The sequence below is a fragment of the Myodes glareolus genome, chromosome X (assembly GCF_982192425.1).
Source record: "Myodes glareolus chromosome X, mMyoGla1.1, whole genome shotgun sequence".
Taxonomy (NCBI): domain Eukaryota; kingdom Metazoa; phylum Chordata; class Mammalia; order Rodentia; family Cricetidae; genus Myodes; species Myodes glareolus.
Window position 1 is genome coordinate 81,036,311 of NC_142053.1, and position 70,558 is coordinate 81,106,868.

At 44.8% G+C, this 70,558-nt stretch overlaps 3 protein-coding genes and 1 long non-coding RNA gene across 4 annotated transcripts; 2 read left to right on the plus strand and 2 right to left on the minus strand.

Moving 5' to 3' along the window:
* The first annotated feature begins 296 nt into the window (after positions 1–296).
* Positions 297–33,487, plus strand: LOC148117375 (doublesex- and mab-3-related transcription factor C1-like). Its single transcript, XM_087902559.1, has 8 exons — positions 297–401; positions 1,058–1,335; positions 29,018–29,175; positions 29,589–29,647; positions 29,954–30,093; positions 31,400–31,460; positions 31,642–31,789; positions 32,783–33,487. The coding sequence occupies exons 1-8, from the start codon at positions 297–299 to the stop codon at positions 32,890–32,892; spliced, it is 1,059 nt and encodes a 352-aa protein (XP_087758685.1). The 3' UTR covers positions 32,893–33,487.
* Positions 8,963–9,811, minus strand: LOC148117376 (uncharacterized). Its single transcript, XR_015737088.1, has 3 exons — positions 9,594–9,811; positions 9,224–9,387; positions 8,963–9,079 (listed from the first exon to the last, which is right to left on the minus strand). It is a non-coding gene; the product is annotated as an uncharacterized LOC148117376 (long non-coding RNA).
* On the minus strand, positions 17,799–18,537 carry LOC146889146 (protein FAM236D-like). The gene is made up of 3 exons (XM_087903148.1): positions 18,424–18,537; positions 18,071–18,234; positions 17,799–17,927 (listed from the first exon to the last, which is right to left on the minus strand). The coding sequence occupies exons 1-3, from the start codon at positions 18,457–18,459 to the stop codon at positions 17,900–17,902; spliced, it is 228 nt and encodes a 75-aa protein (XP_087759274.1). The 5' UTR covers positions 18,460–18,537; the 3' UTR covers positions 17,799–17,899.
* A 17,050-nt stretch (positions 33,488–50,537) lies between the features above and the next one.
* LOC148117377 (doublesex- and mab-3-related transcription factor C1-like) lies at positions 50,538–54,791 on the plus strand. Its single transcript, XM_087902784.1, has 7 exons — positions 50,538–50,675; positions 50,795–50,949; positions 51,259–51,317; positions 51,667–51,803; positions 52,784–52,850; positions 53,027–53,285; positions 54,237–54,791. Exons 2-7 carry the CDS (start codon positions 50,886–50,888, stop codon positions 54,251–54,253), a joined length of 603 nt encoding a protein of 200 aa, XP_087758910.1. The 5' UTR covers positions 50,538–50,675; positions 50,795–50,885; the 3' UTR covers positions 54,254–54,791.
* Positions 54,792–70,558: the final 15,767 nt, after the last annotated feature.

Below are 70,558 nucleotides of genomic sequence, written 5' to 3' on the forward strand. Positions count from 1 at the left end.
AAAATAACTGAAGTAGCCTGAATAGAAGCCAGAATCAATGGCAGGATGTACGCTTTTGTGGTTGATAATCTCACACTTTCCAGATGCTAATTGTCCTTGGTGCTGAGCTCTACATACCAGGCTATCCTAGTGCAAATCAAGCCATGCGTGTCTTAATATTGGCAAATTTTTGTCCATGATATCCATATAGAGGACAAGATTTTTCAAAAGATTTGAAACCATAGAATAATGAGGGGAAATCACTTTACTCAGACGATAAAACTGATGCTCAAATCTCCATAACAGGAGGAGCAGCAATGAAATGCCAGCAGTGGGAGAAATTTGAAAAGCAGAAGCGTCGCCATCATGTGGAAATTCACGGACCATTTCATCGGGATACAGAGCCAGTCGTAGACATTAAGGCAAAGAGGCTGATAGCTTACTGTCCAGAAAGGTTAGGGTGAAAACGGAATTCTAACCTGTTGGACACGCTGCAACAAAATGAGGCAATGGCTGGGGTGGAGAAATCTTCTGGTTCGTTGTGGGCTGCCTGGGAGCTGACCTCTGTGCTCAGGGTTTATTGAAGGTTCCTGAATGTCAGTTGACAGGCCTGAGGAAAGAAAGTACTGTGTGGGGGAACAAAGAGGTCCAGTGAGGTGGGAGGCAGAGGCCTAAGTAAACAAAGATGCCATGAGCTCTGGAAAGTTAGATTATACTTAATGTCTCTCTGGACTGTGTAGTGGAGAGGAGACATACCAAAAGGGCATGCGACCACCGCAGCCCTCCCAAGTGGAGCATGCCTAGAGGAAGCAGGAGGGCCTGTTGCTGGAGAAAGGTCTCCACTCAGGGGCAGAGGCATCTGTCTCCTAGGGAGCTGCCTCCTCAAGAGGCAGGGAGAGAGACAGGTGATCCCAAAGGACCGATTCTTTCCAGTAACAGCCAATAGGGAGGAAGGCAGGCTTGCTTTGCCTGTGGTCCAGAGGCTTCTGGTCTCTTCTAAGGCTGGCCTCAGCGGCCCCCACCTCTGGGAGCAGCGCCCCCGCACCCTTCCGGCCCAGGGCTGTAGTACCGTCCCCAGGCGGGAGAGGCGCTGCGGGGCGGCGCCAGCGCGTTCCCACAGGTCGCAGCGGAGGCTGCGCCCCCTCCCCTGCCCGCTTCCTGGTCCTCGGGGTGTGAGGGCCGCGGCCTGGGACTCCAGACACAGGGGCTGCGGGTGTCCTCGGCGGCCGCCGCAGCGTCCGCGGCGACGTCACGGTCCTCGCGGCCTCGCAGCCAGCGCTCGGGCCGGCCGCCGAATGCCCGTGGACGCGCATCTCCTCCCCGAGTTCCAGCTTCCCGGGCCAGCCAAAGCCGCAGGTGAGAACGTCCGCGGTAGAGGTGGCACCCAGGGCCTGCGGGTCTCAGAGGGCCCCTGGCCTCCTTCTCTCCTCCTTGCCCAGGAAACCCCGCGGGGGCGCCGGCAGCAGGGACGCTAAGTGCTGCCCGGAGCCCCAAGAGAATTTCTTCTGAGGCACGTAGCCCCCCTCCCCCGCCCAGGTGTTTCTGCAAGCTCCTTTGTGGACCCCCGAAGCCCCTAGGGGATCCCCCGCCGAGCACCCCGCGGGCCCCACCACCCCTGGCGCGCATGCCCAGAGCCCTGGGAGCTAGAAAGTAGCTGAGCTGCTGGCGCAGTACCTGCTGGCTAAGAACGCGAAGACTGTGTGGATCAAAAGGGCAGACATGCTGAAGTGTGTCATCCTAAAGGTGCAGGAGCTTCTTCCCCGAGATTTTCAAGAGAGCCTCTGACCTCCCCGAGTTAGTCTTTGGGTCTAGGTGAAGGAACTTGGCCCTCCAGAGCACGCCTATGTCCCGAACAGGAAAACAAAATCCAGCCTGCCCTGCCTTGGGGGCCTGACAGGCGACCAGACCAGGGCAAGCACACCAAAGCCTGGGCTTTCCGCTGAGTATCCCGGACTTGATCTTCGTGCAGGCCAGCTGTGTCCCAGAGGAGTTGTTCAGGGAGGTGTGGAGGGTGCTGGAGGTGTGCTCGCCTAAAAAGCATCCCGTCCTTGGGGAGCCGTCACCAAAGGGAATGACCAGAGCTTGTGTGCAGCACAAGTTCGTGGTGCACGAGTAGGTGTCCTCCAGCACTCCAGTGCCGTCTCTCAGTATTCTTGTGGGGCCCTCCAAGGAAACAAGACAGATGGAAGGCCTGCAGTTTGTGGCCCAAGTGAATGACACCCGGCCCAGAGTCTTGGCTGTGGCAGTAAATGAGGCCTTGAAAGAAGAGGAGGAAATGCCTGGTGCTCACAGTGCGGTGGCCGAGAAACAGCTGCTGGTGATGATGTGACAGGTGCGAGAGTTAGTGCGAGTTCCAGTCCCAGGGCCCCTGCCATGGCCGAAGCAAGCAAGCGTCAGCGCCAGTGCCAGGGCAAGTGCCAGGCCAGGGCTAGAGCCATGCCGGAGTGATGGACAGTGCAGGGGCCAGTCACCATCTCAGGCCAGAGTCAGGGCTTCTGCTGCCACCAGGGATGGCTGAGGCTTCCTTGCTTTTGTTGTGAGTAGTCAAAGGGGTGCTGGAGCAGTAGGCCCTGTGGCTCTGATTAGGAAGTTCAGGACTAGAGCAGGGTCAGGAAGGATACGTAGCATTCTGCTCCAGGGCTCTGCTTCCTGGTGACTTAGGGCCTAGTCTGCACATTGCAAGGTTGTGCTTTCTTTGTAGCTACCCTCTTTCTCGTTGAGAAACAGTTGCGAGGCATCAAGGGTTGAAAACTAAGTGATGAAGGCTGAGGATGTAGCTGAGTGGTAGAAGACTTTCCTCAAATGGGCAAGGCTGTGGGTTCCATCCCCACAGCCATAAAATAAGTCAAAAGTGCCTCGATATGTACATGTCAAATCAGAGTGGAAGCAAAGGCATAGTAAAATATTTCCCAAAGCCTTGCTCTTCTAGACATATGATTAAGTATGAGCGTCCACGGTTATGCCTGGCATACATCCAGGATTTCTTTGTTCCTCATTTAGGGGAGATTTCTTCGTTTATACAAAACAATTGTGACACTGTCATTTTATGTCTGAAACATCCTGGAGTCGAGTCAGTAGCTCATTGAGATGCTGACGGAAGTCGTAGCACGGTGATTCCCCCTCCAGATATTCAGAGGTAAAACACAAATGTGGCCAACACCTGGCACAGCAGAACCAGCTAATGTTTACTTGTATTCACCTAGAGCTCTGGAATGTAGGGGAAAATAAAATTGAATTAGACACCTTGCTCATGGACTCATTTATTTAACCCATGTCTAGTGACCGTTATGTGAGGCACTGTGTCAGGCACTGGAAGAGCAAGACAGCAGACTCAGGCTCTGCCCCACATCTGAGAGTCTAGTTGGGGCTCTCAGTGTAAATAGCTGAGGTAGATGTGGCAGGCAGGCTTGACAGGGTGGTCAGGGAGCCCAGAGGACAGGCATGGGTCCCTGGGAAGGGAGCATCTGGGAGGCAGCAGGCTTCATTGGCATCAGATAGCGGCCCCCAAGAGAGGCAGCACTAGAGATGTAAAAACTGCCAGTGACCCCCTGTCGGGATGTTGTGGACACCTGGAGGACTCCCTGCTTCCGTGGAACTGGAAGGCTAGAATTAGAGGGTACTGGAGGGATGGTGAGAGAGCAAGAACACATGTGCAGGAGACACACCCTCGAGTTGTGGCCGAGAGAGGAGAGAAATGAGAATCGACTGGGACTAGACACTCTTGACTCTGGGGTTTGCCAGAGGGAAGGCCCACCAGCAGCAGCTATGGTCAGTGCTCTGGACTCTGGCTCACATGCAGCTCATTCCCTGCATACTCTGGGTCCTTGACCGTCATTTCCAACGAGTGGCAGAAGAGGAGCAAGTGCCCGTTCACCAGAACAGAGATTGTCCCCTGAGGCAAGGGCACAATGCAGAGGTTGTCTTCTGAGGCCTGGGAGAGCCAGTGTGTTATGAGGGCAGTGGTAGGATTACAGTGAGGTTCCATAAATTAGAAAAGAAAAAGGCCTGTGTGTGGGCAGCAGTAAAGCTTTCTGTTGGTGTTGTGGATCTCTGTGGACAGAAGTGTGAGAGAATTATGTCTTAGCAGAGCCAGCATAAGCCTTGGTGGCCAGACTGAAGCACCAATCCAATCTGGTTGGGATACAGAGGTTTTCATGAATAGAGAGGGATCTGATGAAAGTGTAGCTCTACCCAAATATTGGTGGAGGCCACTTGTTTCATTCCCAGCTGCTCAGTCCCGAAATAATCACACAGATACTGTATTAATTAAATCACTGCTTAGCCAATTACTTAAGCACATTGCTAGCTAGCTCTTACATCTAGAATTAACCCATCTCCATTATTTTATATTTTACCATGATGCTTGTGACATACTGGCAAGGTTCCAGCATGTCTGTCTCTGCCGGCTCCATGACTTCTCTCTGACTCTGCCTCCTTTCTCCTAGCATTCAGTTTCGTTTTCCCTGCCTACCTAAGTTCTGCCCTATCAACAGGTCAAGGCAGTTTCTTTATTCACCAATGGTATTCACAGTATACAGAGGGGAGTCCCACATCACCTCCCCTTTTTTTGTTTAAATAAAAGGAAGGCTTTAATTTTAACATAGTAAAATTACATTTAACAAAACAGGTATCAAACATGAATTACAGTTATAATATTTATATCTACCCTATCTTTTTTCATAACTAAGGAAAACTATATTATTACTATCTACTCTTCAACTCCATCAAAGACTTCAGGAAGGATATAATATTACCTAAGTAAACAAGAAATACATTGTAAGCAACTTCCAAAACTCTAGAATTGACAGAGAAATCTCACTGCCTGAACAGTCACCCAAAGTTCTTCTGCACTGTTGGGGAATCCATCTTCAGCCTACAGGTCCATAGTATCCTGCAGCCCTTTCCATTCAGCAGGAAATTTCAAAGACAGTTCAGCCTGTATTAACAGTTTTCAGTCACTTTCTTCTGTATTTCTGCAGAATGTTTGGCAGACTCTTTCATGACGCAGGAACCCTGAAGGATCATCTCTCGTATGGGCAAGTTCAACAGTCATTTGTCTATGGTACCTACATGTCCAGTTCATCAAGAAGTCCAGGCAAGAGCAGTTTCTTTCCCAAATGTCTAGCCAACTCCAAAAGGAGTCTCTTTGATGCCCATCATCCTCTTGAAGTAGATTACAGCTGCCAGGAGTATATGTGTCTCATTATCATGAAAAGTCCTAAGCTCTTAAAACATTTTAAATGACATATTCTGTAGTCTTTGAAAGGTTTGAAGAATACCTATCTATCTGAAATATATCTCTATATATCTAGAAAACCTAGCTAATATGACTACAAGCTTGTCTATTAAAGATAATTCTCTATTAACTTATATTTATTATACATTACATTTTTAAATGAGCTGGACAAACCCAATATCTTAATCAAGAACAAAAATGCATATACACAGTATAACAAAATTATCCTTAAATTTTTATCTATAAACCTAGATCCATACCAAATGAAAATCTCTATAGCATATCCCCCTTTAAATGTAAACAAACATTTATAAACAATATTTGTGAATATGGGCATAGTTCTCTCCAAACTGCTTCCTGCTGTTTATTGGGCAAAGTAATTTTTGAGGGGTGTTCAAGACGACCTTTCGGGGGTCTTGGTCCATCAAACCATATTAGTCTGGAAGCAATCTACAGGTTCGCATCCTCTGAGGAAACAAGAGAAGAACCTCTTTTCCACAGCAACATATCCTTAGACTCAAATTCTGAAGTCAAGATACTTTAAAGTATATATGTTGGTTACTTAGCTCTTTCACAGTCAAAAATTCAAGGGAAAAACAATAATATACATAATCCAGACTATCTGTGTGTTCTCCATCTTTACGTGGCTTATTTGTTTTAGATCTATTACTTTTTAATATTTATTTTATTATCTTTACTCCTTTAATCTATGACTATCTTTACTCTGTCTCTTTAAAGACTATGTTTTTTTAAACCATTTCCTTGTTTTTATAGCTGTCTATATTCATTTTACTATCTCTTCCAAGCCTACGTACATTTATCAAACACTGTGACCCATTTAGAGGTCATTTCCTTCTGAATTTGTCTTTATTTTCTGACCAAAAGTGCTTCTTAAAATGCTAAGCGCTTGTTATGAACTTAAATGGCGCCATTGCTCAGGGAAATATGGTACTTTCTGCTTGCTCCACCCAGCCCAGCATGGTGGAGGTGTTTGCTGCCTCTGAGAGTCATGTTCACAGCCCCATTTTTAGGCACACAGCCAGTCTATATTGCCATTAAGCAAGTTGTAGCAATCTGCTCACAAAACGCCATTTAAATGCTCAGGCCTCCTGAAAACACCAGAGGTCATTCATGTTGGCAGCATGGCCCAGAAAACCAGCAATTCAAAACCACGGCTTTTTTTTTCTGCTACCACTGAATCAGGACAACCTCTTTTAAAGGAGCCATGCCTCTGCTTACTTCTTGCAAACAGAGCCCACCCAAGAAAATGCTGCTACTAAACCATGGTTAACTCTGTTGTTTTGTGTCTAGGATTCCTTTTTAAGCTTTTTAGGTTTTACATGGATTTAGTCCACCACATTAGCACGCCAATTTGTTGTTGGGAGGCTGCTAGTTCATTTCCTGGTTGTTCAGCCCTGAAATAATCACACAGAAACTGTATTAATTAAATCACTGCTTGGGCAATTACTTAAGTGTATTGCTAGCTAGCTCTTATGTCTAGAAGTAACCCATCTCCATTATTTTTTATTTTACCATGAGGCTCGTGGCCTACCAGCAAGGTTCCAGCATGTTTGTCTCTGGCAGCAGCTCCATGACTTCTCCCTGACTCTGCCTACTTTCTCCTAGCATTCAGTTTAGTTTTCCCCGTCTACCTAAGTTCTGCCCTATGAACAGTTTTTTTTTTATTCACCAGTGGTATTCACAGTATACAGAGAGGAATCCCACATCACCCAAAGTTGATGGCCTGTATATACAGCATGGCTTTTGAAGGACCCACATTTCCTGTGCTGTCTTAGGATAGCTTCCAGTGGATATCAGGAACCCAGTCGCTGCCCTGTGAGTACTTTGACCCTTGCAGACTGCTGGTCACATTTCATTTATGTGCTGGTGCCTCTTTAGAAACTTCTTGTCCTTTAGACACAAACCTCATGGAATCTGGTAGCAGCAATCTTGGGGTCTCCAGTGAGATATGCGAGGTCCAGAGAGCACTGCATCTAAACCCCTCATTTGTTAATTCCTGTGAAGGAAACAAGGAGAGGTATCTCCTGGGGGGCCAGGGGTGACGGTGCTATGGGAATCTGAGGTTGAAGTAGGGTGGGTATTGTGGGAATGGCCTGTTTTTCTCTAGAATAGGGCTTTTGGGTGTGAATATGAGGACGTCAGTCTAAACCCTGTCTTTGGGATGCCAAAAGATTTCCTTTGCATTTGCATCCTCACAGCTCATTGTCAGTGGTGAAGACTGCATATTGGATGGTGTACATTTTGTACTTCTTACAGTCAGTTTTTCTCAAATATAGCCATGGAGGATTCATTGTCTATAGCCCACAGTCCTAATAGGCACCTCAGCAAGCTCTGCTGTCCCATGAAAAGTCCTACGGATGTGGTCCATTCCCGTGCCTACATTGTAAATGACCTCTTCCCCTCTCAATCCCCAAATACCAAGGTCATCCCACCTAAATTAACTTTTCTCTTTTTTGGGAGAGGTGTACGAACAATATTGGTACAGAACTCAACAAATATATCAAGACTTATTTCCACCTAGATGCAAAAGAACATGAGGAAGCCTGATGTGGCAGAATGGAAAAGGGCGAGCCTACAGAAGGACAAGCACCCCCAGAGTGCTGCTCTCCCTTGAACAAGTGTAGACAATAATTTCCCCATTTCTACAAGGCTGAGCTCCACTCCAGGAGGAACTGTGGGACCTGTGTCTCCATTTACACAGAAAAGAAAGTATTTTGAGGGTCCCACATGATGTCCAATTCCCTGTTGTTCCTGAGTCCAGGACATTGTTTCCCTAGTCTCTGATAACTGGTGTTGCAATTTGTTTTTAATTATCTTTATTTCGTGTGCAAGGTTGTTTTTCAGACATCTATGCACCATGTGGGCACCTGGTGCCCAGAGAGGTTAAAGATTGGGTCAGCTAGATCTCTTGGAAATGGAGTTATACTCAGATGTGAGCCATGATGTGGGTGGTGGGAATCGAACCCAGATCCTCTACAACAGCAGCAGGGCCTCAACTACTGACCCGTATCTCCAACTCAGCTGTTGCCGTTTCTAATATGGCCTCCTCCATGTTAGATTAATGGCTCAGCTGTGCTCCATCTTCCACTGGAGCCTTGTCCCGAGAAAACTATATTTTGTTACCTTTCAAGATCACCAAGGAAATTCAAGAAAGGCCCACACAGGATGAACCATATGTTGTTAGAGAAAAGGCTGTCCCTTGGAGGGCGGCTGTTTTGATAGGCTTGGGGTTGTCTGGGAACTGTTTGTGAGCATGGCAGTCTAAAGCCCTTTTGCAGGATCCAGGGAGTCTTCCTACAAGAGACTTGCTCCCCATTATGCAACCTCTGCCTTGTAGCTTTCCCCAAACTGACTCCTCCACTGCCCATTCACATATCAGGCAAAGGATTTCTCCATATGAGGATTCTTTGAAGTGAAAGGGGGCAGAGACATGCTATTCCCTCCTCAAGGATTTTTGGTGCATGCAAGTGCCCCTTGGGGTCAGAGCTGAGAGCTGTGGGAAATTCACTGCACAGTGAACAAGGACTCCACCACCACACCAAGCAGCAAGCATAAGAAAGTGAGTGGATGGCTTAGTAGGAGTAAGAAAGACACTAGTTCCTGTCATTCATACCAACACTCCCTAGACACCAAGTCTGATACCCGAATCATCTCATCTGAGGTGGGTGTCAGTACGAAAGTGAAGAAAATGTCACGAAGGCAAAAACATTGTAAAGCATGCCGGCATTTATTTCAACTGCACTGAATGAGATTCTCAGGAGGACAAGGACCTGGGCAGCAGAAGGCCATGGCTCCATTCTCGGACTCCGGTAGACTCAGCCTTTTTCTGTCCTGCGGCCTCTCCTGAGAAGGAATCAGAGAGACAAGTGGACCCTCAGAAACCCTGTGGGAATGGAGTGGAGGGCTGGGGTGCTCTCTAGGGGAGAAGGAGGGAGTCATTGCAGCTTGCTGTGAGTGGTGGGAGGCAGGCTGGCTCAGAGCCCTCACCTGAAGAACTTGGACACACGTGCCAGGGCTCTCTGGAACCGACCCTTCCAGGGCCTTCTCGGAGGAGCAGCCTTCCCGGTTCCTCTTGGGCCATTGGATGAGTTTCCCATGGTGTGAGCAAAGACAATGCCTTCCTGGAAGTATTGTTGTGAGTTTCTCACAGTCTGAAAAAGAGAGTTGAGACCTCATGTTTGCGGTCCCTCGTGACTGCTGTCCATTACCCGATATGGGTACTGGGATGTGTATCTGCACTACTGGTTGAGGATGGAGAAGTGGGAACCCTGGCCTGACCAAACCCTAGTATCCCTGGAGGATGTTCCAGACCAGCCTCCCTGGAGGATGTCCCAGAGCACATGGACATGAAACTGACCTGCTCAGGACGTGGAAAGAATGGAATGAAGATCATCTTCGGAGTGTGTGTTCCAGTCACAGTGACTCCTAGGACTTCTTTGCACGAGAGTTTGTGATGGTGGCTGTGATCCCCTTCTCCGGGACTGACTTACAGAGATCCGCTGAGCTGCCTGCTTGGCCGAGTGTAAATGCTAAGCACGCCCCTTCACAGTGCTTGCCCACTCTGCCCCTGCCTGTTGTTCCTCCCTGCTTCAGTTCTGGACATCCAGCACAACCAGTGGATACATTGCTGACATGTGACCTGCCCTGTTCCTGTTCTCTCTCTCCCACCTCTCCAATGTTCCTACCTCCCTTCCGTTCCCATTGTCTCTTTCTCCCCTCCTTACTCCTCCCTCCCTTCTCTTCCTCCTCAGGTGCTCTTGCCCTCTCTGTGTCTCTCTGTTTTCTCTCTGCCCCCTCTACCCCACAACAGGCTCAAGCCACATGCAGCTTCCTGGGCAGAGATGCACTAAGGGGCCTCACTCTGAGAAGAAAGCACACTGATATTTTAGCCATACCTCATTCGGGATGACAGCATTTGGTCCTTATCATTTAGTGAACTCTCCTGGTCATGGTGTGCACTGGTCTGGTTTCTTGTCTTGTGTTCTTTCCTAAGTCCTGGGAAATGCTTTAGTGCCACTCAATCCGGGTGCGTAGTACTCGGCTTCAAGCAGGCAGTATCATCTTCTTCCCTCTTGATCGGTTTTCCCACATCGAGTTGTGAAGCTTGTAGGGAAATCATGACTGATGCTTGTGATGAAGATGTGGCATTTGTGCGGAGCGGATGCCTACTTGAGTGCCTTTCAGCTCCAACTAGTGGAGGAGAATGGAGAATGGCCCCTTAGGCCTTTGACTACATATGCTGTGTAAAGCTGCTGTTGGCCTGCAGCCATCACCTCTGTTCTACCGTCTCCACGACATCACTCCAGAGTTCTAGGTGGACTCCAGGTGGGAGAGACATCATGGGAAGGAACTGGGGGTGGGGTTGCCACGGAGCAGACACTGTGGGTGAAATTTACCAGACCAAGTCTTTCTCCAGACAAGCCATCTCTAGTCCCTGAGGTGATGGTTAGCTGCCCTGGAGATGTGCAAGCAGGTGTGCCGCTCCTCTGTTGTGCCCTACAGAGTAGAGTCCCTGTGCAGATCGGAGGTAAAAGAGCCTGCAGTTTTCATGTGTACCTTTACAGAATTTTCCCAAGCACCCCAATAGAAGCTTACGAATTGCCAGGTACATTTTTGACCAAATCTCAGACCATCACCCCCCGCCCCCCGCAAGAAATGAATAGGTTTCTCGGTCCTCTCTCCTTTCCCCATCCATGCACTCAAATGGGTTTCCTCTCACAGTGCTCCATGGGAACTTAGAACTAATGGCATGTGAACCAATGAAGGACTGAAGTGATGCTTGCCATTTCTATTTATGTCCATCTCTGTGAATACAATATGGGGTTCATATGTCATGATTAGATGTAAATTAAAATCTGGGTTTAATTCTCTGACCTCAGTGGTGAGGACTAGATAGGAAGGCCTCATAACTGTGCATCATTTTCCCAACGTCCATATTCCTGTAAGGAAAGTGAAGTGGCAAGCAGGGGCTTCTTCCAAACTCCTGCAAAGAGCCCTGTGCTGATAAAGAGAAGACCCACCTTTTGGTCCTGCATTCATAGTAGAACTCCTGGTTTCCTTGCCTGCACTGGGTACCATCCTCAGCTACCGCCTGGGGGCAGAATGAAAAATGAGAGCTGTCTCAGGCAGAACCCCTGAGCCCGTTATGATGCAGCCTCTGAATGAGGCTTCCCAGGACTCAATCCTAAGCTAAGCCCTGGCTCAATCCTAAGCTAAGGGCCCATGCCAAGATTTTGTCCTGCTTTAGGACGTGCCGACAGTCTGGTTGGGAGGTTCTGAAATCTGCAGTGATGTTTGAGGGGCTGACACCTGTGGGTAGTGCTGTGGGTTCGCTCCCTTACCAGCACTGGAGTGTGGCAGTTACCTGCTGAGGCAGGATGAGGGTCAGTAGCATCTGGCTCTGTCTCAAGACAATAATACACGTGTCCATCATTTGATACCATGGATCGGGAGCATCAGGTCAGTGTTAGAATGGACTGAACTATGCCCCCTCACAATTTTATTGTTGAAGTCCTACTCCAGAGCTGACTGAATTTGGAACCTTTAGTGTGGAATTAAGGAAGAAGTTAGCCCTAGGTGGGAAGCTGACTTAAGAGGATTGACGTCCTCATCTGAAGAGACGGCAGAGGACTTGCTCTATGTATGCAGGAATCCTGATGGAGATGCCATGGGGTAACTTGCTAAGAAGAAGGCTAAGCATGAAACCCGGCAGAATCCAAGCTGGGATGCACTTTGACCTTGGAGTGGACAGTCGGCAGGACCAAGAGAAAATAAATTTCCCTTGTTCTAATCATCTTGTCTCTGATAATTTCTTATGGCCGTTTATGAAGCAGAATGGTATGCCCATCTTTGGGTTTCTCTGAAAAACGAGTGTGGGGTTCATCTGGATAATGAGGCAGCTGAGTCCTTGAGAAACTGGTGCAGGATGATAATCCTGACCAGTGCGGGCATTCATTTTTCCCTTTAAACCCGCTTGGAAAACGAAAGCTGTCTTCACGCACCTGCGTTGAAGGGTACCGTAGGTCTTCAGGGAGTGGGAGCGGGTAGGAGGTGGTGGATCATGGTAAAGGGAGCCTCCCATTGTGGGATTGATTCATATCAATGAGTGATTGTGGTCTGTCTGAAATTTCACTTATGTGAAACATTACATATTGGAAGAGTGTGTTTTCATGGTAGCCTTGGCTTTATCAGGTGCAGAGATAAACAAGGGAATAGGGACCAGAGAGAATGTTGAACTTTTCAGTTGGAGTGCTGTTACACAGAAGAGAGGTCAGTAGGACCCTGTCAGCCCTGAATCACACCTGGATAAATTATAGGTAATTATTTGTGGGAAGTACTACGTGCACTGGTGGATCCCACTACAGCCTTGTGACTCACAAGTAACTTCCCTGAGCCTCTTACAGGTTGGATGCCCTTTGCTTATCACCAGGGTAACACATTCAGTTCCTGGGACACATTGCAATGCTTTAAATCTTGCTTGCTTACGTACACCAGGACTAGGAGCAGTGTCAGACCAAAGAATAGTCCCGCCATGTCACCAGCCCTCTTACTATGAGCAGGTATGTATCTTGAAGAATTCTGCAAACATGTATTTACATACATCCATATGTCCCCATGCATCCACACAGTTCTGTTTTCTTGGCATAAAAATAGGCCCATACTTCAGAGTGTCAAACATTTGGTTTTTATCATTTTCCGTGAGGACTAGGTGAATTTCCCTGTCATCTCATGGAACACCATCACATGCTGATCATAACATGTAATGTACTGCCTTATTAATGTCCAGATGTAAGGACCTTGACCTGGCTCTTTACAGTTTTCAACTTTTCACGTGATTCTTAAGTACCCTTCCTCCAGAGTCTGTTTGTCTAGAGAAGAAACAGAGACACAGAATTTGAAGGCCACACTAAACATACACTTAAAGAACCTCTGGTGAGTGTATCTCCAAGGAGAAATTGAGAATCTGTAAGCCCAGGGTCGTGTTCACTGTCTTTAACCTTGTTTTTGCTGTTGTTACCCCCTTAAACTTTGCCACTTTGGTGGGTGACATATTGAGAGGCATTGAGAAAATGTCTCCTAGATAAAACTAAGGTCCCAGGGTGGGTGGGACATCCCAGGCAGGCAGTACTAAGAGGTGGCCTCCAGGACCTGTGCTGGGGTGCGATCAGGAAAGGCACAAGGACAGCAAAGAGGAATGGAAGAAGATCAGAGACCATGGCGTTGCTGGCTGTCAGGAAACTCTTCAGGCTTGGTGTTTATCATTGAGTCAGGGATGTTTTCTAGAGGAGTAGCTCTCTGGTATGTGTGAAGATTTGGTTTCAGTGGGGAGGGAGGAGAAAGAACAGTTCTGGAGGAACAAGACCAGGCAGCTGCAGTGAGTTTGAACCTGTAGACAGGCAGCTGCCTTTTCCTCCATGGTATGTTTGCAGGATTTAAACAGGGCTACCAGGAGGCAGCAGAGTACATCTTCATGTCTCATACAGACTCTGGGACTCTGGATGCTCAAAATGATAGTGCTTAATCAACAATTGGACTACCCCTTTGTTCTGCCCTTGAGAAACTTGCAGGGCATATCAGGGATGGTCTGGAGTCTGTGGGGTCTGTCTTGTGACTTCAGGGGTGATGATTTCTAAGGACCTGGTCTGTGAGATACTACTCAGTCCACCCACACTGTAGCTCTGAGCCTTGAAAATTGACCATCTTGGACATGATGGGAGGAGCAGGTCAGGAGGACAGATAGCACCTTACCATATGGACTCACGGAGGAGGGATCATCAGAGACAGGCCCTCATGAGAGCCATGACCTTAGGAGCCTTGGAGCTGGGCTGCAGTGTTCGAGTCCCCTAAACTTTGGGGTCAGAGAATGTGCAGGTGTGCAGAATTTCAGGGAACTCTCAATGAAAGGTTTCACTGTAGACGTTATACCGAATGGCAGCTCTGGAAAGCTTACCACCTTGGTCAAGGGCACAGAGAGATATGGTATCACAGGCAAGAGAGGCAAATGAGAACACTGTGAGTGTGACAAGCGGTGATACATCAATTATGCCTCCTAGCAACTGGCAGGGTCCAGAAACCAAGGGACTGTGAAAGGTCCCTCATGAAAAGGAGAGTGCAGGAGGGTGTTTTTAGCTAGGTATGGCACCAATACAGTGACTTTCTTTCAAGTCAGCCAGGACTGAGCTGGTATAGGTGGGACACCTGTCTCTGGTGAATGGGGATTTGGGGATTCTGAGACTCTTTCTGTGTGCTGGACAGGGATAAAGCAATGAGGGCTGCTTATTATGAAGTCCCACTCCATTAAGACGGCTGTAGATTTTGCTGTGTCCAGTGACACCTCACCTTAGCCACGTTATGGGTAGGGGTGATCCCCTCCCTCCAAAGGTCCTCCTACCTGCAGTGTCCTGAGGGCTGAAAGGAGCGGGAAGCTTCAGAACCTCATCTCTTGGGCCTGTGCTCATTTGGTTATCCCAGATTTATTTCTCGAATGCCCAAAATCCGTATAGAAATTGGCTCTCCACCTGCAAACTCAGTGTCCAACATCTACTCTGTGGGTGTCTGGGCTTCGAGTTGGGGGCAGTAAATGGGAGAGTATGCATTAATGTTCCAGAGCAGAATCTAGGAGCCACACAATTTAGTGGATGCATAATTACCACCTCATTTGGTCAGTACAAGGTGCCCCAAGACAGGGACTGCTTGTCCCCAAATCAGCAAGACAAAGCTCTGCCCTACAGTGGTGTGTGAATATGGCAATTACGGCAGTGTCCTTAAAAGAAGCCACACATTAGTGTGCAACAGCTATGGCTGTACATTGTACATTGTGTGTGAGTGGTCGTGTGCACACTTGCGTGCACTCACAAGCAGAGCAGTAGCAGTAAATGTCCTCATATCTGGAGTGCTGTGGGAAGAAAGAAGGGGGTGGGAGGGGAACTGGAAAGGAATAGGAATACAAACATGAATGGAAAGGGAGGGAAGAAGACAGGCTTCCAGGGGGAGATAGAGAAACATTTGCTGTCTGCATCAGCATCGTGGCCTCATTCTGCTTTTGATAAGGCTCCTCCAACCACCAGAAATTGCTTGCAAATGTATCCACTCTGTTCTGCCCCCTTTCCAGAGAAGAATCACATTTGTGCTATGTGCTGGAAGATCTTTGCCCTGCCGTCAATTGTGAGCATCGCAGACCCAGAAAGCAAATGAAAGCCCTTGTAGGGAAAGGCTGGCTCTAGAGGCAACTACAAGTGCCAAGGCCCCCAGGGAGAGGAGAATTGGAGGTTCTCTGTGTCCATTGAAGGCAAACTTGAGACCCTTGTGTAGAATCCCAAGGATGGATTGATGGAGTGTGGAATGAGAGGGAAAGTCTCTTATAGAATCCTTTCATTTGGAAATGCCTGATGGATAGAGAAGCCTCCACAGGCTGGTTAGGAAGGTATCCAGCCATGTAGATGTTGGGCTTTCTAATGAACCATCTCTAGGTCATGACAGAAAAGCTAAAGCAACGCACACCCTCATGGCTGCCCATATGGCAGTGCACAGATCATGTCCTCTGTGGCCTGGGGGAGCGTAAAGGAGCCATATAATCATGACATTGATAGTACTTAATCCATTCACCAGCCTGGCCACAGAAAAGGACGGAGTCCCCAGCTCATATGGAAACCACGGCAAGAAGCAGAATTATGGTTTCAGGTCCCTGACACAGGAGGTCAAGGAGAGCAGGGAGATTTCAGGGGAAATGAAAGGGAGGATACAGGGGAGACAAGGGGCTTAGAGGACGAGGAAGGAGCATGCCTGGCCCTCTGTCCGATCACAGGGCCTCATTTCGTGTTCTGATAAGGCTCCCTGTCTTTTCCTCAGAGCAGAATTGTGGAGAGACGTATCCTGTCTGATCTGTTTCCCTTCCAGGGGAATAAAGGTTTTTGGGCTTCCTCCTGGAGAGATCTTTACCTAGTTACTTTTTATGCACCAGAGGCTTCCTGAGTCAGTGGGAGATCACCTGAGAGAGGACGGTAGGTACCAGGTCACCTACCTTCACAGTGGAACCTACTATTTCCTAAGTGCCAAGAAGATCCCACATACATCCTTAGATAGTTAAATTGTGTGGATTACAACCAGTCTTGCCAGGTGGTGTCAGTCAATTTCATGGAGGAACTGACACAGTCCAGGGGCATCACATGATCAAAGACACAGAGATGACTCATACCAAACCTGGGACTTGACCCTGAGTCTGACTGAGAGATGTGCACATCCTATGTCCTCTGAGCCACATGAAACTCTCCCAGTCTGACTTAGGTCCACTGTCACTTGTCCACAGTGCCAGCTCTCAGGTAGTCCTGTTTTCTTCAGCATTAGTGACTGACATCTAGTAAATCACACCAAATATACCAGCATTACAGAATAGTTACTCTCCCAGAGTTTCTTGGATCAGGGATTCTGCATGACTTGTCTAGGTCTTTTCACCCTTTCTGACACCTACTTGTAATCAAAGTGTCAGATGCCCAAGGACTGTGATCTCATAGGTTGACTGAAGGTGAGACAGGATCCAGTTCCTAATGGACTGCAGCATGAGGGCCTCAGTCTGTTTCTGTCTGTTAGATGTGTTTCTGCCACCAACTCATTCTAAGCTGTTCATCTGCACAGGGACATGTGCAGTTAGTACTGGAGGGAGGAAGTTTGCCTGCTAGTGGGAAGGCTTAGTCTTGTGACGGCCTGCCCTTGGGAAGCAAGGACTTACTACTATAGTTTCCAACTGCTGTTGGCTACAAGCATGGCGTTGGGTTTGGCCCATTTCATCAGGACACAAGAGAAGAAAAGCATACAATAGTGGTTGCCAGTGACCTGAAGGTGGCAAAGAGATGATAATGTGAACGTAGACGTATAATGACAGCTTAAGGGGAGGGGTATTTGTGTTTTTCTGTGTTCTATTTATGTCCTCTTGTAGCGAAAATACATTTTATAGGTCAGAAAAACTTCCTAAGGTTAAACGATGAGTTACATTTCATCCTCACTTGCAGCCTTGCCCTGGGATAAATGTTTCAGTACCTTTCAGGGTCCCCCTAGGAAGACAAGAAACCCTCATCACATAAAGGGTGTCCTTGTGTAGTAGAGACAAGCAAGTCTGTTTTTGGCCCCTGTCTTGTCCTGAGGAGCTGTGGGTGCTTGGGTGGTGTTTGTGAGCACAGTCTAGAGTCCTTTTAAAGGCTCCACAGATTCTTCGTGTATGCGTCCCTCCCCCATAATCTCTGCTCAAGACTTTACAGCTAAGAAGTTTGTGTGGACTACAATGGGAGAGGCCTGCAAACCGCTCCTCCTGGATGTATGGAAGTATGGGGGTCAGAGCTGCCAGCTGTGAGAAAGAAACAGTAGTTTTGAGTGAGACTGCTTTGCAACAAAGACGGGAGCAAGTATCTTTGCCTCAGAGGGGAATGTGATGTCCTTGGAGAACTCAGAAAGATACTTGCCTTCCGCTCCAAGATCTCCCACCCCATCACCAAGACATCATCCCCAGCACATCTTAAGTTGATGTCAGCACGGAATATGAATAAAATATAATGGAGCCAAAACATTGTAAAGCATGCCGGCATTTATTTCAAATGTGCTGAACAAGATTCTCAGGAGGGCAAGGACCTGGACAGCAGAAGGCCATCGCTCCATTCTCGAACCCCGGTGGACTCAGCCTTTTTCTGTCCTGCGGCCTCTCCTGAGAAGGAATCAGAGAGACAAGTGGACCCTCAGAAGCCCTGTGGGAATGGAGGGGAGGTGGGGTGCTCTCTGGTAGAGAGGGATGGGAGTCATTGCAGCTTGCTGTGAGTGGTGGGAGGCAGGCTGGCTCAGAGCCCTCACCTGAAGAACTTGGACACACGTGCCAAGGCTCTCTGGAACCGACCCTTCCAGGGTCTTCTTGGAGGAGCAGCCTTCCTGGTTCCTCTTGGGCCATTGGATGAGTTCCCCATTGTGTGAGCAAAGACAACACCTTCCTGGAAGTATTGTTGTGGGTTTCTCACAGTCTGAAAAAGAGAGTAGAGACCTCATGTTTGCGGTTCCTCATGACTGCTGTCCATTACCCGATGTGGGTACTGAGATGTGTATCTGCTCTACTGGTTGAGGTGCTGAGGATAGAGAAGCAGGGAACCCTGGCCTGACCAAACCCCAGTACCCCTAGAGGATGTCCCAGAGCACATGAATGTGAAACTCACCTGCCCAGGAGGTGGAAAGAAGGGAAAGGATATCATCTTCCTAGAGAGTGACGACCCACTCAGGACTACTTTCCCACAGATGTGCTGAGGTCCCCACTGTGCTGGCTGTGGAACTGACACCTGCCCCCTGCATAGCCCTAATCCCCGCCCCTCCATGGCCCTAAGCCCCATTTCTCCTGCCCATGGTTCCTCCCTGCTTCAGTTCAGTACATTGTGCTCAACCAGTAGATACATTTCTGGTGCATGGACTGTGTCCTATCTCCCGCCCCCGGAACTTTCTGTTTCTTTCTCTGCATTTCCCCTTCACTCTGGCCCACTCAGCAGCCCGAATGCAAGTTCTGCAGGCTGAACTGAAAATGCGGAGGTCTTCGGGTACACAGTGAGTTCCCTGTGTGTGGGGTCTCCACAGATAAAAGTGCTCACGAGGCCTGTCTGTGGTAGCCCCGTTTAATTAGGTCTGTGAGGTTTCTCATGGTGCTCTCTAGGTTCACTGTCCAAACCGATATAAAAATCCCAGAACAAGGTCTGGGCATGGCGCTCTGAGGCCAGAAGGTCTGGATTCTACTTCTTTCGGACGCGTTTGCTCTGCACAGGTTACCCGCATATCTGAGCGTCTGCATCTGCTGAATGATGGAAAGTATTTGGGGGCCTGGAGAGCGTGTCCAATGTGCAGGACAGAGTTCAGGTCGTAGGTTTTAAAGTTTAGCAGTTTACTCTTAGAATCGTGATTCACTTTGGGTTATGTCTTGCAATCTTGCAATGGAGCCATCGATTCTTGTTTGCCTTTTTCCCCCTCTTGGCATCCACTTTTCCTGTCCATTTCCTAATAGAATTGTCGTGGAGCCTTTGTAGTACTGTCTGTGGCCTGCCTCTGATCTCACTGGTGTGTGTGTCCTTAGGTTACTCTGTGCTGTGGTGCTTACCTCCGTGTTAGAGCATGATAGTGAAATTCCGGGCTTCAGACATTCTCCATCTTTGTCCTCTTCTGAATGTCGTTGGCCCTTTTGTGTCATCAACACTGCTGTAGAACTCCGAGTCATAACTTTTCCTTTTCTTGATGATTACAGAAAGTGGAAACCTTTTGAGTGCTTTGAACAGTGAGCACAGCATATTTATTTTAATTTCTCTTAGCAATATTTTAATAGTTTTCTCCAAACAAATGTTCCAGTACTTGTGCCAATATTCTTAACAGATATTTTATTTATTTTAATGTTATTGTCATACTTAAAATTCTCTTTTGGTGTATTTGTTTGTAGTTTATTGGTGTTTTCATACTAATTTATCTTCTAGCTTTGCGAAACCATTTCTAACAACCAGGTGATGACTTTTCCTGGGGTATGGAAATATTTTTTAAAAATATTCTTTGAAAATTTCACACAGTTATCACATTCTTTCCCATCCTTCTCTCCACCCAGATTGCCCCTCCCTCAAGATTCTGCCTTTTTCGTTTTCAATGTATGTGCCTCTGTTTCCATTTTGTGCCTGACTGAACCAGGTATGGCTTAAAGAATGTGTGCATGTGCTGAGGATCTGGAGCAACATGCTGCCACATTTCTAAAATATTGACAGGAAATTTCTGTCTTTCCGTTATCACGTGTTTTCTGTCACAGTACAGCCTAGACCATGTATCAAAGTAGAAGTGAGAGCATTTGAGGGAAGAAGGGAATGCCAAGGGTGTGAAAAGAGGGTAATAGGGAAAAATAAAGATAGGTGTCATATGTTTTGCCTGTGAGGAATCAACCTTCCACTGTAGGTGTTTACAACGGTGTGTGTGTGTAGGATCTGAAAGTACAAGGGATACTTTCTATGTGGATGAAGGGGACCCAATGGACAGGGAACAGCAGAGGGTAATGGGGGTCAATGTGAGCAAAGTAGAGTAAACCATTGTAAAAATGTCATAAGGCCCATTATTTCGTGTGAAATCATAAAAATTAATAGAAGAGTATTTAGCATTTTACCATGAAGCATTTCCTGTAGACTTTGTTTTTTGCTTCTTGTTTCTTTACAGATAGATATTATCGGATTGAGAATATTCGGCTATGTTCCTAAATTAACATACCTCCTCATTTGATTTTGTTATCCCTGGAGTTTTCACATCATCACATGCCCTTTCTGGCACACATCTTAGTGACTACTCTTATCCGACTAATACAGTGAAATTCATTCATGGATTTCTTTTCCTGTCCTTTCTTTTGATATACGGTCTTACTCTGTAGAAGACGGAGTTCTCGAATTCGCAGTGTAGCCCAGTCTGGCCTCCAACCTATGATGTTCCACTTCTTACAGCTTCCTTTGTGCTAATAATATTACAGGAATGCACCACAGGCTAGCACTATTTGTGGTGTATTAATGTAAACTAGGGACTGGAGTGATGGCTCAGTAGTTATGGGCACTTTCCTGTTGTGAATGCTGGGATTTGAACTTGAGTCTTCTACAAAAGCAGTACACACTCGTAACTGCTGAGCCATCTCTCTAGTACTATCTTTTTGTTTGTTTGTTTTCGTACCCCATTGGCTCCAATTTGTGCTTTCTTCCCCATACTTCTGGGGATAGGGCCTTCTACCTGAACTTGGTCACCTTACCAGTAGCCACACCCTTAAAAGAAATCCTGACTCTTCCTTCCCCAAAAGCCATCAACTGTCCATTACACTTCAGTTACCGGTGGATGCTCATGAACCCCTTCCTGTTTCATAGTCGAATGTTGACTTCCTTTTGTGCAGAAGCACCCCTGTTTTATTTTCTGAGAACGTTCTCATGATATTGCTCAAATTTTTCTTGAAATAGCAGATATTATTCCCAAGTAAAAGCATTAGGAGAGAGGTTTGCATTGTGAGTGCATTCTCAATTCTGAACTGAATTTTTAAAAACTTAAATCATTTAAATGATTTGTCTTGTATTTATGTGTCTAGATGTTTTGCCTGCTTGTATATCTGTGCAACATGTGCATGTGGTCCTCATGGAGGCCAGAAGAGGACATTGGGTCCCCTGGAACACGAGTTAACACAGGGTTGTGAGCCACCATGTGGGTGCTGGAATTGAACCTGTGACCTCTGAAAGAGCAGCAAGTATTCTTAACAGCCAGGCCCATCTCTCCTGCCCTTTTAAAAATTTTATGACCCCTTTTACTTTAAAGAGGTGTATAGAAACAATTATCACTGAATTATTCAGCTAACCAAATGTCTTGTTATTTAAAAATTATCCAGTTTTTAATGATGTTTATTGACAGTCTCTGAGTTTTCTTGGGTGACAGATATTCTGCCCTCGGTCTCTTGTTTTCAGGTGTAGGGCAGTCAGCAGTCACATGGCATTTTCTTGGCCTTGGGTACTCTTTACTGCTTTGTATGACTTCCAGTGTGGGACCCAGACAATGCTTCTATTTTCTGTCTGAACTCTGAGTGAGACAAGCAGGGCAGCCTGCTGGCAAGCTAGTAATATAAATCATACGACAGTTTTAAAATGTGTCCTTTCCTGATGATTCTCCGCATACTTTTCTATACTGGAACTACTGAATTATTCTTACTGCTTACATTCTCTCTAAGTATGTAAGCCTTGAGGTCTTGTTATCCTGCCTACCTAGGCTGTCCTCCAGCTCCTGTGCTCAAGACAACTTCATGACTCGGCTTCTTCATTTTCTGGAACTACAGGTCACCCTGATTTTTATTACGTTCCTGCTAAAGTCTGTAGAAACTATTTTGAGATCCATACTTTAAAATATTATTAATCTATATAGATTGTAATAAATCATTTAAATTATTTTAGAGAAACATTTTTTCAGCTGTATTCATTGTAGTTTTTTTCATTTTCTATTGGAATGATTTTTGTTCTTTGTTAGTCTTTTCCTTCTATTCACCTAGAATACACCATCTCCTTTATTGATTTATTACTTGGCTGTTTATTCAAATGGATTGTCAGACCATTGAGTCAAAAGTTTTATAATACAGTGATTTTGAAATTTATAAATTAATTAATTTTTAAATTTTCAGTTATGTGTATGCACATTTTACCTGCAATTTTATATCTATACCATGTGTGTGGCTGGTGCCGTAGGTGGCCAGAAAAAGCTATCAGATCCCTTGGAACTGGAGTTATGGATGGGTGTGAACCAAAATGTAGGTGCTGGGAATTAAACCCAGGTCCTGTGCAGGAGCAGTTAGTGCTCTAAATTGCTGAGCTATTTCTTCAACTCTCAATTACTTTTTAATTAACTAATTCTAAATTTTAATGTAAATAGCCATTTCAGTGGTATCTCATAAATAATATCATTTCATGTTTATTCGGTTGAAAATAGTTTACCTTCCATCTGATTTCTTCTTTGACATATGGGTTATTAAAATTTCCTGGTAACTTCCAAATATTTTTGGAATTCTGGATAAGGTTTGTTGCCAGGTTGCCAGTTAATTTTGTCATGGTCATACAACACATTGTACAATGTCAGTCTTTTGAAACGTTTGGCTAAGAGCCTTTATTGGTTATATGAAAATATAAGTTTACTTTTGTGTTGTCACCCATAGACTAGGACAAATAACTATAAACTGTTCTTCAGTGATATGTTGAATCTGTGCATATATCGGGTTCCCAGGGAAGCAGAGTGAAGTAAAATGAGACTGTGTTACCTTAGCAGAATAGATACCCTTCACTTATTTGGTAAAATAAATACACAATGTAAAACTCTTCACACTTGGTTTTTGGGGTAGCCACAGGCTGACATCAGGACTATGACCTTCATATTCTGTGCCTCTTCTTTCTTCCTTCCCTCTGTCCTTTCCAGATGGCCAGTTCCTTCCCTGTTTCTGCTACTTAAGTGCCAGGGAAGAAAATCCCACTGACTTTGGAGACCCTTCCTGTCTCTGCCACTCGGGAATCCCTTTTTGGAGAGCCCCATCTCTGGACCCCCATGGCAGAGCTAAATTGGGGAAGAGCAAAATTAGCGCGTTTCTGGAGGAGGAGATCTTTGCTGGTGTTTGGGGATGAGAGCAAGGCGGGATCGGTACAGGAGCAGCTGTGCTCGGGTGTTGTAGTGAGGGGCTGCGGGCAGGCCTGCTTTTCATCCTGCCCAGCTCCCGCATGGCTAGCTTAGCCCCAGAAATAATAACACATAAGTTGTATTCATTTAAATACTGCCTGGCCCATTATCTCTAGAAAGTTAGTTACTGGCTAACTCTCATACCTTGATTAACCCATTTCTAATAATCTGTATCACACCACGAGGTGTGGCTTACCAGGAAAGATTCAGCATGTCTGACCTGGTGGCTGGCTCCATGGCTTCTGGCTCATAGCCCTCTTCCCAGCATTTTGTTCTGTTTACTCCGCCTACCTAATTTTCTGTCCTATCAAGGGGCCAAGGCAGTCTCTTTATTGACCAATGAAAATAACACAATAGACAGATAACCCTCCTCCATCAGGGTGTAATTGGTGAAGGATGGAGAAACGGTCTGAAGGATCAGTGGGAGGAAGGGTGGGAAATTTGAATGACAGTCAAGAGGGTGTGCTAGTCAGGGAGAGAAAAGTTAGTCCACTAAGTGGTGTTTATTATGTCTATCAAGGCCTAATACTATTTCATAGGGATTCAACAAAAAAAAATGTGTTGAACATCTGAGGAATGTTTGGAATGAAAGAAGGCTTGTGGGGACAATAATAACTGAATGGTTTGTAGAGAGTTGGGAGAAAAACACTTTCCTTTTATTGAGCTTTATATTTTTCTCTGCTCCCCTCCCTGACTCACCCTTCCCCTTCAACCCTCTCACATGCCCCCCATGCTGCCAATTTGCTCAGGGGATCTTATATTTTTCTACTTCCCATGTAGATTAGATCTATGCATGTCTCTCTTAGGGTCCTCTTTGTTGTCTAAGTTCTCTGGGGTTATGAATTGTAGGCTGGCTTTTCTTTGCTTTATGTGTAAAAGTCACTTATGAGTGACTACATATTGTATTTGTATTTCTTGGTCTGGGTTACCTCAGTTAATATGATGTTTTCTAGATGCATCCATTTGCCCAAAAATTTCAAGATGTCATTAATTTTCCCCTCTGTGTAGTACTCCATTGTGTAAATGTATCACATTTTCCTTATCCATTCTTTGGTTGAGCGGCATTTAGGTTGTTTCCAGGTTCTGGCTATGACAAATAATGCTGCTAAACACAGTTGAGCACATGTCCTTTTGGTATGATTGAGCATCCTTTGGGTATATACTGAAAAGTGTTATTGCTGGGACTTGAGGTACATTGTTTCCTATTTTCCTGAGAAATTTCCAATATACAAATATCCAAAGTGGCTGTATCAATTTGCACTTCCACCAGCAATGGAGAAGTGTTCCCTTTACCCCACAACCTCTCCAGCATAAGTTGTCATCAGTGTTTTTGATCTTGGTCATTCTTACAGGTGTAAGATGGAATCTCAGAGTTGTTTTGGTTTGCATTTCTCTGATGACTAAGGATGCTGAACATTTCCTTAATTGTCTTTCAGTCATTTTAGATTCCTCTGTTGAGAGTTCTCTGTTTAGGTCTGGACCCTGTTATTTTTTTTATTGGATTATCTGTTCCTTTGCTGACCAATTTCTTGAGTTCTTTGTATATTTTGGAGATCAGACCTCTGTCCCATGTGGGGTTGATGAAGATCTTTTCCCAGTCTGCAGGCTGCTGTTTTGTCTTGTTGACCATTTCCTTTGCATCACAGAAACTTCTCAGCTTAAGGAGGTCCCATTTATTAATTGTTCCTTTCAGTGTCTGTGGTACTGGGTTTATATTTAGGAAGTGGTTCCCTGTGCCAATGCATTGAAGTGTACTTCCCACTTTCCCTTTTATGAGGATCAGTGTGGTTGGTTTTATGTTGAGGTCTTTGATCCATTTGGACTTGAGTTATGTGCATGGTAATAGATATGATCTATTTTCATTCTTCTACATGTTGATACCTGGTGTGGGAGAATTGTCTGTAATCTGTCAATCATCTATTTTAATAAAACGCTGATTGGCCAGGCAGGAAGTATAGGCAGATCAAACAGACAGGAAGTAGAGGCAGGACGATGAGAACAGGAGAAGGCTAGGAAGGAGGAAGCACATTCCACCATTCCTGCCCAGATCACCGAAGAAGCAACACGTGAGCTGACAGCTGAAAAGGGTACCAAGCTATATGCCTAACCTAGATAGGGATAATGGGGTAACATAAGTTATAAGAGCTAATAAGTAGCCTGACCTAATGGGCCAATAAGTTTATAACCTACTGTAGACTCTGTAACTTTCTTTGGGACTTGCCGGTTGTGGGGTACCGGGTGGGACAGAAACCCCAACAAGCTGGCCGCTCATGTTACAGATATCCAGTTATGGAAGCACCATTTGTTGAGTATGCTTTCTTTTTTCCACTTTATATTTTTTCCTTCTTTGTCAAAAATCAGGTATTTTTAAGTGTGTGGATTGATATCTGGGTCTTTGATTTGATTCCATTGATCCCCCTCTCTGTTTTTATGCCAATACAAGATTTCTTTTTACATACTGTAGTTCTGTCATAGAGTCTGAAGGCAGCAATTGTGATTCTTCCAGAAGTTCCTATATTGCATAGGATTGTTTGGCTATCCTGGGTTTTTTTTGCTTTTATGTATAAGTTGAATATCATTCTTTTGAGGTCTGTCAAAAATTTTCTGGGCATTGCATTGAATCTATAGATTGCGTTTGGAAATATTCCCATTTTTACTATGTTAATTCTATCTACCCAAGAGCATGGGAGGTCTTTCCACTTTCTGCTGTCTTCTTCAATTTCTTTCTTCAGTGATGTAAATTTCTTGTCATACATGTCTTTCACTTGTTTGGTTAGAGTTACTTCAAGATATTTCATGTTTTTGTAGCTATTGTAAAGGGTGATGTTTCCCTGATTTCCTTCTCAGCCCATCTATAATCTGTGAATAAACTGTGTTTGAGACAGTCTCGCAGTTGCACCAGTTTGTAGTTTCTACAGCAGTCCTCAAAAGGATCAGATTTCCCTTATTTTCCTCTGGATTGTGAGCATTTTTTTAGAGTGCTGCTACCCTAGTTAATGAATTGTTTCTTCATTGTGCTTTTGGTATTCCTTTCCCCAGGAATGATTGCTTCTGAGCAGCTTTTCTTTTCTTTTAAATTTAAATTTTCTATATTTCTGAGAATTTTGTCTACCTCCTCCCCGCCTCCCTTTTCCCTCCCCCTCCCCCTCCCTTTCCAATCCCAAGAGCAGTCAGGGTTCCCTGCCCCGTGGGAAGTCCAAGGTCTTCCTCCCTCAATCCAGGTCCATAAAGGTGAGCATCCAAACAAACCAGGCTGACAAAGTCAGTCCATGCAGTAGAACCAAAACCCAGTGCCATTGTCCCTGGCCTCTCAGTCACCCTGCATTGCCAGCCACACTCAGAGAGTCCGGTTTGATCACATGCTCCATCACTCCCAGTCCAGCTGTCCTTGGTGAGCTCCCACTAGATCAGTCCCACTGTCTCCTCATGGTCCTGACTTCCTTGCTCATGTTCTCCCTCCTTCTGCTCCTCATTTGGACCTTGGGAGCTCAATCTAGTGCTCCAATGTGGGTCTCTGTCTCAAGCTCCATCCATTGGCAGATGAAGGTTCCATGGTGATATGCAAGATATTCATCAGTGTGGCTATGGGACAGGGCCAGTTCAGGCACCCTCTCCTCTGCTGCAGAATTTCCTACTTGTTGCAGGAGGCTCCTTGTTTGTTCCTGGCTGCACAGCCCTGAAATAATCACACAGAAACCATATTATTTGCAATACTGTTTGGCCTCTTAACTCTAGCTTCTTATTGGCTAGCTCTTACATATTAATTTAACACATTTCTATTAATCTGTGTATCACCAAGTGCCTGTGGCTTACTGGCAAGGTCCTGTCTGGCATCTGTCTCTGGCGGGGCTACTTGGCTTCTCTCTGACTCTGCCTTCTTTCTCCCAGCATTCAGTTCAGTTTTCCCAGCCTAACTCTACTCTGCCCCATCAGGCCAAGCCAATTTCCATTATTAACCAAAAGTATTCACAGTATACAGAGGGGAATTACACATGAAGTAGTTTAGCTACATCATTTTCACCCCTCCCTCTTCACCCCCAACTCCTCTCATGTCCACTTTATTCTCGCTCATATTTATGACCACTTAGTCTTTTTAGTAGTATTGTTTTGCAGAAACAAACTATCCTTTTTCATTTAGATACCAATCCCAGTTCCCATCCCTCCCTTCCTTCCATTCCATCCACCTTACCACTTACTGTACCTCCCCCCACTTCTCGGAGGGAAGGTCCGAGAACATTCCAACTAGGCTGAGCAAGGTATCCATCCAAAGAGAATGGGTTCCCCAAAAGCCAGTACAAGCAGTAGGATAAATCCTGGTGCCACTGCCAGTGGCCCTCTGTCATCCCCAGCCATACAGCTGTCAACCACATTCAGAGGGTCTAGTTTGGTCCTATGCTGGTTCCTTCCCTGTCTGTCTGAAGTTGGTGAGCTCCCATTATCTCAGGTAAACTGTTTCAGTGGGTGTCCCCATCATGGTCTTGACCTCTTTGCTCTTATTTCACTTTGCCATTTGTATGCTTTAAAGAAATGTCTATTTCTGTTCTTTGCTTACATTTCATGTAGGTTTTGTACTGTTGAATTATACCTTTTTCTTTGTTTTGAGATACTGTCTCCCTAGGTAGCCCAGAATGGTCTGAAACTCCTGATCCTCCTTCCTACTTCCTCCTTCCTCTTGAGTACTGGAATCAGAGGTTTTCGTCATCACCTCTAATTCAGAAGCATAATGTGATTCCGGATGTGAAGCAAGAGGACAGTCAGTGTAAAGGGGGAATCCAGGTGGTAATCAAGATTAAGGTTAAGTGTGCAAATAACCTTAATGAAAAGTTAAGGGAAGTAAGGCATTCTTGAGACTACTGTCTGAGAGCATGGGACATAAAATCCCAGGCTGGAAGTGAATGAATGAAGGCCATGAGGAAGACAATTAATGATGCAACAGAATGGAGTGTAGTGATTGTTGAAGATGCAGGACTGTCTGTGCTGAAAATGGATTGTGGGGAGAGAGAATAAACAGAAAAACTCATTATCAGGTTGAACAGCTGTGGGACTGTGAAGAGCTTCGTACATGTGGGACTTTGGGAAGGGGACTATAAAAGAAGGCCTAGGTGAAAATCGAGAAAGCCATAGCGAAATGAGGAAGTGAAAGTTTACTTCAACAGTGAGCACAATAGAGAGAAAAGTCCCAGTTACTGAAGGTGCATTGTTCTAAGGACAGAGTAAGTAACCTGGGGATGGGGGATCCAGGAGCTACACTGACCCCCACTCCTGACCCTAAAGCCATGGAACACAAATTCATACCTGCTGTACCCCTGCTTTTCTGACCCCACATGTAACAGTGGGCAAGAGACTGGAGCTCTCCGGGGGAACGAGTTTGGCTTTAGAAGGCCTATAGGCCACTCATACAACTTCTACAACCACTGCATCACTACCCAAATCAGGGATAAAAAGCATTTCTGCCTCTTCCAGGCCCGCAAATGTCACAGGGCACTGCCTTCTTGTAGTGTCATGTCTGGCAAGGTAAGGATCGGGCCTTTTCCGCATTGCTGACCTTGGTCCTTCAATCCTTCACTTTAGGGACCAGCATGGGCTCTTGCCTGCTGTGAGCGCCTCAAAGAAAGAGCAGAGGACCGGGTTGAAGAGGCACCTGGATCAAGGGCTGATAAAGAATATGGCTGTTGCCCCTAAATTCTACAAGCATGGCAAGAAGCTGGCTGGTATAGCAGAAAGCCGCAGTGAGTGTCTTTGGTTAGTGAAGGAACCTGAATTTAGGTGGAGGGAACATGAGTAATCCTGTCAGCATCCCTGTCTTAAAATTGTAGTGAGACTGTTGGTATGCACTCATCAAACCAATGTTAGGAATTAAATGCTTTGGAGAAATGTCCACATCCATTGCTGATATTTTATGTAGGTAGACATTTGTTGCTGAGTGCTCAGTTTGTTACTTTGAGACACTGTCTTGCTACTTAGCCCAAAGTGTTCACCTGCCCCTCCTGCATCAGGCTCCACAGTGACCATTCACCAGAAGAAGAAAGGAACCCCAGAGTTGGGAAAGATGCATAGTATGTCAAAGCCTCCAAACGGGGCCAGAATATTTGGAAGGGTGGTGTCGGCGAGGCTTAAGTAAGCTGTGCCTGGTGTTTTACAGATGGGCAGAAGAGCGCTGTGCACAAGAGTGAGGTCAGGTACCACAAAGTTCCACAGGAGGTAAGGAGACTCTGTTGCTTGTGAGAGGTGTTTCCAGAATCTCCCTCCCTGTCCCTTGTACTGTGTCCTAATGTCATGTGTTTCATCCACACATCTGCCGTGATTTACCATGTGAGCTTGGGTTTAATTGCATCTTCCTGGATTTTAGTGTGAACTGAAAATTAAAATTAAAGGTAAGCTTCGATGATCTTCAAGGGCTTCAAGTTGTGACATTCTGAGTTTCCGTCATCATCCAACAACATGTTCATCTCTCCTCTTTTCATGGTAGGCTGGGTACCCAAATTCCTATTATTGTCTCTATTCCAGCAGGGAAGTTCTCAGGGAACTCATATGCCTAGCCGGCAGAGAGAATGGGCAATTCTGCCCAATGTTCCAGTGGCCTTGGAGCAGCAACCAATGATTTCTTTTTCCCGGGAACCTTGTGGTCCATCTGTCAGGCCCAAAAGGTGAGTTGAATATGGTGCTAAAGCCAGCTGTATCTATATTACTCCATGTTAAGCACTGTGGTGGGTGCCATGGGAGGTAGGCAAAGGAGAAAGGAGAAAGAGGAGAAGGAAGAAGAAATGTAATAGGAGAAGAGGAGGTGTGGAGGAGGAGGAAGCATCAACTCAGAAGGAGGAGTGAAGAGATGGCACTTGGCCTTGAGAATTCCTAATCTTGAGGGTTTTGATAAGTGATTTCATCTTTCCAAGTCTATGTTTTTCGATAGCCACTCTGGGAAAACGGGCTACGTTTATGACATTGACGAGAGAAGTAGTAGAAGGTATACCACATAGTAAGCCCCCAATAAGCCTGGGCTGTTGCTCCATATCACAACAGATTCTCTCTGTGAGAGAAGGTTCCGTTGGAGTTTGGGGTCATGATGGGGAGTGCCATAGAGGCCTAAAGGAATGCTAAAGGCTATAGAGGAGACTTTCTAGAGAAGGGCCTGTCTTGGCCTTCATTGTGAATTTCCCCCTCTCATTTGCATCTCGGTGGGGGAGAGGGGAGGGAGACAGAGTCACAGAGTTTCCTGGGAAACAGACTCCCTCCAGAGACCAGCATGGAGGTGCAGATCTGGTTCGATGTGTATGTTCACTGGCAAATATGCATACATTACCCAAGCAGCTAAGGTCATATTGAGTTACTGTCCAATGAGTCCAAATGGCATGCAACCCACATCATGTGAGGGTATACAGGGACAGTATGTCCAGGCAATGTGTCTGCAGACAAAGGGCAGGAAGCAGGCATCGCCCTGGGCTTTGATGCCAAATTAGAGGGTCTCCAGTTAGCTGGGACTCCATTATGAGTCATCTAGCGTTCCAGAGACTCAGGTATGCTCATACAGTCACAGGAGGTGCTAGCATTTTTCATGGTCCCTGTCTTTTAGTGACACCATCTGAACTGAGACTGACCCAGCACTTCATAACCACAGGGGACTGGGCAAAATGGAAGCAAGAGCCAGTACCGGAAAAAGGAGGGGCTCACATCTTTCCTGCTGCTTAGCAGATTAGAGCATAGTCTCTTTGGGTTCTTTCTCCTGTTCATTGCAGCACAGGGAAGAAAGATCTGACAGATATTAGCATGTCAAGAAAAATCTCAAAGTTTTAAAAGGAAGCAGGCCGAGAAGGTGGCTAGTTGAGAGGGACAAACACTTTGGAGTCGTTCAGATTTCCCCAGCCTGGTTTGAAAACCCCTGGTCTTCCAAGTGTTCCAGCAGTAGGTTTCCACCAGAGGGTTTCATCCCCTGGCCTCTTCTCTCCTTGTTTCTAGATTTTCAAGTGTGACCCTGCAACCCAGTGCTACCCCTGGCCCTCTTCTTCTGCAGTCACAGGTCCTGGCAAAGTAGTGGGGTCCAGGTCCCTGGGAGGGAATGAGCTTAGTGAATGGGAAGAGCTAAAAGCCTAGGGTGGGGGTGGGTGCTGGAGGTAACTGGGCCCTTAAGGGGGTACCTGTGTTAGTGGGAGGAGGTGTGGTTTCCCAGATGCCATTATCTGATTCCATTTCCTTTGCAGGTCCCTAATGACACCAAGCAGGCTTCTGTTGTTGCTGTCTCAGAGTGGCAGAGGAAGCTGGAGGCTGCCGAGGCCCTGCTGGCCCTGAAAAACTCTTCTCAGGACCCTCACGATTCTGCCCCTCTGCAACATCGTGGCAGCATGCCAGGTAGCTTTCTGTCTTCAAGATGGAGCATGATGTAGGGGGACCTGGGAAATTGGAAGGGTTGTGGTGATCAGGTTGTGGTAATCTGTGGAAACCTGGATTTTGGACCTCTTGGGTCAGACATTTCCGACGTGAGAGATGGTAATCAGGGGCTTCTAGGTGAATCTCCAGTTTTGAAGTGTTTTCGCTCAACAGTAAATGGTCAGAACCTGGAGTAAAAACAAAACCACCACCACTGTGGCGACAACAAAAGAACCCTGTAGACTGAGCCCCCTTCCAAGGTGGCCAAGTCTTATTGGATGGAGTTCAAGGGCATGTCAAGGGAAGGATTAGAACTAGGTGTAATAACTCGCAGCCCATGACAATATCTTCAGTCCACTGGAGACCGAGGAAGACTGGGAGGACATGCACGGAGGATAAGGGTCTGCAAAGGAATGAGACCGTGCTGACGACTTCAAGGCATTTCCCTTGTAGATTCAGAGCATGGATGCTTTCCAGTCGGGATGTGTCCCATCATGCTCACTGCTCCATGCAGTCATTGCTCAGAGGAAAATGGCATTGTTAGGGAGGCTGGACGGGAAGGCTGAGCCCCGATGAGAAACCTAAACAGAAACCTTGATGAAGTGTGTTAGTGGGAAGCCACTTTGGGTGGTGGACATCCAAGAACAAAGCACAGTGAAGGAAGCTGGGCACCTAGCTTCTCACAGAGGTCTGACAGAGTCTGTGAAGCAGGCTTGGCCAGAAAACATGGGGGAGGGTGTGAGGAGACAACACTTCTCTGATATGGGGAGAATCATATCTGTAGACCTCAGGATTGACAAAAATACTGGTGACCCTGACTGAGAAACGGTAGAGCCAAGACCACAGTTAAGGGGGTTGTGTGCTTGTTTCTGGTTTCAGTGACCAATCATAGATTGGGTGGGGCATCAAAGTGTGAGGGCTTGCTGAGTGGAGACATGTATGTAATCTGACTCTGGCTTTTCCTTTTCTTTTCAGGCCATGATGGAGAGAGAGGACCGCAGCCTCTTAGTTCGCACCTGCCACCAAAGCCTGCCAGCTCTGTCTCACTTTCTGGACATCCGGAGTGCATGTCCTACTTGACCTGAAGGCTGGAGTAGGAGGCCTCTCTAGAGCACTGCCTGTGTGGTATCCTGTTTCATGTCTAAAATGACCAATGTTTGTAAATTTTTTATTTTTGAAACAGGTTCTCATGTAGTCAGCCTGGCCTTGGATTCAGTATATAGTTGACAATGACTTTGAACTCCCAGTCCTTCTGCCTCCACCTCCCAAGTGCTGGGATTACAGGCATGTATCACCATGCCTGCCTTTTAAAAGATATCATTTGAAGTATTATAGAGTTTTATAAACTTTCAGGCCCTTTTTACGATGTGGGGAGTCTACTTGACTGAAGATCAATGTTGCACTGTATCCATTATTTCTTTGGAATAATTGTTTTTTATGATTCTTAGAAGAGCAGTATTTTGTGATCTAATGTGATCGATCAATGGGATTCTGAGTGGGTTTGCATGTCAGTGTTTTCATTTGTGGTGTGATTGTATATGCACTGGCACGCTCCTGTGTGTAATCATCCATGTGGGATCCTGAAGGTTTGTCACTGTGCCTAGGCATATGTGTATGTGAACAAATCATAATAAATGCGTTGTAGGCACTGAAAATACAAGCTCTTTTTAAGCAGTGTCAGACCAATATCACAGAGGATTGTTTACCTTCACCAAGCACAAAGTGAACAAATACTTTAGTTTTTTAAATTAATGATTGGGTGAAAAGTTCAAAACTTGATGCAGCAGACATCAGTCACATGGGCTTTCCCAAAAATGGCCACAGTAATTCATTACCCAGGGTAACACATTGGGCAATTGATGGGAATTATAGGAACATGTTTAAAGCCTGAATATTCTGAATCTTTGATTGATGTTCCAAACACATGCACTGCAGGTCTCACCAGGCAGACAACTAGCTAAGTGAACGTAACTTGAGCTGGACTCTTTGTTCTTTCCTTCCTTCCTTCCTTCCTTCCTTCCTTCCTTCCTTCCTTCCTTCCTTCCTTCCTTCCTTCCTTCCTTCCCTGCCTCATTTAAAAAATCAGGGTCTCAGTGTGCCGTGCAGACTGGCCTTGAATTCACTGCATACCTGAGATTTGCCTATAAAGACCTCGTGGTGATTTTCCTGCCTCAGCCGCTCAAGTGTTAATATTCTAGTACCCTTCTCCATGCCTGGCTTCCTGCTTCTGTTTTCAATGGCACGTTTGTGATGATGATGCTATCTAATCTCCACAATTCCGTTGTCTTCGGAGGCTCTGAAGAGTCAGGATTCTTATAGTCTCCATCTGATGGTGGAGGAACAAACACGTAAAACCAAGGAGGATTCAGAGAATTAATCTGCACTGAAGCCCATCTCATAACCCTGGCTTCCCATGATCCCCCAGTTCATTATCCTCCAGTGCCAGATGACGGTGTCCCCATGGTCCTGCAGTGGGGTTTGGTCCAAGCCTTGTCTTGGTTCCACAGTTGAGTTTGGAAAGGGGGAAATATGTTTTTGTTGAAGGATGTGGCACAAGGAGAGGGAAGACAACAGAAAAAATACAATACACATTTGAGGAAGGAAAGAAACTCATTGTTTGGGTCCTTTCATTTTTGTGAGGCCTATTGCCTTTCTTTCAGGATTTTCAGACCTGACACTCTCCCAACCAGTGTTTTATAATTAAAGGGTCTCTATCTGGCATATTTTTGTTCTCCTTAGATATCTGTGCAAATGTTCAGTGTTAAGCTTTTTGGTATGTCGCCCTTTGTCATGTACTGTCACAGTTCAGAGTCTAAAAGCCTCACCTCTGCTATATTTTGACTCTCATATGTTATATGGCATTATTGTTTAGGTCTCCACATATCCATCATTGCAGAGCATCTCTAGAGTGGGTCAATTTGAACAAGAAGTGTTAATGTAAAATAATATATGCTCTCACGCAAGCCAAGCAAGGCTTTCTAGGGGGAGGGGTGTTTAAGGGGAATTCTCTATGTTGTCTCTTTTGCTGAATACACAGTGCCAATATGTCAGTGAACTCCCAAGGTGGAGATATTTTTTTCAGACTAGTACTTTAAATTACCATTTGAACATGGTCAGTAGTGAGATATTAACAATAATTAGAGATTAGTGAATTTGGATGCACATGGTATTTCTCCACTTACAGTACAATGAATGTGGTGAGCTTCTAGCAATTGCCAGTATTTAGGAATGGGTCTCAAGTGCCTGAAAATTTAGCAGTTCAGTGTTATGATGCAGGAGAGCCTGCCCCAGCAGCCCACTGCTTCCCACCTTTTCCAGGAAGACTATTCAAAGTAGATCCAGTTAACACTGTATTTCCGTAAAGTTGAAGGACAGATCAGAGCCTTTGGAAAGTAGTATTTTAATAACAAAAGGGTTTTGGAAATGTTTAGCAGAGTGTAAAGTCAAAATCATGTATGTTGAAATGCACATTAGTGTACAGAGCCAAATATTGCTGTGATTAGTTACAATCAAAGTAAACATCTTTATTTTAGACTAGTTTAGAACTAGATCAGGATTGAAGGATAAGGAGCACAGTAACTCCCCAAACCTCCCTATTATCTTTGCGAGTCGAGATGCTACTGTTCTTGTGCCACCCAGTGATAATGATATATTTTGTAGTTTCTGTAAATCTGCTAATAATTCCTGCCTGTCCTCCAACTGACAAAATCAATTTCACATGGTTTCTAAATAGACGAAGACTTAAAAGTGTGTATTTAGTGAAAGCGAGGAGCATAAAACAGACCAAGATATGTAGCAACAAATTATGTGGATTAAAACTACATGGTACACAACAACGCACAGGTCACAAAACATAAATGGTATCACAGACATGAAATCCCCGAGAGACTTGCACAGCCCTGAGTGGAGAATGACAATGTGAACAAAAGGAGATCAATGAGTAGCTAGAGGGAGAACCCTTGCGGAGATGCACAAACCACTGCAGCAAATCAAGTATTGGCTTTAGTTCAATTCTCAAGCCATGTTATCTAAGAAAAAAGGCAACAGTAAAATTCTGAATTGGACTTCTTCATCCAGAATCAGTAGATCGTGTAATTCAGATCATCTTTCCCAATGAAGTAACCCATAAAAGAAGACACTGACATTCCTTGAATTGCCAGACAGATGGTGAGAACCCCAAGTCTAAGATCTTGCATGGGCAAAGTCAGATATCAATGTCATTTATGTATTGGATGTTTTCCTAGTAGCAAACATAAAGTTGAATGTCTGGTAGAGCTTTTCGCGCTCTTTTGAGGAAACAAAACAAAGAAATGTTCCCAAGCCTGCCGAGAATGATAGCCTATGGTGTACTGCACAGCAGGGAGGAGCATGGCCCAGTCACTGGGGCAGCACTGGGATCTCAGTGGATCTTAAAGATTTACCCTCTGAGACATTAAGATGATTGTGGGGGAGGGAAGCTTCCCTAAACCCGCAATAGGTGGCATCTGAACAGCTCTTCTGGGAGGACTGAAAAAGCCAACAGAAACTTTAATACCTGTTATAAATGAGTTCTAATTTCTTCTGCTACTACTCATTCAGGAACTTATGCATTTGACACGTTTCACCGGACTGAGCTCCCAAGGTCCAAATGAAAAGCAGAAGGAGGGAGAACATGAGCAAGGAAGTCAGGACCACGAGGGGTGCATCCACCCACTGAGACGGTGGGACTGATCTAATGGGAGCTCACCAAGGCCAGCTGGACTGGGAGTGATGGAGCATGTGATCAAACTGGACACTCAGTGGCTGGCAATGAAGGCTGACTGAGAAGCCAAGGACAATGGCACTGGGTTTTGATTCTACTGCATGGACTGACTTTGTGGGAGCCTGGCTTGTTTGGATGCTCACCTTTATAGACCTGGATGGAGGGGGGAGGACCTTGGACTTCCCACGGGGCAGGGAACCCTGACTGCTCTTAGGACTAGAAAGAGAAGGGGAGGAGGGGAGGGGGAGGGGAAAGGGAGGCAGGAAGGAGGTGGATGTTTTTAATTAATAAAGAAAAAATAAAGAAAAATATAAAGAAAAAAATAAAAATCTATAAAATAAATTCTCTCTGCAAATTAAAAATATGGTGAGTAAAAATTTCAACTTACCCAGGTCTGAAACAGTCTTGAAAACATAAAGATGTGTGGAGAAAACCTAGAATTAATAACAGCTGTGTTTTTATTACCTAAAAGATATGCCTTTAGGTCAAAAACATGAGATGCTCATGATGAATAGATGATGCACATAGTTCAAAGTATCTGCTAAATTGGTAAAAAGCAAGTCCATCAGTTCTTCATGTCTGTTCTGTAGCTCATTTCCTGCTACTGACCTTTCATAGTCATGTCTAGGTGAATTACCTAACTACACGAAGGTGGAGATGCTAACCCAGAATTTCTTCAGTTTCCTTTTCCTCTCCATTATTGTCATCTCCAGACTCTTTGTGATTGTCCAGTCATGGTCTGGAACCCTGATGTATATCCTGTCTCACTGATCTTTCTCATTGACTTGAACACTGTTTGTCAGTATCTTCCACTCACCAGAGGGCTGGAATCCCATGGTTGATACTCATAAGGTCAACACACACAGTAAATGTGAGGCTTTGTCTAAGGTCGGGATGACGTTGGACCTGATCTCTTGTTTTCTTCACTTACTTTTCCAGTAATTCTGCAGGTGTTGGTGTGGAGTACTTCTATGATGCAGAGAACATTCAAGATGTTAAATGTCTGGTTCACACGAACGCCTTAAAATGAAATTCCACAAAAGCCTGGAACACCTGATGTTTCCAAATCCTGTTCTTTCAATGATGTAAGACTTCATACTCTTTTCAGCTCTACATCAGCTTGTGTGTGTGTTTGTGTGTGTATTTAAGTGTGTATGTTTGTGTGTGTGTTGTGTGCGTATTTGTGTATTTGTTGTTTGTGTGGGTCTGTTTGTATGGTACATGCATGTGTGTGAGTTTATTACCCCTTTACGTGTTGTATGCATGTGTGTGTGTGTGTTCTCACCTGTCTATGTTTGCATGAGTGTGCTTGTATGTGCATATGGAGTCCAGAGAGCAATGCTGAATGTTTTCTTCTATCATTCTCCAGCTTTAAAAAATATTCTGCTGGGCATTGGTGGTGCACACCTTTAGTCCCAGCACTGGGAGCAGAGGCAGGTGGATCTCTGTGAGTTCGAGGCCAGCATGGTCTACAGAGTGAGTTCCAGGACAGCCATGGCTACATAGAGAAACCCTGTCTTGAAACAAATTGTTTATTTTACATGTATAAACATTTGCCTACATGTATGTATACACCACATGGGTGACTGGTCCCATGGAAGTCAGAAGAGGGGGTAGGATCTCTGGAACTGGAGTTTTTGACGGTTGCGAGCTACTGTGAGAGTGCTGGACCACAACCTGCAGCTTCTGCAAAAGCAGGCAGTGCTCTTCACTGCTGAGCCATCTCTCCAGCTCCTCCCCTTTTTGGAGACAGACTCTCACTAAACCTGAAGCCTGACAGCTAGGCCAAGTTAGTTGGCCAGTAAGCCCCCAGTATTCACCTGTACCCCCAGCAGCTCTGGTGTTACAGACTTATGCCATGGTTTTTGGATTTTCCATCTGTACTGAGAATCTGAACTCACAGCAAGCTCTCCATCCTCTGAGCCATCTCTCCCGACCTAGGGTAGGGCGATGTGGTGCACAAATATGTTGTTCCCATTCTTCAAAACATCTAATTTTCAACATTGATAATCAATATAATGGGCCAATAATCTGAACAAACAGTTCTAAATAAAACCGTGGTGAATAAATACCTTATAAGTGTTCAACATACATAAACATCAGAGAAAGGCAAATTAAAACTACTTTGAAGTTCCATTTCATCACAGCGAGAATGGCCATAATGAAGAAACTCCATCGACAAATTCTCGTGAGGTTGTGGGTAAAGGAGAATCCTTTCTGTCAGTGGAAGTATAAAACTGGTGCAGTCACTATGGGAATCAGTGTGGAGATTTCTCCAAAAGCTAAAAAAGAAGTTAGTATACCCCACCTGTATCACTTCTGGGTGTGTCGCCACATCTCCTATCAGACAATTGCACATCCATACTATTGAGGAAATCAAATCAGTGTAGATGGCCATCAACAGATGAATGGATAAAGAAAATATCTGTTGGGTTGACCTGTTCTTTGGTGAGAGAGGAGTGTTGAAATCTCCTACTATTAGTGTGTGGGGTTTGATGTGTGATTTGAGTTCTAGTACAGTTTCTTTTACATATGTGGGTACTCTTATATTAGGGTCATAGATATTCAGGATTGAGACTTCTTCTTGATTAATTGTTCCTGTTATAAGTATAAATTGTCCTTCTCCATCTCTTCTGACTGGTTTTAGTTTGAAATCAATTTTGGTTGATATTAGGAAAGCCACACCTGTTTGTTCTTAGGTCCATTTGCTTGGAAAACCTTTTCCCAACCCTTTACTCTGAGGTAGTGTCTGTCTTTGAGTTTGAGGTGTGTTTCTTGTAAACAGCAGAATGTTGGATCCAGTTTTTGTATCCATTCTCTTAACCTGTGTCTTTTTATAGACAAATTGAGTCCATTGATCTTAATCGATATTAATGACCAGTGGTTGTGTGTTTCCCTTCTTTGAGTTGTGTTGATGGAGGGTTGTCAGATGTCTGTGCTGTTGTGGGTGTTGTTGGCTTCCTTGGGCTGAGGTTTTTCTTCTAGTACTTTCTGTAAGGCTGGGTATTGTTCTTTGAAAAGATAATAGGTTGGGATGCCCTGAGCGGCCTGCGAGCCAGACAGAGGCTGCCGCCAGAGCAGTGCAGGTTCCCCAGGCAAGGGGCAGAGTCAGGCGGCTGGATGCGGTGGACGGCAGAGTAAATGGACATAAGGCTATACATAAAGCTAAACATTTATTACTTAAAGAAGAGGGAGACATTTATTACTTAAAAAGAGGGAGACAGAGAGACATGGAAACAGACATAGAGAGAGAGAGACAGAGACACGTGTACACACGCCAGGAGACGGACAGAAGAGAGAGTTAAGATGGCGACAAGGAGGTCAGAAGTGGCTGGGAGTGGGCGTTGTTAGTCCTTAAAGGGACCGCAAAGGAATAACATTCCCGGATCCTTTTTATAATAAAAAGTAGAAGGTTAGACATTACAGTTTGAAGGAATTGGGGTGGCGAATTCTCAAGACTGCTTCCAGCTGATATGTGGCCATCGTCTTTGGGGGGTGGAGGGAGATCCGAGAGAAGGCTGGGTGCTCTTTACATCCTGGCGTAGTTGGTCTCTGCTCCCGACAGGTGTCTGTGGCATGGAAATATCTGGTGTCTCTTGTACCTGGTTAGGGTATTAGCAGAACAGAGGACAAAGTTAAATTAAGAAAAAAATTTTAGGACCTGGGAATTGAGGGGTTATGTATCTGACCTGTTCACGGTGGGTTTTTTATTTTGGCTCCCTGGAACTCACAAGAACTCCTTGGGTTTTTAAAAACAGAAATTTTAGACATATAATGAAAAGTATTTTTTATTTGGTGAAGCAACCTGGCAAGACCTCTTAGCTATCAACCTGTCAGAGATCTTTGAGAAGGATAAGATTTTACTTGAGTTACTGATTAAAAAATGACAGAGAACTTACTTGCTCGGCACCTAGAGCTACTCTTTTGGGTCCTCCCTGGTCGCTGAAGGTTGTATTTGACCTTTGCTGTTTAGTGCAGAGCCTGTCAGGCTTTTGAAGACCCTGTGGGCTAAGAAATCTGTAGGAAGACAGGCCTACCTTGACCTGGGCAGCTAGACTGTCAATTTCCAGTGATCCTGTCCACGTTTGGAGGTCTCCAGGTTAGGTGAAAGGCAGTTTTTTGCCCAATGGTCAGCATTTGGCAGTTGAAGCAAACTGCAGATGAACGCTGGTCTTTGATCGTTTGTCTTCTTCTTCCTGGAGGAAACAGAGTGCTTGCTGCTAGGAGCCAACCTTTCTCTTTTTGTTATGAAAAGTTATTTAGTAATTAAATACTTAAATATCACATTCCTCAGATCTCTGAGCAGTTGAGGGCTGATTATTAGGTATAGCTGCAGTATAGAATCTGGAAGGTTGGGTTTGAGTTTGACTGTACTGACTCTAACAGGTAAGATCCACATTTGTAAAAAGACAGAAGAAAAGAAAAAAAACTGTTTGTAACATTAAGATTAGTGGCAGAATTGACAATGGTAGAGAATAACTTAATATTAAATATAAGAGAGTTAAAGTACATACCAGTTTAAAATATGAGACTTATGATTTTGTAGTCTGAAACGAGATGTAATGAACAATCATTAAACATAGAAAGATTGAACAGGAATTAGGCAAAGTGCGTGTTTCTGATGGGCCCTATCAAAAAGCATGTCAGTATTTAAAACACCTGTAATCAGAGTTAAGGAGAGGATTTCAGTGAACACCGAGGAGGAGGAGGGGAAAGCAGGACATACATAAGAATGAGAGAGCTTGGTCGCATGATCTGGCTCTCAGTGAATCTAGCGAAAAGTCACCTGACCCCGATGAACATGGCGGCAGCCACATGTTAGGGGGGGAAAAGTTACAATTTCTGAGCTGTAAGAATTTTAAGCTTAAAGAGAGGGACTTGAAGGTGTTATCTGCCCTGTTGTTGAGCTGCCATGCCGAACCATAAGCCACAGAGGGGGGCAAAAGGCTGGAACTGAAAAAACTGTACCATGTCACGGTTGAAATGGAAAAGCCGCAAGAATTTTAAAAGCCTAGGGCTGCCTGCCATGGGCGGCTGCTATCCAGAGTCTGAATCGTGAAAACCTGCGCAAACAAAACTAACGCCCAGGATCATGTGGACGAGCGTCCTCGATCCACGGGTGGGGTGTTATGGGCCTAGCTGGATTTGGGCAGGTTACTCAGAAACCAAAGGCTGTGGCTGCTCCGTAGCGGCGGTACGACAAGTGGAGAGAAGAGGGAAAAAAAAGAAGTGAAAATGAAAAAAGATAAAGAAACTGAGGACCTGGTCCCCTGACAAATGTTGAATGCACAGCAGGGAAGTATGCCGTGCTAACACAGGTGGACCAACCCCCGGGGTCGTCCAAGCACGATTCCGGTAAAGGAAAACAACCGTCTGTAGCAGAACGAGGAGCGACTCACCAATTGAAACCGTCCGGGAAGCCAGTGGTGGGAGTGGAAAAGGAACCTGAAAGAGCACCCGGAGTGTGTCTCATATGCGTGGAGACCCGTGCCCAACAACCAGGTCCGAGGGCCACTGGATGCAAGAACAAGAGGCAAACTTTATTGTTCACAGGCCTGTGGGTGCTGCAGTCACATGGAGAACTGAGCACCCCGAGCTGCGTCTTGGGGCATCTTTATATAGGATTTGGACAAGCAGAAGCAAGTTACAAAAGCAGATGCGTGGTTACAGGGATCTTATTGGTCAGTTTGAATGAGGCGAGGGGTGAATTTGAGGGCAGGTCTCGTGGTCCTTGGTCTGGATCAAAGAAACCAGGTAACTGACCAGACCCTATCTCAAGCACATATGGTAGTCTTTTGAAGTCTTTGTTTCCACTCAGGCCAGAATGTCTTGACCATAAATCCCCTGTCCTGCAGCCTGATAAGGCTGTCCTTGTTCTGACCTCAGGTATCCTGCTTTGCTCAGCATTCCGGGGGCCCTTCCCTGAACTGAGCTCCTTTGCAAAATGACATAACTGTGGCTAAAATGAGTTGGGGTCCTTCAGAACCCGGTTCAGGATATCGGAGTCACAGCACCAATACTGTTCTTTGAAAAGATAATAGGTTGGGATGCCCCGAGCAACCTGCCAGAGCAGTGCAGGTTCCCCGGGCAAGCGGCAGAGTCAGGTGGCTGGAGGCGGTGGACGGAAGAGTAAATGGACATAAGGCTATACATAAAGCTAAACATTTATTGCTTAAAGAAGAGGGAGACATTTATTACTTAAAAAGAGGGAGACAGAGAGACATGGAGACAGACATAGAGAGAGAGACAGAGACACGTGTACACACGCCAAGAGACGAACAGAAGAGAGAGAGTTAAGATGGCGACCAGGAGGTCAGAAGTGGCTGGGAGTGGGCTTGGTTAGTCCTTAAAGGGACCGTAAAGGAATAACACTGGGTTTGTGGTATTGTTTAAATCTGTTTTTATCGTGGAATATCTTGCTTTCTCCATTGATGGTGAAAGAAAGCTTTGCTGGGAATAGTAGTCTAGGCTTGCATCCATGGTCTCTTAGTGTCTGCAGCACATCTATCCAAGACCTTCTGGCTTTCATGGATTCCATTGAGAAGTCAGGTGTAATTCTGATAGGTTTACCTTTATATGTTACTTGACCTTTTTCCTTTGCAGCTCTCGATATTCTTGCTTTATTCTGTATGTTTTGTGTTTTGATTATTATATGGCGAGGGTATTTTTTTTTTTGAGCCAGTCTATTTGGTGTTCTGTAAGTTTCTTGTACCTTCATAGGAATATCCTTCTTTAGGTTGGGAAAGTTTTCTTCTACAATTTTTTTTAATATGTTTTCTAGGCCTTTGAGCTGGTATTCTTCTCCTTCTACCTCTATAATTCTTAGGTTTGGTCTTTTCATGGTTTCCCAGATTTCCTGGATGTTTTGTGTTAAGACTTTGTTGGATTTGCTGTTTTCTTTGATCAATGGGTCCTTTTCCACTAGTGTATCCTTATCACCCGAGATCCTTTCTTCTATTTCTTCTGTTTGTTGGTTATACTTGTCTCTGTAGTTCCTGTTTGTTTACCCAGATTTTCCATATCCAGCCATCTTTCATTTTGTGTTTTCTATATTACCTCCATTTCGGTGTTCCAGTCTTGAACTGTCTCCTTTCCCATCTCTTCCTGCAAATGAGGCCAGCAAGTTTTGGCATCTTGGTCCAATCCTTGCTGTGGCTGACTGTGTATTTGGGGGTTTTTCTTGGTCTGCCCTCTCTTAGGTCCTCTCAGCATTGAAGCTGGCTGTCAGATCTCCCCTGCCCTGAAGTAGGCTGAGTTGGGGGATCCAAGGACACCACAGATGAAAAGGAGTGCTTGAGGGCAGGGTGGAATGTGATAAACAAAGCCAGAAGCCAGGAAACACCCTGCTGTCTGGTTCCACTCAGCATAAGAGCAGGGTCTTTTCCCAGGCTCAAGGACCTTGTAGACAAAAAAGGCAGGCTTGGAATGCAGGGCAGGGTGGTACAAAAAAGCCCCAGCAGTAGGGACACTCCTGCTGGCTCCTCAACCTCTCAGCCCTGGAGCAGGCTGAGTTGGGGGATCCAAGGACCTAGCAGATGAAAAGGGGTGCTTGGGGGGCAGGCTGGAATGTGCTAAAGAAAGCCAGCAGCTGGGAAACACCTCACTGGGTGGCCAGAAAAGCTTAGGTAGTTGGAGGGGGCCTGTACTCAGTTCCCTGGGACCATCCGGGTGTGCAGCCACTCACTCACCTGTCTGGATCCTCTTGTCTCAATGTGTTCCACATAACAGAAATAGAAGAGTCATTGCCAAACTCTTTTTATGAAGCTACAGCTACCCTGATACCAAAGCCACACAAAGACTCAACCAAGAAGGAGAATTACAGACCAATCTCACTCATGAACATCGATGCAAAAATTCTCAATAAAATTCTGGCAAATCAAATTCAAGAACACATCAAAAAAATCATCCATTATGATCAAGTAAGCTTCATCCCAGAGACGCAGGGCTGGTTCAACATACGAAAATCTAACCATGTAATCCATTATATAAATAAACTGAAAAAAATTGATCATTTCATTAGATGCTGAAAAAACATTTGACAAAATTCAACACCCTTTTATGATAAAGGTCTTGGAGAGATTAGGGATACAAGGATCATATCTAAATATAATAAAAACAATATACAGCTAACATCAAATTAAATGGAGAGAAACCCAAAGCCATTCCATTAAAATCAGGAACAAGACAAGGTTGTCCACTCTCTCTATATCTCTTCAATCTAGTGCTTGAGCAATAAGACAACATAAGGAGATCAAGGGGATTCGAATTGGAAAGGAAGAGGTCAAGCTTTCATTATTCGTGGATGAGGGGAGGAAGTGAAAAATTTGATTCCTCTTATTTATAAGGTAATAAAAAAACTATCAGAAAAAAGAAAAAAGGCTTTAATGAATGACATTACTTCTGTGACAGAAATTATACTGACTCTTTTCGTCTGGGAAGAGCCGTACGCTTCTGTGTTCTGGATGAATTTCAGTTCTGGTGTATTTCAATCTTGGACAGCTCATGTTAAATCGACTGGCCAGAATATGATGTTCAGATACTTCTAATATTTATGGACAGAGAATTCCAGGTTTGGAATATATGAGTGTTTATAGAATGGGGAGTGCAAACATCAAGATGTTGGATGTAGCTTGTGCAGAACTATGCTTTGAGATTCCATCAATTGTGTGTTGAGTTGGGAAGTGATAACAAAGCACTCATGGAAGATACATTTCACAGTGTTCTGTGTAAGAAATAAGACCATGGGCTGGAGAGATGGCTTAGCAGGTACAATGTTTACTGTTCTTCCAAAGGAGGCAAGTTTGGTTATTCCACTCACATCAGGAGGCATATAAGTTCCTCTAACTCTGACTCCAGAAGGACTAATACTTTCTTTTAGCCTCCACAGGCACCTGAACACAATTACTAAATGTGCCCATAGACACCCACAAGCACACACAATCTACAGGTTCTCTTTCATCTGTTGTTGTGACACATCTGGTATAGCAGCTGCATTGTTGATTGAGACACTACAAAGGATCCGACTGGGCAATGGATAGATGAAGCAATAGATCATGGGAAGGTGTACTTACCAATTGGTCATATTGAACAAATAAGTGTTAACACAACACAGTTCTTTGAAGAAGCATGCCAAAGTAATTTATGGGAAGGTTTGAAAGGCTGAAATGGCAAGGTAAAGCTTCAATCCCTACAAAAACCTGGTGGAACAAGCTATATGAGTGTATGGTTTAGATAAAAGAGTGTGCATTGTATTGGTCTCCAGCTGGGTCTTCTCACACTAAAAATGGTGAGGGAAATGGATTGTTCCCCCAATTGTAGAGCTGCATGTGAACATTTTTAATGATATTCACTTAAAGATCATCTGGGAAATAGGGAGGGCAGAAGGCATACATGAAAGGAGATTTGCATTGAGTTCTTAAGGGTGTCAGTGAAGAAGGGTAACTGCTGTCTTCTTCCTGCATGATTCTCAAAGGTTGTCTCCACCCCAAAACACTACCACCATCAGCAGAAGGAACAGAAATGTTGCCCAAGAACAAACCCTGCTTTCCACACGTGGTGCTCTAATCTGACCCAACAAATACGGTGCTCAACACAGTGTGTTAATGAACCACTGTGAGCACACCAAGGGCTCCTGACTATAGTCCCAGAACTCAAGGCTGAGGCGAGTGAGAGGACAGCCTGGGCTACACAGGAAGTAAAAGGCCAGCCTGAGCTACATAGCAGGATCATTTTTCAATGGAATTTTTAGGAGCTGGAGAAATGGGTGGGCAGTTCTAGAGATTGAGGTTTGATTCCCAGAACCCATATCAGAAGCTCACAACCATCTACAACAAAATTTGGTCCCAGAGGGTCCACAAGGTCTTTCACCTTCTGAGAGCACTGTACCCATCTGGTGCCCAGACATGCATGCATGCAAGTCATGCACATAGAATATGACCGTAAATCTTTAAATAAATTTTAAAACAGAGAAAAAAAAACAAAACAAAACAAAACAAAAAACAAAGAAGCAACAAGCATCATGATGTTAAGTAATATTCCAGGGTCGCTATTCTAAAGTAATGAAGCTTCTGGTTCTAAATAGGGCCTGAGTACAAATAATTCCTATTTACCTGAAATTAAGCAAAACACGGTTTGAATGTGGGTTATGTATCTGTCTGTGGCTGCATACTCCACTGTTTATGTGTGTGTGTTGGCACCAGAGGTGGACTTTGGGTGTCTTGCTCAATCCCTCTTCACCTTCTTTCTGTTCTTTTTTTTTTCAAGATATCGTTGTCTTTTTAAACTTATTTATTTATTTATTAAAATTTCCACCTCTTCCCTTCTTCCCATTTTCCTCCTTCTCCCCCTTCCCCTGCTCCCCTTCCCCTTCCTTCTCCGGGCCTAAGGGCACTCAGGATTCTCTGCCCTGTGGGAAGTCCAAGGTCCTCCCCACTCCATCCAAGTCTAGGAAGGTGAGCATCCAAACAGACTAGGCTCCCACAAAGCCAGTTCATGCAGTAGAATTAAAACCCAGTGCCATTGTCCTTGGCTTCTCGGTAAGCCCTCATTGTCAGCCATATTCCGAGAGTCCGGTTTGATCACATGCTCCAGCAGTCTCAGTCCAGCTGGCCTTGGTGAGCTCCCATTAGCTACCATCTCAGTGGGTAGATGCACCCCTCACTGTCCTGACTTCCTTGCTCATGTTCTCCCTCCTTCTGCTCCTCATTTGGACCTTGGGAGTTCACTCCAGTGCTCCAATGTGGGTCTCTGTCTCAAGCTCCATCCATCGCCAGATGAAGGTTTTATGGTGATATGCAAGATATTGATCAGTGTGGCTATAGGATAAGGCCAGTTCAGCACCCTCTCCTCTACTGCCCAAGGACCTAGCTGGGGACATCTCCTCGGACACCTGGGAACCCTTCTAGAGTCAAGTCTTTTGCCAACCCTAAAATGGCTCCCTTAATTAAGATATCTACTTCCCTGCTCCCATATCCACCCTTCCTCCATCCCAACCATCCCATTCCCCCAAGCTCTCCTCAGTCCTCACCTTCTCCCTTTTCTCTCTCCCCATCTTCCCTAACCCCCACCGCCTTGTGCTCCCAACTTTTGCCTGGCAATCTTGTCTACTTCCAATATCCAGGAGGATAACTTAGAGTTTTTCTTTGGGTTAGCCTTCTTACTTAGCTTCTCTAGGATCACGAATTATAGACCCAATGTTCTTTATTTATGACTAAAATCCACTTATCATATTCATCTTTTTGGGTCTGGGTTATCTCACTCAGGATAGTGTTTCCTATTTTCATCCATTTGCATGCAAAATTCAAGATGTCATTGTTTTTTACTACTGAATAAAACTCTAAAGTGTCTATGTGCCACACCTTCTTTATCCATTCTTCTATTGAGTGGCGGCTAGGTTGTTTCCAGGTTTTGGCTATTACAAATAGTGCTGCTATGAACATAGTGGAACTAATGTTTTTGTAGTGTGATTGGGCATCTAAATCAGTATGGCGGTTTCTCAGGAAACTGGGAGTCAACCTACCTCGGGACCCAGCAATTGCACTCTTGGGAATATACCCAAGAGATACTCAATCACACCTTCTTTCTTGAGACACTGTATTTCACTGAACCTGGATCTCACTGATTTGCGTGAACAGGTAAGCAAGTCCCAGGGTTCCTCTTGTCTCTGCCTCTCCAGTGCTGGGATTGCAAGATCCTTCCTCCACAGTTGGCATTTTTATACGTGTTCTGGGGTTCAAACTCGGGTCCTCATGGTTGCTATGTACAGACTGAGCTGTCACTCCAGCCCCACATGATGACTAATTTCATTTGGTTTTTCGAGACAGGGTTTCTCTGTGCAGCCTTGGCTGTCCTAGAATTCACTCTGTAGGCCACCCTGGCCACGAACTCAGAGAGATCTGCCAAGCTCTGCCTCTCGAGTGCTGGGATTAAAGACATGTGACATGACAGACACCCAGCTTTAGACCCCACGTACTGGACTTTGAAAAGGTGAACAAGAGCTTTGCAAGGAGATATGCTGAAATTGCTGATACCTCGCAATTCCCATGAAAAAGGAGGCAACCCGGGTAAAGACCACTAGGGAGCAGAAGTCTCACTTCTCTCCCCAGAGATGCTGGGGGCTAACATGGATCACTAGAAGTCAATGTGGGTCACACAGCAACCATAAGATGGCAACAAAGTCAGTGTGAGGGGAGTAAATCTGAAAGCTCATTGGTCCAGGGGCTGAGGAGAGAGAAAGGGGGACTGGCAGCTCATTGGTTGGAAACTGAGTTGCTCGAGGAAGGACCTGCATCTTCCCTCAGAACCCAGCTCCTTGTTTCTGATCCACTGGACACTGGGGTAACCACAGGGTGGCATCAAAAATAAGATCTGCCCATTCCTTGTCCTGTTCTCCTCCCTCCACCATCTTTGGGAACCAAAGTTCTTTAGCTCATTGTCTCCTTATACAACTGAAAGGGAGAGACTGAAGAGGTGACATCACCTACCCTGCCCACTCATGAGCACAGGTTGCCAGGGTTCCCAGCTTCGGGATCCTGAAGGAGGCTCCTGCTCCTTTTGACTCAGGTGGGGCAGAAATGGGTGGCTGGGTTTCCTGAGGGGGAACCTGTGCTCTTTGAACTGCTGAACGATGGCAGACAGACACAGGGAGGGATCGCAAAGGAGGAGAAGAAATGTGTGCTCATGTGTCACTGGTGAAATGTGGAGAAGCATCTAGAAGATTGGGCAGAGGCTATGGCAGAAGGCATGGGTTTTCTGGACAGCAGAGGGAGTATGTCCTGAGAAAAACATCCTGCTGAGGAACTATCTCCTGGCTTGAGCGTGGCGTAGCATTTAGCCCTGAGCCAAAAATATTAAAAAATATTTGTTTCAGTTGCAGAAGAATGTAGGGAAAAAGGAAGATGGAGGAGTATAAATGTAAGATTTCCAAGATTCTAGAGGATGGTGATATTTATTATTGTTATTATTACTATTATCTTTACTGTGGTTATTATCAGAGACAAGTTAACCTGGTGTTATGAGTTGTCATCAAACTCACCATTCTCCTGCCTCATCTTCCTGTGTAGTGGGATTTCAGGCAGGAGTGAGCCAAGTTGGCTTGGGAAGAACATGATTTCATAAGGAGCATGTGTTCAGTCACTTCCAAGGGGATCAAAGGAATTATTAAGATTAAAGTGGGGCTTGAGGATAAACTATAATCCAGGGAGAAGGGAATATATAATATCCCTTGAGCTAATGACTATGTCTATTCGCTTCATGCTGGTGGTCAGAAGTCAAGCTAATGTGAGGACTTTAGAGAGACAATTAAACCAGGGATGCCAGTTGTCTTTGTCAGGGCACAGGATGAAGCAACAGAACAGAGAGTTGTGATTGCTGATGAAGATGTAGGAGCACCTGCCTGTGCCTCAAAGTGTATGTGTGACTGTGTGAGTGTGTCTGTGTGTATTTGCATGTGTGTGCTTGTGTGTCTGACTGTGTGTGTGTCTGTGTGTGTGCATGTGTGTGTGCGTGTATGTGTCTGTGTGTGTGCATGTGTGTGTACATGGGTGTGTATGTGTGTGTGCCTGCGTGTCTGTGTGTGAGAGTGTCTCTGTGTGTGCATGTGTATGTGTGTCTGTGCATGTGTGTGAATTTGTGTGTGTGTGTGTGTGTGTGTGTGACTGTCTTAGGGGCTGTGATGAGCAGGGAAAGTCATGATTAGGCTTCCATGGGGCTTGAGAAAAGAGGTTGTTAGGAGAAGGTGAAGTGTGAAAGAGACTTTGATGAAGATTCTGAGTGACCAGGTAAAATGAAGGGAAAAACAAAACCCATGGTAAAAAGAAGGGAGGGAAAATTGGTCCCAGTCATCAGCAGGATGAAGGACAGGAAGAGTCCAGGCACCAGAGACAGAGTTATCTGGTGGTAGTGTAAGTGCACTGGAGGGTAAAATTCCGGCAGCCATTTTGGTGACCTCCCCTAAGTCTAGAACCACAGAACATGGAACTTGATGAATGTTCTGTTTCCTACTGGACTCCTGAGTAACTTAACGCTGGGGCAGATCACCAAAGAGGGGGTAAAACTTGGTCCCAGAGACCTGTAGTTTGCTCTGACCGTGTCTTGCCATAGGATCAGAAGAAACTGGGGGTATAACAGGTCTCTGTCTCTTACAGATGTGTAAATACACTGTCTCAGCAGTGTACTACCTCTAGGGGAGAGGTCAGGCCTCCTCCTGAATGTGTGACTAACTTGACTCTTTCAATCTCCTACTTCAGGGACTCTATGGGGCCTTGTCTGCTGTGAGTTCTGTGAAGAACATAGAATACATAGAAAAAGTGGAATTTCACTTGAGGCCTGAGGAAGGCTATGGCTGCTAACCGCAACACTCACGTGAATGTTAAGCAGCGTCTCACCAAGCCAGGAACCATGGGTGAGTGTCTCTGGCCATGCAGAGGATCTCAGGTGGCAGCAGTAAACCTAAATGCTTCTGTCAGCAGTCATGCCACAGAACTGTCACTCGACCTTCTACAAACCCTCCCTCCCCAGACCTTAACCTGTTCAGGTATCCTATCTGTGCCAAGTATCACGTTTTTACAGAAAGGAGAGATGTTGTGGGTGGGATATTCAAAAGATTGATGGTGACCCAAGTCGTCAGATTGGGGAGGGGGTGGAGTTAGCTACTTTGAAGAGAATATGGTGGGAAGGAAGGCTCAGTCAAGCTCTGCATGGTCTTTTCCAGATGGGCAGCGGGGTATCGTTCAGCAGCCTGAAGCCCTGCCTCACACAGTTATGCAGCAGGTAAGGAAAGTCATTGGCTACAGGGAGAGGCTCCATGCCAGGAGTCACTGTCCAGACAATCTCGAGTGTGTGCTAAACTCTGAAATTCCAGCATCATTCCTCGGTGCATTGCGACTTAGGGAAAGTAACTTCTCTTTGGTTCTCAGTGTCCTCCAGTAGAGGAATAACCAAAAAGGTGAGTCCGTGTGGCTGGTCACCAAGGTCTTGAGAGCTTTGCCATTCTCCATGGTCATCACCAAGGTCTTGAGAGCTCTGCCATTGTCCATGGCTGTCACCATTTTAATACACTTCTATCCCCTGAGTCTTGGTGTTCAGACCTGACCTTCAACATGAATGTGTTTCTTTGCAGGACATCTCCCAGGTGCCTTTGCTGCTACACTGGCCCACAGTAATTGTACCTCTGAACTATGTTCCAGCAAATTTGAATCCTCAAATGACAATTTCTTTCTCATGGAATCCCGATCAGCCCGTGACTATACCTTGCGCGTGAGTACAACACAGACCGTGGAGGCCACTGTGGCTAATGGTACTGTCTCCAAACTCGAGCTGGGTGCTGCAGGGGAAGAAGCAGCAAGGAGGAGGAACAGGAGAGGAAGGAAAACATGGAGCAAGAGGAGAGGAAAGAAAGGAAGGAGGATGAGAGGGAGGGAGGGATAGAGGGACCTGAGGGAGGGAGGAAGGAAATGAAAGAAGGGAAGGAAGGAAGGAAGGAAGGAAGGAAGGAAGGAAGGAAGGAAGGAAGGAGGGACCAAAAGATGTAGGGGAATGACAGAGCTACATTTCAGCCTAACTTGCAAGAGAGGATCCTCCCAGATTTAGTATTTCCTGAACAACATGCTAGGGAAGCATCCTCCTAAGTCACTCACTCCCTGTGGGCATGCTTGGAAAATATCGTACACAGGAGCATTAAAGAGGACAAGCATATTGCATACAGCAGGCAGTGGCCTACAAAATGTTGATACTATCCATCCACACTGAGATGAATGAACATGGGAGAAGGTTCTGCTGAAATCTGGAGACGTAGTCCGAAGGGCCAGAGAGACCCAGAAAAATGTTGCTGGCCCGCAGAGAATGTCTGCTAGATGGGCTTGGCTTATCCTTCATGACCGGTGGGGAGTGGGCAAACTGCAGGAAAGACCTAGTCTCTGCAGAGAACCATACTTACATCCTTCCTGGTGCTGGGCAGATCAGAACAGCTGTTGGTCATCTTCAGTGTGCCCAGGAAGGAGAGGGTTCACAAAAAGTAGTGTCTCCAGAGGGATCTACAGAGAGACGTTGGAGGGAAAGCAGGTCAAGTAGGGGGAGGATCCATCCGAGGCCCAGTGGACTAGTGTCATTTGTCCTAGTGTCCACACTCAATCACAATCCCCCAGCCTGATCGTGCAGAGCCCCGGCCTCCATATGCATTCGTGGTGGCTGTCATCCAGAGTGTTTAACCTCCTGGCTTCTCCCCTGCTTGTTCTCAGGATCTCTAACATGATCTTGGAGCCCTGCATCTGCAGTATCCCGCTTGTAGTGCCGTCACGCGTCATGGTAAATGAGTGGGGTCGAGGTCCGTGGGAGGGGTGGGCTTTGTGGATGAGAGGAGGAGAAGCTCACAGAGATGGCTGTTTGTGGAAAGGAGTGGAGGCTGAAGGGCCCACTGTGGTCGGGGAGGTGTCTTGTCAGAATTCACTCTCTCGTATCTCTTCCATTGCATCTGTGTCCAGGGACCTGACAATGCCGACCAGACCAAAGATGTCATCTCCACCCAGACCAGTGATGTCGCCAACCAGGATCTTGAAGTCAACACCCAGCTCCCTGGGACTTCCAACCAGGGTCTTGACACCCACACCCAGCTGCCAGACGTTTCCAACCACGGTGCACTCTCTGCTGAGGTGAATAGGCAGAAGGTACTGGATGCTGCAGAGGCACTCCTGATTCTTCATAACTCCCCTCGGGCCTGGCAGGAGACTTCCAGCATACCAGGTAGATGGCTGCTTGAACGAGGAACTGGGGATGTATAGGGTGCGGAACATGGAGGGCTCCTGACGAGATGCTGGTATCTAGAGTGGGTTCATTCATCAACTCAGAGGCCAGAGGCTTGAGCTCTGCAGTCTGATTGAGAACTGGCACCCAGGGTCTACTCAGTACATCTTCACTTTCAAGTGTTTTGCTCAACAGCAGAGGGCCAGTACCCTGAAGTCAAGAAAAGTAGGAGGCCTTCAAGGCGGCAAGTTCTTTCTGGAGGGCAGGCCGCAAACAAAGTGGAAGGAATAGGGCCTGGTGGATTGAATCCCAGCCCACACTGGTGTCCCAGTCTGTGCCTGCCTGAGAAGGCCTGGGAAGAGATGCACAGGGGTAAGGGCCTGGAATGGAGGGAGATGGTCATGTGGACTCAGGACACGTTCCATGTAGACATGGAAGGAGGAAGCCTGCCGAAGCTGACTTTAGCCAGCACATCTCAAGTCCACGAAGGAAGGAATCTGTGAGTTCAGGAGAATTTCCCAGTCAGCGAGGCTGAAAGGAAGGCTGCTGAGTAAAACTGATCAACGAAGAGCACTGTGTGAGTGGGAAGCCACTCTGGGTGGATGTCCTGGAACAGGGGATGTTCAACGAAGCTAGAGAGCTTGCTTCTCCAAGAGGTCTCCCTGGGTTGGTGAATGTAAGCTGTGCCGGAAGCTCTGGGACCACGGGTGAAAGATGCAGGCTTCTTGTCAGAGCCAGGATCTTATTCAGAGACCTTGGCCTTGACCAGAAGGGACCTATGGCTGGGAGTGATGGTGGCACGAGTACTGGAGAGAAGGAATTCAGGTAGAAACAGTTCTGGTCATTGGTCCCAGTGCAAATCTAAGACCGTTTGATACACAGAGTGATGACAAGGGGAGCCAGGCCTGACATATTTGTGATGCGACTTTGCCTTTGCATTTCTTTCTTCAGGTCCTGATGGGGAGTGAATACTACAGCTGTCCTGCCTCCAGATGTCACCTCAGCCTACACACAATCACGCAATGACACCTGAACATCTTGATAGCACCCCACTCTGGCCCTTAGTGAGATACACAGCTGGGCTGCCACGGACTCCCTGGCGAAGTCTGATTTTGCAACATGGTTCCTGTCCAAACTCATTATTTCTTTTTCTTAGGCCTTTAGGCAATTTGTGGGCTTTCAAACGATTATCTTGAGATAGGAAAATGATTTATCTGTGGTTGTGTGCTCTGGACCTGGCATCTTTTTTTTTTTAGTTGTTTGTTTTATTTGAAACCCCTGAATCTTCCAGTGTGTCATAAAATCTGCACAGTGCTAGGCATGATCAGCTTCCAGCTGCCTGTTCACAAGATTCAGAGTCCTTAACTTGGCAGCCCTTTTTGTGTCTTCATTGTTTGCATATGTGAATGATTCTCATGTAGACATGTCTTTGGATACGTCAAGGTTCTTCAGCTGGTTCTAGTAACCTGTGTGCGAACATGAATAAAGTTTAATTGTTGTAAAGCTCTGAGAAGTATAGACTGACTCTTTAAAAAACATACGCCAGATATTTGGGATCCCTGCCTTCTTTGCTCAGCTCGCTGAGAGTTTATTACTTGTTTTATTAAGGCACCAAGATCACCAGGCCTTGGGTAGAAGGCTTTGTCAAATTGCGCCCCCCTTATTGACTTACCAGCTTGAGTCTGTGTGGTAAAAGCTCTGAAGAGGACTATTACCTGTCCCATGGCATATCAGTCTTTACCATCTGAGCGGAGTGAATTGGGATTTGGGCAGAAAGCACATTGTTCCACCTCATAGCTCCTAGTTTACAAGTAATGCATTGTCAAAGCTGTTCATGCCATATTGTACAGAGAGACTCCTCTTTCCTTTCCTGGCTGCCCAGATCCAAATAATCACACAGAAACTACATTAATGACAATATTGTTTGAACAATAGCTTAGGCATATTTCTAGCTAACTCTTACATCTCAAATTAATCAATTTTATTAATCTGTGAATCATCACGAAGCTGTGGCCTACTGGTAAGGCCCTGGCTGGTGTCTGGCTGGCATCATTCTTCTTTGGCAGCTACATGGTGTCCCTTTAACTCTGCCCACTTTCTCTGTGTATCTCTGTGACGACTTGACACCCGTCTTGACTCTACTAAGCCACTGGCCGGAACAGCTTCTTTAATAACCAATGGTAATAAGACATTTGCATATCATAAAGAGGGGAACCCCATATCACCATGTGTCAGGTTTATTTCAAGCGTTCCAACCCCATCCTCCCTTGGCTTCCAGGATCTAGCCCTCTGGGACACTAATCATGTGATGTCAAGAATCACCTTTTAGGAATTAAGCTGCACATATTGTTGTGCTTTTAACTTTCACGCTGATTATGGTTTTAGAAGTCCCTGATCCACAGTACCCAACTCGAAAGCATTTCAGATTTGAGGTGAAAATCATACACCTTTTGACCATGATTGAGAAGTAATTTGCCACTGTGGTTTTACATTCTTATCTTTACACTCAATACAACCTAGTTTTTAACCGTTTTTAACAGGAAACGTGTATTTTGTGCACAAAGGGAGTCAAAACAAAAAGTTGATGTTCGAGGAAACTCCTGTAAAAAGCTAACCCTTACACATATCATCTTACACTAAAATCTTTATGTCTAGATTTGCCTTGAATTGAAGGAAATGAACAGCAAGATTGATTCCTGATGACACATAGAACCTGTTTCGTGGTCCTTGATATGTTTACCGAGAACTAAAAGCAAAGATCACATTATATAAGGCATGATATGGAAATGCAGTGTAGACTCGACTGCAAGAGCTTTCCTAGATCATGGCCAGAAATGTCTCAAATCTGCAGAATTCTCTGTTAGCCAGTAAAATTGTAAGTCTATGCATAGAGAAAGGATCTCTGGCAACATCATTTCTGCAATTGAAGAGGGTGACTCTTGTTCATTGCTACTTCTTGAGATCCTTTCTGCACATGTTCAGTGGCTTTTTGAGAGGAATCCATTGACACAGGAAGGCCTCTTGCTCAAAACATCTTGTGTAAATAAAGCAAGGTGTCTCTCATCCAGGTAAAATTTGAGAAAATTCCTGGTCTCCACTGAACTTTTTTCTTTATATATTTGCTCATTTATTCATTCATTTATTAAATCTTCTCTCATATATGACTCTGGCTGCAGTTTTCCCTCCCTACTCTCCTCCCTGTGATTCTCCCCATCACTCCTCTTCCACAGATCCACTCTTCTTCTGTTCCCTTTCAGAATTAAAGCAGGTCTCCCAGGGATATCAACCAAATATGGCATATCAAGTTACAGTAAGAGTACAGACCTACCCTCCTATCAAGGCTGGAGAAGACAGCCCCAGAGGAGGAAAGGGGTCCCGGGAGCAGGCCAAAGAGTCAGAGACTGCCCCCATCCCCACTGTTAGGAGTCCCACAAGAACACCAAACTACACAGCCATAACATTTATGCAGAGGACCTAAGTCAGACTCACACAGGCTCCCAGATTGTCAACGTCAGTCTCTGTGATCCCCTTTGAACCGTAATGAGTTGATTCTGTGGATTGTGTTCCTGTGGCTCCTACAATCCCCTCTGGCTCCTATAATCCTTCCTTCCCTTTTCCCCGAGTTCCGCCTAAGATTTGGCTGTGAGTCTCTGTCTTAGTTAGGTTTTCCATTGCTGAGAAGTGTCACAGCAACACAGAAACTCTTATAATGGAAAACATTTAATTGTGGTGGCTTACTTACAGTCCAGAGGTTCAGTCCATTACATCGTGATGGAACAAAGTAACATGCAGGAGAACATGGTGCTTGAGAGGTAGTTGAGAGTTCTATATCGTGTGCAGGCTATAGAAATTGATCTGATACACTGGGTGTGGTTTGAGTCTATCTGAGACCTAATAGCCTGCCTCCACAGTGACACAGTTCCTCCAACAAGGCCAAACCTACACCAACAAAGCCCACACCTATAAGAGTCGTTCCTTTGGGGGTCATTTTCTTTCAACCACCACATTCCACACCCTGGTCTCCAAAATCTTGTGCCATATTATTTTGAAAAAATGCATTCAGTCCAAATTCAAAAGGCCCATAGTCTGTCCCTGTTTCAACAATGTTTAAAAGTCCAAAGTCTCTTCTGAGACTCAAATCAGTCTGACAACTATAATCCCCTTGTAAAATCAAAATCAAAAGCATATCACATGCTTCCATCATATAGTGACACAGTATCCCTAAAGAAAGAACTAAGTGGTTGAAACTCCCCAGTTCTGCAGCTTGCTGGGGCTGAAACATATACCCTTCAATTAATTTCATCTTCATCAACTTTCTGTTTTTGATGAGTTCATTCACTGCTTAAGCTTGGCTGTCCTGGAACTTCCTCTGTAGACCAGGCTGGCCTAGAATCAGAGACCTGCCAGCTTCTGCCCTTGGAGTTCTGGGATTAATGTCTTGCATCAACACAACAGGCTCTAAGCGTGTCTTTAATTGCTTTTCCCAAGTTGGAAATTTGTCTGTGGGGATCTTGCCCCAAAGTCACCACTCCTTCCATTCTGTTTCTTAATATGTTTATCTCTTTGAACACAGCATTTAGCTCTATTCCATTTCCTGGTTTTCTCCATTTCTTCACAAATTTTACGTTTTTCAATTTACCTGGCTCAACTTTCTCCTTTGTGTTATAAATATTCATCATATATACCACAAAGAATGAAAACACAAAAGCAGATATTGGGGTTCAACGTGAAGATCATAAAAGCAAAGCACACAATCCTCTAGAGAATTCTTACCTCTGTGAAATCTTCAGACTGAAGGAGCAAGTTCCTGTCTCATCCCACCTTATATTCCTCTTCAGTGCTGAGATTAAAGTCAAGTCTCACCACCGCTGGCCTCTGTGACTAACAAGTGTGCCTGCTGGAATTAAAGGTGTGTGCCAGCACTGCCCAAACTGTATGAATTTAGTTTTCTCTGTAACAGCTGTCCTAAAGCCTGCAGTTTCTCTATTGATAAAGATCATTGCTTAACCCATACAGATTTGTCTGTCTACTATTTTAAAAGTAGGGCTATTGGTGCTTTTAGAAGAGCAGCAACTGTTTTTCCCTGTTCTTTTACTACCTGAATAGTCAGTGACTGTTCTCTATAATATCTTGCAATATATTTTCATAAACATGTTAATTTATGGTTCATTTCTAAGATTGGAGTAATGTTAATCTGAGTATTCCATTGCGGTAACAAATCACATCCCCACAAATTCATTTCTATGTTATAAACATTTGGTTTCAATTTCCTCTCTCTTCTCCTGACTCTAGATAGTCAACACATCTTGTGCTCTGCCTTGCCTGAGATGAAGTTCTCATCTCGAAAAACTGAATATTTACATACTGAAGAGGCCAATTTGGGTGCCAAAATTCTGACAAAATAATTGTTACATTCTCACCTGAGTCTACGAGATGTTCAACGACAATGGAATGTGCTTGTTTTTTTAGTTTAGGTCTTCATTCATTCATAGAAGTTTCCCAAAATACTCATTTTATAGTTTATCTCGAATTTATTTCTCTTCTACAACTGTTCTACTATCCAGAGCAGTGGGGTTTCTCACACTAGGCATTAGGACCTTTATTTGCTCTGGGAAAGATTTTCTTCTATAACAGCAGGAAATGACTAAACTGGATTTGGAATAGGGTCCTGTGAGAGGCCTCTCACAGAGTTTCCCAGTAGCAAAGGTTTACCTTGAATATTCTTCATTTGTGTACAGTCACTAGTCCAAGGCCTGCATTCGCAAAACTTTCCACATAATCCAGAAGGGAGGGACATTCTGAATGGATTGTTCATAGAAAAAGCATTTTTGTAGCAAAGTCCTGTCCACAGTCCCTTTTAAGATGACCTTGTTTGCCATAATGATCACACTTGATGTTTGGATTTTTCTTCAAAACTCTGGAAATTAGCTCTCTTATATGTATGATACATATATGTATCATCATGTTCATGAGATTCTATATTAATTGTGCCTTGAATCCATTCCTCCAAATGGGCTGACCTTGCCTCTAATGGACTAATTATGCTTTTTCATAGAGAACTGGCATCTTCAAAAGCCAGAGTTTCAATTATCAGTCATCTACTTCCAATTTTGGTACCATTCTATTTACTGCTGAAGTCAACCTTTGTAAGTGCTGGGAAAAGGCTTCCTTTGGGCCCTTTATGACTTGAGTAACTGACCCAATCACTGTTCCTACTTCTTCCCTTCTGTCCCAGGCATTCAAAACCGCTGTGTGGCATAAATTCATGGTGTGGTCATCATATACAGCTTTCTCTGTTAGTATAATCTCTGTCCCCAAGAATTTGATTTCTTCCTCTAGCTCTACTCCATTGTTCAATAATCTTAGCCTCTTCTCTGAATCAGGTACTCCATTGCAATTGTGGACCATGCTCTAAAGCAGCTTTAACCAACCAATTCTATCCAGTCTTTAGGGATAATTCTCTTACACACTGACCTCGAGATTAACATTTGCTTCACAGAGGGCAATTGCATGCCATATGAGACTATTGCTTCCTTCAATCTCCTTTAATCTCGCATTGGCACAGGGGTACAATTAGCTGTAACAGAGCCTCTGTCATTTGACAACTCTTGTAAGGTTATTGGATATATTAAGGTTGGTTGTTGGAAAATCTTACGCTGTTCCTCTCTATTTTTATAATACTACACTGAAATCGGTTCTCCATTAAATTCCTCTGTGTGGTTTTGAATATCTTGTGATATGTTTTATTAGGTCTTTCTAAGGCCTGTATTGCAGCACTGAGATGAACCAAAATTTTAGTGATAAGACAAAAAATGATGAAGCCGATAATGTTTACAATTGACATTACACAAATCCCATCTAAATTAGATATCCTCTTATTTAATTGTTCTAGTTTCAATTATCAAACAGAAACACAAATCCTTCCATTGCAACGGTTTTTCCATATTTTGTTGTAAGAAAAAAAAACTCTCTCTTTTAGCCAATTCCTCCTTTAAATATTCCCAATTGTCTTACCAAATCTACCGACAATGTTGATGAAGATGTGAGGCTTAATGCCTGAGTGGATTTCAAGGCAGCTACCTAGCTTGGAAGCAGCCGTGAAGGGGATTCAGAGAGAGCCTGCAACCAAGGCTGGAAAGAGAGAGAGAGAGAGAGAAGAAGAAGAAGAAGAAGAAGAAGAAGAAGAAGAAGAAGAAGAAGAAGAAGAAGAAGAGAGAGAGAGAGAGAGAGAGAGAGAGAGAGAGAGAGAGAGAGATAGAGAGAGAGGTCTGAAAAATGCACAGGGGATTGTTTGGGAAAGCACACGTGGTTGGAGCTGCCTGAAGGCAGGACCAGTTAGTTGGTCTAGAGTAAATGAGTCCTGTGGCGTTTGGACCCCAGGTTCTTCTGGGGTTTGCATGGAGGCTGAAGACTCTTTCTGAGAAGTTCCAATATGAAAATCCCAAACATGCTCAGAGGCTTGGGGAAAAAAGTAAAGAAAGCCTGGCTGAGTGGGGCTGGCTCTCAACGTGTAGCTCTGGTGGGAGCCCCATGTGCAGCTCCAGCCTGAGCCAGTGACTAAAAATCCAAAGGCAAATGGCTTTTTCATGAATTTGTATCCCAAACATTGGGTGCCAAATTTAACATGAATAATTAAACCCTGAGGCAAATACTGGGGATCAACCTGAAATCAGAAAAGCAAAGCAGACAAGTCATTAAAGAATTCTTACCACTATGAAATCTTCAGCCTAAAAGGGGGCCTGTTCCTGTCTCATTCCAACTTATATTCTTCTCTAGTACCAGGATTAAAGGTGTGCGCCACCGCCACCTGGCATCTATGGCTACCTAGTATGGTTGCTCAGATTAAGAGTGTGTGCCACCACTGCCTGGCCAGTATGGCTGACTAGTGTGGCTGTTTTGCGTTTTGGTCTTCAGGCAAGTTTTATTTATTAAAATACAAATAAAATATCACTACAATTAGAGTTACCACTAATAACCCCTTGACAGAGTCTATACGAGGCTGTTTAGAGATTTACTCTGACAAAGGAATTAATCCAAGACTTTAGCCTCAGGCAACCTCTCTGGAAAAGGGCAAAAGGTAGCCACATTCTTCACCACTATCTCAGAAAACAATACATAGGCCACATATTAATATTTGTCTCTGATACTTCTGGAGACACGCCCCAACATATCAAATCACTCTTAGCAACACTGTCTTCCATGTTTCTACTTGGATGGCCCTTTATGCATTTCACTGAATCCCCAACTCAAAATTTCAAAATTAAAATTATTCTATAGAAAAACATGGTTCAGTCTATCACACCAATACCCCAGCCCTGGCAACAACCTCTGTCTTTGTTATGGTTTCTCTTGCTGTGAAGAGATACAATGACCACAGCAAGTCTTATAAAGGAAAACATATAATTGTGGTAGCTCCCTTAGAGTTCAGAGGTTCAGTCAATTACCATCATGATGGGACATAGTGAGATTCGGGAGGTCATGGTGCTAGAGAGGAAGCTGTGAGTTCCCCTTCTTGTGCAGGCTACAGGAATTTGCCTGATACACTGGGTGTGGCATGAGTAGTGGTCCAAACAAGCCTGTGGTATCAGCTGCCAGAGGCACCCATGCCAAACTCCTGGCACAGTGGCCATAGGGAAGAAGGGTGAACCAGCCATCAGGATGGGGGTGGGGAGGCGTGAGTGCTGTGGGGGAATGCCTTCAGTTGGCCTGCCTGGCAGCTGTACCTCCTGAGATACTTCCCTAAGATGACAGGCCCTGGCCCGTCCAAGGATGCTCTTTCGACCCTGGAGAGAAGTCACTGAGCAGCAATCAGATTCTCACCTGCGTGCATTCTTCAGTCCTTTTCTGACATTCGGAAGAAATGCAGAGCCAGTGGTGCCCTCCGTGCAGAACGCAAGGTTGCCTGGATGCTCCTGAGCTGAGGTTTATTTCCCTCTTACTGCCTGCCTCTTGTGTTTTGGCACTTGTGGTTTACAGCGTTGGCATCAAATCCCGCTTTTCTTTTTGTTTCTGAGCCTCTGAGCCTCTTGTATCATCACCCTGGTGGAAGAGAAAGAAATCGGGAAATTTATCAAGAGTGGGTTTGCTATGAGGTGTGGCTTTGTGCGTTCTGCCTGTACCCACTTGTGCTTGCAACTTTAACTGTGCTGAAAGCACCACCAGCCGCCACTAGAGGCCTCCATCCAAGCTCTGTAGCCCCGGGCTCCTGTACACAATCCCTAATAAATGTCTTTAGGTCACAAAGGACCCATTTCAGGCATTCTCAGAAAACGCACAAGGGTAGTAACTGACAGGTGACATTGTTGTCTCAACAATGTTTGAAAACACAGGCGTGGCTTTGGATACTATTGATGGTTAGAGGCCGGCAGAGTTTTTGTTTGTACCTGCAAGCCCTGTACCACTGTGAGTAAAGGAATAACCAAGCAGATGTCCTGAAAACGTCCTGACTAGAAGGGAATCTATCCACACCTTGTTTACCAGAAGGGATTCTATCCACACTGTGTAGACTAGAAGGGAATCTATCCACACCGTGTAGACTAGAAGGGCATCTATCCACATTGTGTAGACCAGAAGGGAATATTTCCATACTGTTTATTCTATAAGAGATAATATCAAAACATGTGTGTGTATCTATGGGAACACCGTAATAATAAATAAACCCAAAGCGAAAATTGAAAAAGTCCTGAATATATGTGTGGTATGTATTGGGTATGTATGTGTGTATGTATATGTGCATATGAATATGTTTATGTTTGTTATAGCAATGAGCAATGGGCATACAAAGAGAACTTCAACATCACAAAAAATATTAGGTGGGTTTCCAAGGGGGTAAGGAACTAGAACTTTTATTTGTGTGTGTTTCTGTTTGTGTGTGGGTGTGTGTGCAGCAAAATAGATTCATTAGCCTGCCTGGAACTTAGCATCTGCTCAACCAGCTGCCCCTATCTGCTTCTGAAAGCTGGGAAATTTTTTTTTGAGGGCTCCTGATAATCAGAACCTATTGATAGGCTGGTGGCTGTTGAGAAGCTTCCACCGCTCACTGAAGGTGGGGCTCTGTGGGACAAGCCTAGAGGTACCCAGGAAAGGAGAAAACCTTGGCCAAGGTCCACTGAAGGCTTTCCTCGAACCAGACAACAAGAATGTACCACACGTCAGGTCTATAACATGAGGAATAGTTGGCCTATTTAGAATTAATTTTCTCATTTTTTTCTTTGTAAAATTAATGTAGTGCTAAGGATTTGAAGCAAACAGGAAAGAGAGGTTTTGTACTGGTTTTATTTTCAGGGATATTCAGGGGTGGTCAGGTGGATATGTCCTGGGTTCAGATACAACTCTCTCTCTCTAATTCTCTCTCTCATGTCATCTCAGTGTGTGTGAGTGTATGTGTGTGTGTGTGTGTGTGTGTGTGTGTACATATGAAGGACAAAGGTCACAACTGGGTGTCAATCCTCAGACTGTATCCATTGGCAGACTAAGTCTCTGTGACATGGCTCCCTTACTGGCCATGAACTGTCCAGGTTGACCAGGCTGGCTACTCTGGGAATACCATGGATTCACCTCTCTGTCTCCCAGCTCTGGGATTACAAGTGCACATTATCATGAGTTGTTTTTAACATAGGGTCTAGGGAATGAACTCATTTTCTCATGTATGTAAGTCAAACTCCCTCTTCAGGCTTGCTCCCTCCCTCCCACACCCACCTTCTCTCTCTCTCTCTCTCTCTCTCTCTCTCTCTCTCTCTCTCTCTCTCTTTCGTTTTGAATCTCATAAGATTTGTAGCATGTGTTTTAGAATAAAACTTAGCATACAAGATATCATATGATACAAGGTATCATTATGGCATTTTGAACAAATTCTACTTTAGTAGATGTGTTTCCTTCTTACCCCTCCCATATCTGCCAGCTACCCATGACCCCCCTGTAACCTCACCATTTCAGTCTCTTTTTATAGACATTTGCTTTTGTCAGATGGACACAAGGACTAACGCAAGCCTAATTTCAGCCTAATAACCAGAGGCTGGTGGCCAAGACTCATTCTCAGAGCTGCATACTGCCTGAAGTCCACCAGAAGACTTTGTAATCAAACAAACACCTCTCAGTGCTGCTTCTTGTTTGTTGTTCACCATAACTGATAACCAATACCCACTTTCATGTCTCCACCCAGAGCTCCTGAATCATGCTGAAGGGAATCTCTCTCCCTCCCCCATCTCTCTCTAACAGTACTCTAATTATGTTTACTCGGGGTTGTCATTTTGTCCCAGGTATTTGTCACCTCTTCTACACAGCTGTCCCCTTCTGTATTTTTTAGTCCATTCCTATCCAAGTCCTCCCATTCCCACACTCAATACTGTTTAAAGTTTCAAAAATTGAAATAGTCTTATTTTTTTTAAAGAAAAATGCTCAATGTCTTTTATTAATGTCTAGAAATCCACTAATGAGTGAGTACATACCATATTCCTCTTTTTGGGTCTGGGTTACCTCACTCAGGAGAGTGTTTTCTATTTCCATCCATTTGCATGCAAAATTCAAGATGTCATTGTTTTTTACCGCTCAGTAGTACTCTAATGCGTATATATTCCACACTTTCTTTATCCATTCTTCCATTGAGGGACATCTAGGTTGTTTCCAGGTTCTGGCTATTACAAATAATGCTGCTATGAACATAGTTGAACATATGCTTTTTTAGTATGATAGGGTATCTCTTGGGTATATTCCCAGGAGTGGTATTGCTGGATCCTGGGGTAGATTGATCCCGAATTTCCTGAGAAACCGCCACACTGACTTCCAAAGTGGTTGCACAAGCTTGCATTCCCACCAGCAATGGATGAGTGTTCCCCTTACTCCGCATCCTCTCCAGCAAAGGCTATCATTGGTGTTTTTGATTTTATCCATTCTGACAGGTGTAAGATGGTATCTCAAATTTGTTTTGATTTGCATTTCTCTGATCGCTAAGGAGGTTGAGCATGACCTTAAGTGTCTTTTGGCCATTTGAACTTCTTCAGTTGAGAATTCGCTGTTCAGTTCAGAGCCCCATTTTTTAATTGGGTTAATTAGCATTTTAAACTCTAGTTTCTTGAGTTCTTTCTATATTTTGGAATTCAGACTTTTGTATGTTGCAGGGTTGGTGAAGATCTTCTCCCGATCAGTAGGCTGCCTTTTTCTCTTGATGACAGTGTCCTTTGCTTTACAGAAGCTTCTCAGTTTTAGGAGGTCCCATTTACTCAATGTTGCCCTTATTGCCTGTGCTACTGGGGTTATACATATTAAGTGGTCTCCTGTGCTCATGTGTTGTAGACTACTTCCCACTTTCTCTTCTTTCAGGTTCAGTGTGTTCAGATTGATATTGAAGTCTTTAATCCATTTGGACTTGAGTTTTGTGCATGGTGATAGATATGGATCCATTTTCATTCTTCTACAGATTGACATCCAGTTCTGCCAACACCATTTGTTGAAGATGCTTTCTTACTTCCATTGTATACTTTCAGCTCCTTTGTCAAAAATCAGGTGTTCATAGGTTTGTAGGTTAATATCTGGGTCTTCTATTTGATTCCATTGGTCAACTTCTCTGTTTTTATGCCAGTACCAAGCTGTTTTCATTACTGTAGCTCTGTACTAGAGTTTGAAGTCAGGGATGGTGATGCCTCCAGAAGTTCCTTTATTGTATAAGATTGTTTTGGCTGTCCTGGTTTTTTTGTTTTTCCAAATGAAGTTGATTATTGTTCTCTCAAGGTCTGAGAAGAATTTTGTTGGGATTTTAATGGGGATTACGTTGAATCTATAGATAGCCTATGGTAGAATTGCCATTTTTAGTGTGTTAATCCTACCCATCCAAGAGTATGGGAGGTCTTTCCATTTTCTAGTGTCCTCTTCAATTTCTTTCTTCAATGCCTTAAAGTTCTTGTCAAATAGATCTTTCACTTCCTTGGTTAGAGTAACCCCAAGATACTTTATGCTATTTGTGGCTATTTTGTGATCCTAGAGTAGCTAAATAGGAAGGTGAATCCAAAGAAAAACATGTAGTTATCCTCCTGGATATTGGATGTAGACAAGATTGCTAGGCAAAAATTGAGAGCTTGGGAGTGGGGTGGGGTGGGGGTTAGGGGAGATGGGGAGAGAGAAAAGGGAGAAAGTGAGGACTGAGGAGAGCTTGGGGGAATGGGATGGTTGGAATGGAGGAAGGGTGGATATGGGAGCAGGGAAGTAGATATCTTAATTAAGGGAGCCATTTTAGCGTTGGCAAGAAACTAGACTCTAGAGGGGTTTGCAGGTGCTGAAGGAGATGTCCCCAGCTTGTTCCTTTAGCAGCTAAAGAGAAGGCTTCTGAACTGGTCATATCCTATAGCCACACTGACCAATACCTTGCATATCACCATAGAACCCTCATCTGGTGATAAATAGAGATAGAGACAGAGACCCACATTGAAACACTGGACTGAGCTACCAAGGTCTTTATGAGGAGCAGAAGGAGGGAGAACATGAGCGAGGAAGTCAGGATCACGAGGGGTGCGCCCAACCACTGTGATGGTGGGTCTGATCTAATGGGAACTCACCAAGGCCGGCTGGACTGGGACTGATGGAGCATGTGATCAAACCGGACTCTCGGAATGTGGCTGACAAGGAGGGTTGACTGAGAAGCCAAGGACAATGGCACTGGGTTTTGATTCTACTGCATGTACTGGCTTTGTGAGAACCTAGTCTGTTTGGATGCTCACCTTCCTAGAACTGGATGGAGTGGGGAGGACCTTGGACTTCCCACATGGCAGGGAACCCTGACTACTCTTTGGAGGTTGGGGGGAATAGTGGGAGGGTGAATAGGGTGAGGAGGAGGGAAGTGGGAGGAGGGGAGGAGGTGAAAAATTTTAATAATAATAATAATGATTATTATTATATTTAAAAAATATTTAAAAAAATACTTAACTTACCTCTATGAAAATTGGTCAAAAGTGGACAGATTCTCACACACCAAGAAATAGGACACTCCCAGGTCCCTAGTAGCTCCTCAAACCATTCCCATCAGAAAAAAACCACTATGAATGTCAATGGATTCTATGTTTCTCCCTTGGTATCTGATAGGTTTTGCTCCAAGATGTCCTGTGAGCATCAAGATCAACAGATGAGCGAATCCCTTGCACAGAATAGGCTGACATTGATCCACCTCCCTTCTACTGGGATAAATGCAACAGTGTACATGCAGTATTAAAAAGAGTTAGACGATTGTGAAGGTCATATGTCCCAAACATCTGTACATGTTCAGTGCTGATACAGTTTACCTCAGAATACTTTACATGTGTGGATATTTGAAGTTACAGAGGTGCCACTGCACATTTGCATGAACTGTTTGTACATTCGTGCACATGAAGGAGCTGGAACTTCACTGTCTAGCTTATAGGGAAGTTTACTAAAAAGGGATTAGCCTCCCAAACATAAAGCAACAAAAGTAAAACTAGGAAAAGGGGATTAGGGACTAGTAGTTCTACTGTTAGAAGCAGGTGCTGCCATACCCTGTTTGGCCAAAGAGCTCTAGGGTTCACACTTATATCCTTCTGCTAGTTTATCAAACCCTTAAGCTACAGAGCCCCCTCTCCAGAGCTGATGGGATCCCCTGAATTTGAGGAGCCATCTCTAAGTCAATTTACGTGTTCTCAAGGAAAAGTATGTCTTTGGCATTTGGCAAGATATTGCTCCAAACCCAGAGAAATGAGGAAAGCTTGAGTCAAGATAAAAAGGCCTTCACTTATTAGGAGACTGCCCAGTGTGGGATTTGTCAAGGGAATTGTCTAGTTCTGGACAAAGTATCTTGTGGGTTTGACTTTAACGGAAAATATTTTGCTTTGGTTGCAACTTGGAAGATGGATCTTGCCAAAAGTGGATTTGGGCCTTTCAGAAAGAGATGGTGACCACATACGTCTTCCTCATGTCTACACCTGGTGTTGGAGAATTCTGTATTCTGTCAATTATGTTTTAAATAAACACTGATTGGCCAGTAGCCAAGCAGGAAGTATAGGCCGGACAACAAGACAGGAAGTAGAGGTGGGGCAAGGATTAGAGGAGAATTCTGGGAAGGAGAAAGCCCATTCCTCCTCAGACCTGTCCAGACACCAAAGAAGCAGGATGTGACCTGTCCTGCTGTAAAAGGTAATGAGCCATGTGGCTAACACAGATAAGAATAATGGGTTAATAAAAGTTATAAGAGCTTATATGAAGCCTGAGCTAATGGGCCAATCAGTTTATCTCTAATGTAGACTCTCTGTGTGACTTTCTTTGGGACTTACTGGCTGTGAAACCTGGCAGGACAGAAACCCCAACAAACAGCCCCTCATGTTACATACACCAAAAAGTTGGTTTGTAGAACATGAAGTATGCATCCCTCTATATTAAGTGCCACCACTAACATCCTTCCTGAGATATTCAACTGACCACTCTTAATTGTACAGAACAGCTTACTTGACCATCAAAGCATACTTAAAGTGTAAATACTCTTTGAAATCTGCCAGCGTTTTAAAGAACTTTTGAAAATGTAAACCTACAGGAATTTGATCCAGGGTCACTAGCCTAATAAACCTCTGAGGGTAAAACATAACACTCATAAAATGTATGAGTAAAATGACTCATAAAATGTATGAGTAAAATGACTCATAAAATGTATGAGTAAAATGACTCCTAAAGATATTCTGCTGTACTCAAAGACCAGTGTCTGATCATCAGAGAGGCTTTCTCAGGCAGCAGATGGGAACAGATGCAGAGACCCACAGCCAGACATTACATGGAGGGAGGGAGTCTAAATGGGAGGTCTCCATCATATCCCTCCCCTCAGAGCTCAGAGTCAGAAGGAATGGATGGAGGATCTCTGAAAGATGAGGCCCTCTGAATCAACTAAGTGCCTTGCATCTAAGCATACAGAGACCGAAGCAGCAGGCACCGGGCCAACATGGGTCTGCAGTGGGTCCTCTGGCATATATGTTGTAGCTTATAGCTTAGGGTTGTTGCCTTTTCTTAGATTCTAGCTCCACGTTGTGTGCCAAAATGCATTATTTTAATCTTTTCTCTTTTTTCTTTTGGGTGCTCACCATCCAGATCCCAAATAAATCACACCTGTTGGCCAGAAAGTATTGAAACTAATATGGGTTCTGAGTGATTATTTCTGGAGACCGGACCTCCGAGACGAACATGGACAGCTGGGAACAAATAAGCAGCCTCCTACAACACACAGAGGCTTATAATTACTCACAAATGCTAGCCTTACCCTAGCTTGTTTCTAGTCAACTTTTCTTTTTCTTTTCATCCTTCCTTCCTTCTTTTCTTTTTTCCTTTCTTTCATGACATCTTAGAGATCCTGTGCTTTTGTTGTTGTTGTTCATCTTGCTTGGTTTTCTCTAGAGATGGGTGTCCCTGTCCTTGGTAGGCTTCTTTCTGATTCTGTCTCCAAAGTAGTTCTGGGAGTATTTGTGACCAATGCCATTTCAAGTCAATATTTTACTATTCCTATTTGACTGTTATAAAATAATGGAAGCAAAGTAATTTTGAGTTTATTTACATTTATTTACCTTTATCTACATTCCTTGCTCTCTTCTCTGAGTTTGTAGGGGGGTGGGTGTTGTGTGTGTGCATGTGGGTGTGCATGTCTGTATACATGCCTGCATGTGTTCCCAAGTATGCCAGTGTGAAGGTCAGGGAAAACCTTGTCACTATTGGTTCCTTCCTTCCATATTGTGGATACTGGGGTGTAAACTTGGATCTTTGGTCTTCTAAGTCAACACTTTATACTGTTGAACCTTGTCTTAGTTAGTTTCCTATTGCTGTGAAGGATATCACGAGCACCACAACTTTTAAAAAGGAAACATTTAGTTGAGGTGGCTTGCTTACACTTCAGAGGTTCAGTCCATTAGCATCATGACAGGGCGCATGGCAGCATTCAGGCAGACATGTTGCTGGAGCTGAGAGTGCTTACACCTTGACTGAGAGACACTAGGAAGTCGACTGTTTGTCACACTGAGGGATGCTACACCAAATGAGACCTCAAAGGCCACCCACCACAGTGACACTTCTCCTCCAACAAGACCATAGGAGTTCCTAATGGTGGACTCCCTTTGGGGGCCATTTTCTTTCAAACCACAACAAGTTCTTACCCTGCCTCATATAGTACACGAACTTTGTTATGTTATTCAGGACATTGGCTTTCCTGTTGAGTTCACAGCCCTACTCCCTACTCCTATATTTTTGTTGTTTGTGGCATTAGGAGTTTTTGGAGTCATCTTGTTTGTTCCCAGCCACCCACA

Bases quoted from the DNA above. Each gene is read 5' to 3' on its own strand.
- LOC148117375 (XM_087902559.1), top strand. From the start codon at position 297: ATGAAATGCCAGCAGTGGGAGAAATTTGAAAAGCAGAAGCGTCGCCAT. The intron at 29,176-29,588 runs GTGAGTGTCTTT...GGTGTTTTACAG, and splicing joins TGGTATAGCAGAAAGCCGCA to ATGGGCAGAAGAGCGCTGTG. The intron at 30,094-31,399 runs GTGAGTTGAATA...CCTTGTTTCTAG, and splicing joins CCATCTGTCAGGCCCAAAAG to ATTTTCAAGTGTGACCCTGC.
- LOC146889146 (XM_087903148.1), bottom strand. From the start codon at position 18,459: ATGATATCCTTTCCCTTCTTTCCACCTCCTGGGCAG. The intron at 18,235-18,423 runs GTGAGTTTCACA...TCTCTTTTTCAG, and splicing joins TCTTTCCACCTCCTGGGCAG to ACTGTGAGAAACCCACAACA. The intron at 17,928-18,070 runs GTGAGGGCTCTG...ATTCCTTCTCAG, and splicing joins CGTGTGTCCAAGTTCTTCAG to GAGAGGCCGCAGGACAGAAA.
- LOC148117377 (XM_087902784.1), top strand. From the start codon at position 50,886: ATGGCTGCTAACCGCAACACTCACGTGAATGTTAAGCAGCGTCTCACC. The intron at 50,950-51,258 runs GTGAGTGTCTCT...GGTCTTTTCCAG, and splicing joins CACCAAGCCAGGAACCATGG to ATGGGCAGCGGGGTATCGTT. The intron at 51,318-51,666 runs GTAAGGAAAGTC...GTTTCTTTGCAG, and splicing joins CTCACACAGTTATGCAGCAG to GACATCTCCCAGGTGCCTTT.